This window comes from Onychostruthus taczanowskii, unplaced genomic scaffold (genome assembly GCF_017590055.1).
Source record: "Onychostruthus taczanowskii isolate IOZ18803 unplaced genomic scaffold, ASM1759005v1 scaffold53, whole genome shotgun sequence".
NCBI classification, from domain to species: Eukaryota; Metazoa; Chordata; class Aves; order Passeriformes; family Passeridae; genus Onychostruthus; species Onychostruthus taczanowskii.
Window position 1 is genome coordinate 4,257,380 of NW_024502902.1, and position 70,139 is coordinate 4,327,518.

Consider the following 70,139-nt stretch of genomic DNA (forward strand, 5'->3'; position numbering starts at 1 on the left):
GCAAAATATCTGTCCAGGTCAGGATCCTGTTCCCAGTGTGGTTATTAATGGATGCCTAGGCAGAGCACAAGCCCCCCTTCCCTTCCCGTCCTCTGTGCGGTCACCACGTGTGGATGGATGAATGCGTGTGCGAGGCTGCACAGGGCTGATGGTTCAGCATCATACGAGACTACGGGAAAACTTTGTTTTGCTTCTGTCCCCGGATGTGGCAGAGCCTTCTAAGCAGGTCCCTGCCAAGGGAGGGGAAGCCCGGGCTGGGTGTGCGAGGGACCACAGCCATCTGGTGGCCAGAGCGAGCAGCGCTGTTCTTTCTAAACATCAGAAAACTTAAAAAGGGAAAGGCGTTTAAGAATTTCTTACGGTTCTCTAATTTTTTCTTTTTTTTGCAATCATGAAGCAGTTTTTGCCAATGCGAAGTGCCCAGCCTCTAATTAAAATGATTCCTTGCAGAACTAGCAGTTTTGGTTTTTCCCCCCCCCCAAGTTCCTTCTCAAAAGAAACCCTGCAGAATTATTCAAGCTATTACTGGTATAATCTATAACAAGTATGGTAGTACTAATTTGGAATCTTTCCATGCCTCCATCCCCATACTTCATACTTTCAGTTACTTGAAAAAGAGCTACCTTGTCACTGTTGGATAAATCTCAGTGAAAAGCTGAGACCATGGCTGGCTGCACGGTCAAGAGGGGACAGGTTCACCCTAGGGGCCACAAGCAGCACTCTGAATTTTCACCTGTTGGCCATCGATTCAAACTGACCTCACTTGGCAGACACCAAAAATGCTTCCCATCTGTTTGTCCCTTGACGAAAATAGCAGCAACCCATTTCTGCTGCACTCAAACCTTCCTTGGGGACAGATCCCTCTTGCCTTTGCCAGGTCCCATGCTGGCTGCTTGGGGAATTAAAAACAAGGTGAGGGTGAAGATGGGGTCTTTATCCTGAGGTGGGCTCAGGGCATCCCAGAGGCAGTAAGGAGGTGTTTGAGCTCCCCATACTCAGGATATTAATTCACTCAGGATGTCTTTGTTTCTCCTTTCAGGGAATTTGCAGGCAGTGCTCTGAGGGAGCTGGAGGCACTGAGAACTTTAAGTGCCAGGTGAGGCATGAAGCAGTGTTAAAGCATCACCAGTGTGAACAGGCTGGTACCATCCACAAATGCTGACGGGGCACCAGGAGCCCTTCCTTCCCAGCTGAGGCAGGCAGCCCGAGGCCAGGAACTCACCAGAGGGCTTGGCCTTGCTTGTTCTGGAGGCCCCTCTGGCCCCACAGTTACAAAACCAGCCTGTGTTCCATCATGACCCTGCTCTTGCTTCCTCTCCTGCACATGCTTCCTCTCCTGCACATGCTCCAGCAGGGGAAGCTCAGCCCTTTTGCCTTTCTTCAGATGACATTTTCAAGTCCACTCAGCTTCCTTTTAAGAATCCCTCCCACTGCTCCCACTCAGCTGGACACTGGAGAGATAGTGTAGGGACAACTGAGGATGTCCTGTGGATACCAGAGGACCCTTTAGTAGCAACTGTATTTCTTGCATGTCTTTATAGTGGCTTATGGGCTACAAGGTGAGTATTCAGATCTGGTCACAAGACACAGAGGGAAAGGAGAGGAGGTAGCACACCCTCTTGCCATTTTGAGATGGCCTGTAATCTCCTCCCCACAAGACTGTAGTAAAAAGAAGGGAGCACCTGCCTTGGTTCCCTGCACCCTCAGCCCCCATGCTGTTCTCCTCTCAGCACCAGTGCCCTTGCCTTTTCATGAAGAGCAAATGTAGCTGCATGGTTTCATCCCTCTTCTCCCCACAGCATCCTCCCCTCCCCACACCAGCATTGACAGTACACACTGTATTTTCAAGGGAGGCTCAAGCCTTTGCTCCTTTAATGTGCAGTAAAAAAAGACAACTCTCCCATGCTCAACAAGAAATCCCACGAGCAGGAGCCCTGAGCTTGGCACCCTCCTTCCTGGCTTTCATTTACGAGTGGGCAGCGTGTGCGGTTTGCTCTGAAGGGTTTTTCTCCCCATGTGCAGAGGAGCTTCTGCTGCAGGGCTGTTCTACTGGCATGAGATGACTGATGTCTCACTTCCCCTCTGTGCTCACCAGCTGAAGGAGCTTCTGCAGCAAAGCGCGTTCCCACTGGTGTAACAGTGCTGATGGAAGGGCCTCCTGCCTCAGGGGACGCAGCTCTGTGACCCGGCACACACAGCCATCCCGAGGGAGTCGGTAGCATTGGCCTGGCTCGGAGACTCCCCACACCACGGCACAATGTGGTGGAAGGCATCAGTGGAAGTGAGAGAGGGAGGTAGGATCACACTGGGAGAAAAGTAGGGTAATGGAGAATTAAATTAACTGCAAATAGTTTGCTGAAGGCACATCCTACCCCGTGGGAGACAGCCCCTTCAGCCTGGGGTACCGCTCGAAGTCCTGTGTGCTGCCAAGGGCTTGGATGACTGGCTGTCATGCAATGGAAACATCTGGGCTGTGGGTAGGATTCTGGATAAATTGATGGGGAAAAGGAGGTGCGGAAGAGGAAGAGAAGGGGTTGTGAGTGGGAAGGTGTTGCATACCACAAACACTTGTGCAAGAGAGGTTAGAGCAACAGGGTCCCTCTACCATTAGTGTTCCTCCTCAGCCACCAGCAATGCTTCACATCCCCATGCTTTCCAGTCTAACACTGCCAGGCAGAGGGCTCGAGATACATTGTAGGGGAGGGGTGAGGAAAGAGGCAGGCAGGAATGATTTCAGCAGCAGACTGCAGCCTCTCCTGCTTCTTGGGCAAGATCTCTAACTACCTCACTGGAGAGTAGGATGGGGGAGCTTCTTCTGGAGCTTCTTCTGCTTTGCCCACACTGTACCATAAAAAGAAAAGCCCACTGAACTCCCACATTCTCTAGCAGCTTTGAAACCCCCTTTACAAGTCTATTATATGATATCCCTAAACACAACAAAGATTATCTGAAGTCTGAAAGCAGCTTAAAAATAAAAACAACTCAAAGGTAAAAGAGGAAGAGAATGGAGGAAGGGGACAGAGTCCTTCCTCTGCTGGCCCCTGGTTGGAGGCAAGCAAAATAGCACACACAGCCTCTTGCTCCACAGCACACTGGTCCATAGCTTTCACAAGGCAAACATAGCATCATCTTCCTTTGCTTGCTTCCGATGATGGCTGGCAGCAGGAGGGGACAGAGACGTCCCTGCTGAGGAGCTGGACAAAGTGGGGAGGCGGTCCGCAACCTTCGCTCGCTCTTCCAGAAATTTGTCAAACTCTGAGGGCAAGAGAAGAGCAGAGCATTAGCAAAGAGGGAGGTCTGTGGAAGAGCCAAGGTGCTGCCAGGAACAGTTAAAGACAAGAGCTGGCTGGCACGTCTCACCTTCACTGGTGACACCTTTTGGATCCTCTGATTCTCCCTAGCAAAGAAAGAGAAGGACATGGTTAGAAGGAAGGTAGGTATCTCACAGATGAGATTTTTTGCACATGGAGATACAGGACAGTGTTCCCCTCCCTTCCACAATACAGACGTTGGAGGGGCCCTGAGCCTCAGTCTATGGCTCCCAGAAGGCTGATGATACTGTTGTGGTATGCCAAAGCCTGTGTCCCTGGCTTTTCCTTCCCTGGTCCCTCCTGGCAGTCTGTGCCACACATTCAGCAATGCCAGTGCTGTTATACACTGCCTGAAGTCCAGCCCCACAGACAACTCCAGCAGGACTGCTGGCTCCAAGAAGGCAGCCCCTCACTTACCACATCAGTGGAGAGCCACTTTTCTATGTCTTCCATGAAATTGGCTTGAGGAACTGGTACCTGGGACAGAAGAAAAAGGGCAATGAGGCCAAGAAAACAGAGGATATTCCAGTAAATCCACTATGCAAAAAGAAAGCCAAACCCAGAAGCTCCTCCTCTCACTCTGTTCAGTCAGCTCAGGCCCATCCAGATCCAGCCGGTGCCACTGCAAAGCTCCCCAGCTATCAGTGCCATTGCTTACCTGCTTCCTCTGCCCCATCCATGCCCAGACACGCAGTTTCCAGGATACATGCCATTAAAGGCATCTGTGGTTTGGTGGTTGGCTTTGGGATATTAGGACTGGACCAGACTTTGCTTTTTGGTGAGGACCCACTAGGTGGAAGTTGTCTGCTTGTGTAGGCAGCCAGAGAACAAGAGACATGCATTTCTCTACACTTTCACCCTCTACATATCAGTGGCAGTCTGATGTCAAAGTCTGCAGTGCTGAAGATATTGGAGGTGCCAGGTCTGACAGCACAGAAAGGGGGAAAGACACCTGCCAAGAACTGATTCCCTGATATGATCATGGAGCACAGCAGGATTTGATATCACAACAAACTACTGAAACAGACCCATCAAAGAGGAAGTCATCTACAATGAAATTTTACTTCCAGTAGGGATGAGGCTACCTCAGAAGAATTCATGGCCCTGGTCAATTTAAACAGCAAAGGGTCATATTCCTAGTGGACAGAGGTAACCCTGAAAGAAACAAAGTCTGATTCAAAACCCCAGATCCTTTTCTCCAGTCATGAGCTCCTGAACAAAGCTGAGCAAGAAGCAACCCTTGCTAGAGGCTCTCCAAGCAGAAGAATGAGAGAGTATTTGTGGGAACTTATTTATTAGTTTTCTAATATATATAGCTCCCTTGCCCTCAGGAAAACACCAAGACCAAAGAAAAGAGCAACACCTTGCAACCAAAGACAGAGGCAGATTTCCTCAAACCAGGGAGCAAGCACAGATAGCTACCACAGCTGGCAGATGGATGAATGGGAGCAGAAGAGGATGTGTGAGATTAGGAAAGTTTCAAAGCAAACTGGCTCTGCCTGCCCAGAGAGGATCTCTCTGGGGTAGAAGTGCATTCAAGCCAACTGTACAGCATGTGGGGAAACTTCCTAGAGCAGACATCAGGCTGGGCTGTGCCCATTACAGGAAGACAGGCTAACAAGCTTCAGACCCAGGAGCTGTCAAAGCCTCTGTGTGCCTGAGGGAATGTAATTGCAGGAATTCCTGCTGCCAAAAGGCCAAATTCAAATGCCTGAAAGCTCAATCACTAGCTACAGGAGTAGGCCCTCAACAGGGTTAAAGTCAGAATGTGTTTTCCCTTAAGCAAGGCACCTCTCGTTAAGGAGGAGAGACTGCAAGGAGAATGAATGGTAGCAGCCTCCCTCATTATGCCAGCAGCTATTTGCCTCTGCCTCAGACACCCACCCCAAAACAGGCCATCCTCTAGCTCAGAGTGACACATGCTCTCTTAGCCTCAGAGCTCCGAGGACTTTTTCCTACACATATGTTTACTTGAGGAAGGACTGGCACACTGCCTGCTTCCTTCCCAAGCCTAGTCTTCACTACTGGCCCAGCCCAGGGTTGCTCCATTTCAGTTAGCAGTATCTGCTGATGTCTGCTGTGCATCCTCATGTGCTGTGCCAGTGACACTTCTGTTTCAGCAGCCCCAGCCTCCTCCCTCCCTGCTGGCCCTCCAAGACCTCAGATCTCACCATTCCTTGACGCATCATCCACTTTGTCAGCTGGGCTCCATCACTAGAGGCACCAGACTCCCCCTGGATGACAGAGAGTCTGCATTGCAGTGTGAGGGAGAGGGGAGGCAGCGGGGTTAAGGTGAAGGAAAGAATAAACTAATACTGGTGGCCCACTTCTCTGATTGCAGAGAGAAGGCAACTGGACTTGGAAATTTGCTGAAGAGAAATAAAACATACATTTCCAGGTGGAAATTTCCCTGGGGAGGGACATCTTTCAACTGGCAACCCCAGAATTTTCACAGCTCCTCACCTCAGGGCTTTAAGAATGAGGTATACAGCCCAGCTAGGAAATGCATGTTGCTGGAAACTGGGAGTTATCATCACTTGACTTTTTCCCAACAGACAGCACCCTTACTTCCTTGGTGAGCCAGGAGGTTACTCGCATTTCTAGTGATGCAGGAAAAGCTGTGGCCACTTACCGCTCCTGTGTTCTGCTGCCGGGCATCCAGGGCACCAGCAAGGCCTTTGGTGGCTTGGGGGTCTTCATACTTAACCCTGTAAGCAGAAAGAGAGACAACAGGCTGATGAGATGCCTGAGGGTGAAGACCAGGAACTCTTAAACACATGTTCAGTTCTTCTGACTGCACAACTTTTCATGCCTTGTCATTCTGCTACCAAAAGCTTCTAGAAAGGTGTGCAGAGCCCTTATTAAAGGTGTAGCCCACCACAAAACAGACTAATCTACTCACTGGAACATTGTGGGATACAACAGGATGGCCCTGGCACAGTGACAGAAGGATGACAAGGAATTACGTGAAAACCAAGACACAGACTTACAGAGCTAGGTGCACTAACCACAACACTCACCTTCTTTGGGGTGGACTATAAAGAGAAAAAACTAACACAGGCTGACCAGAATATTACAGATATTTTAGGAAGGATTTGAGAAACAGGCCCTCACCACAGCTCATAACTAAATACCACGTGAGAAGTGATGGTGGTAGAGGCTCACTGGCCTATGCTGGTCGTAGGTGAGACTGGATGATCAGAAGAGCCTAGTGTTCCTTCCAAGTCTCCAAATGCACCATTACAGCAATCTCTTTCCACACACAGACATGTCTCACCCATAATTTCCCTCATCCCAACCCCGTGTCCCCTCTAGGCTGCTACTGCACGTGACAATGCCACACGTCACCGTTTGATCCATGCCGAGTGGGGAAAACTCTCCATGCTAGGAAAATGAAGCCTTTCACAGAAATTCTCCACAAGTTTCCTCTCCAGCTGCTCCCAGGCCCAATCCCACAGATCCAGCAGACCATCAAGAGGAGCTGCTTTTGTTGGGGGCCAGGGGCTTGGGCCACTGCCGCTCAAACTTCTCAAAGAAGTGCTCATCAGTGAAGGGACCGCTGTGGACAATGGCATCCAGGATGAAGTACAGCGCTGCTATCATGCCACTGATGAGGAAGAATGGCAGGAAAGGCTTGAAGTGCCTTAAGCACTGCCTCACCGAGACACACATGAAGCATGGGGGGTCAAAAGCAAACCCCAGAGGCTCTGCCAGCACATCCTGTTCGGGAGCTGTAGAGCAACGGGTCTGTTCAAGTGGAGTGAGATACTGAGAGCAGAGGCTCTCAGTGAAATGTGAAGCCTGAGCCACTAAAGGTTACCTGGCAAGAGTGCAAGTGCAGGCAGATGAAGGGCAGTGAGGAATAAATAGAAGATGTCTTGTTACTTGTACAGAGATCATAAGCCTCAGCCTGTTAAGGACTGCTACAGCAGGGAGGATACAATTCCACCTCTGTCCACAACTCCAGCACTGAGCACATAGCAGTGGCTCTGGTTTCAGCCCCAGATTGTGTGCTGTTGATACAACTGTTTTTATGCTGGACTGCCTCTGTCCTCAGGCAGCACAACCCACAGTAAAAGCAGTGGGGAAATCCAGGGACAAAACACATGAAGTCATGTGTAGGCCATGGGTTTCCCCACCACATTTACCAGAAGCAGTGTGAGGCAGAGGAATGAAAGGAGACATCATTAGGAGATCTTAACTTGACATGTATAAGAGACCTTAACTTGCTACTTGCCAGCTGCAGAACAAGGCATTCCAGTGGCTGCAGGAGTGCAGGAGCACAGGCCTTGGAGGGCTGGAGGCAGTGATGGGCCCGTGGGCTCTACTGCTTGGTACTCTGTGGAGGGCAGTGAATGGCTCTGCCAGGCAAAGCAGCGTGAGATCAGCCAGTCTCTAAACCCAGGGGATCTGATCAGCACAGCTCCTCCAGAACAAGGATTCAGGAATCCACTATGCAGTGAAGGCCTCTTCAGTTCAGCCAGTACTGTGGAGACCCAGCTCTTAGTCCTTTACATCAGGAGGTCTCAAACACACAATGGAGGAAGAAACATCGGTCCCACTTGCCAACAGGGAAACTGAGACACAGAACAGTGCCCTCTTGCAAGCCACAACTGACTGCACTCTTTCTGCACTCTAGCTCAATACTCTGTCTGTCAGGCTGAATCAGTACTCAGCACTTCCCAAATTCAACATCACCCCAGTCAGGACACATGAGTTCAGAGGCAGACAGGAAAACAGAGCCAGTCCTACTTCACACCTTCATTCCCAGACACTGAATCTCCCAGAACATGTGGGAGACTAATTCCTTCTCCCCATACCCAGTGGATGCCATGAAGGGGAGATGATGGCAGCAGGAAAATGGACTGGGAGCACAGAGCTCATCCTACAAACAATATGCGTGGAAAAGTGCATATCTGTTTCATCCTGCTGTCTCCCAGGAACTGCTGCTGCTCGGGGTGTGGCCCCAATTTCCCTGAGCCCTCTTCCTTTGCAAGAAGGCAGGACAGGACAGAGTGAGCTGCTCCACTCACCCTTTGCGCTGCTCAGCCAGCGAGCTGCCACGGGTCAGGGCAAACATGTCAAAGTCTTCTTCCAGCTTGCCAGAAGTGTCGAGGGAGTGCAGTCCTGCACTTACACTGCTTGAGCCCAGGTCTGTGGGAGAGAGAGCAGGGTGAGCAGGCAGCAAAGAACAGTAATTGGAGGACTATGGGCTTGGAGAGTGCTGGATGGAAAATTGTCATCGGAACAGGCTAAACTATTCTAGGTCCACTCCTCCATCCTGCTCCTCAGCTGCAGCACAGTGTATGCATGTATGCAGTCGTGGGTGAAGTAACAGATGCTGTTTCTTTGCCCACACAGTAGATATTTTTGGCTCAGTTTCAGACAGAAGCAGCAGCATCAATTTACTGATGCTGAAGGCTAGATGCTCCTGACCATCTTAGACAACTCTGGAGGGAATTGCTCCATAACCTCTAGAAGAAAATAACCTGTGCTTCTGGGCAAGCGCCTCTGAGAATTTTCATGACTCAGGCATCATCCAAAAAACACTTGACTTGAAAAAGTCTTGTCTGTAAAAAACAGTCTGGTGCCAGTTTTCTGCAGCTGCACCCAGGCAGTGCTATGTAGGCTGTTGGTATGTCTTGAAGAACTCCCAGGGCCCCTCAGGTTTTTTGAGTAAACAAACTGTCAAATCCTGGGTCCTGGGCCCAAGATGCTCATGGCTGCCTTTGCAGCATAGCTTCAGCTGCTCTGCTTCTCCCAGACCTCAGTGGTGAGCCTGACACCACACAGCAAGAAAGGCAAGTAGGCAATGCTGCCAGGTATTGCAGAGGGAGCAACTTTATCCCCAATCCGGCTGGAAAGCCAGATCCTTAACCACAGACTAATGCTGAGGTCCTTCTTAAGTTATAGCCACCTCCTGCACAATGTGAGGTGAGGATGCCAAGACATATGCTCGAGTGCCTTAGGACATATACAAGTTCCTTCATGAGTTTTTTAGTTGAAAACACATGGCATTTCTCTAGGTTACTCTAGGAATCTGACTAAATAATTTTGGGAGATGATTCAAGGGTGGGAAAGGATTTTCAAGGCAGCCCAGGAGAAAGACTGAAGGGAAAACCACATAGCAACACACTCATTCCAGCCAGCTGAGAGGAAAGGTTGCTGGTGACTTCAGGCTGTTTCAGTGCTGAAGGAATATTGTGTCCCAGGTCAATCAAGCTGTTCTCTGCCTCATTTGGTGCCTTTGGAAAAAGAAAAAAGAAGATGGTGGGGAGTTTCTGAAGCTTAGATACCCTGACCCTACAATCCTAGCTCATTGATACTGGAGAGGAAAGCCCTTCTGCACTCATTGAAAGATATCAGCTGTGAAGAGGGAGAGGAGGGACAGTGATCACAGCACTGGCTGGAAATAGTGTCCCAGGGCAGCATATGCCTGGGTAGCCAGCCTCCCAGCTCTGCTGGATGACAGTAAGTAGGGTGAGTACTGGTTCAGAGGACAGGGTAGTGCTCAAAGTAGGCTCATATGGGAATTGGAATCTCACTATTCAATAACCATAACTGCTGCTGCTCTGCTCTTGCTCTTTGGGCAGGGCAGGAGAGGTTTGCAGTGGGAAATGGGGTGTCCACGCACCAGGTGCTCTGGTGCAGCTTGGCTGGGATAGCAAAGCCTACCATTTCTATGTGGGGCAGACTGAACCTCCCTCCAAGTCAGCAGGGCACTGCTGGACCTGCAGGATGCAAACCAAGCTGCACAGGGGGGCAGTTGCTCTGAGTTACCTTAACAGGCTGCCCTGTCCGAAGTCGCTCAAACCTGCAAGAAAGGTGACAGGATGCATTTCAGTAGTGTGGGCTCATTCACCCACAGCCCAAGAGTTTTTTTATAAGACTAGGCGCAGTCTGCCCTTTCCTACCCACCAGGTAGGAAACTCTACCTACTATGGCTCAGGGCCCAATTTCCCCTCAAGATACCCCAGTAAGACCCACAGAATTGATGTCTCCTGAGAGGTGGTGCGAGAAAGCTTCTTAGGATCTTCCACAGTTACTCGTAACCAACAGCTCTCCTTACAGTTCATCTGGGGATGAACCAGCAAAGATGTGTTTGTTGAAATGGAAGAAAAAAAAAGCAGTGCCGATCCCATCTGGGCAATTTCTTTCTGTCTCCATCTATCTCAGAGCTAGAAAACCAGCTCTTTCCATGCAGGTGCCTCCTTCTTTTGGGTTATGCCACAGGGACATCTTTATACCCCACCAGGAACTTACACAGCAGCTTTGAAGGGACAGGAACAAGTCAGAAAAAAAATGAGAACATTTGGCTTTGTTCTCAAAGATGGATGACACAGACTGATACATCTTGAGTACTGTACTCTTGGGCAGATCAAAAGGGTGGGATAGGCAGGCAGCCTTCAAGGGCAGTAAAGTCTTGTGGGAGAGCAGGGAAGAGAAGGGAGGAGACAGGTACCTTTCATGGCGCAGAAACACGTTATTGAGGTTGTCATTGATGAGGAGCAGCTCCTCAGTGAGTTGCTCATGGAGGACACGGGGAATCAGTTCCAGGACTCGCTGCTGCATGGCTCTGCATGTCCGATTCAGCTCCTGTTCAAAGCAGGGCAAGTCACCACCCACTAAGGTCACACTACGGCTGAGCACTCACAAATTCGGAATACTGACTGGAACACATACTCCAGAACTGGAGTTCCTGGGATCTATCAGGAACTATTGATGGGCAACAAGTATTGGTGAGAGGTAAATTGAGTCTGAGCTTTACATGGAATAATTGTACGCTTTTTGTGTTACACATCACCCAGAAAGAAAGGCCCTTGGGGACTACAAGTTCCCTTGTGAGATAATTCCAGCTTCAGGAATGCGATTTTCATCCACCACTGAAACTCTACCTTCCTTGTGTCTCCCTTATCCCCTGATAAGCCCCACACTAAACTGTCCAGTTGTTCCCCACACCTGGCATGCATTGGGCCTCAGTCCATCAAGTCATTGCTAAATTGTGCTGCATGTGCCAGCCCTCCACCCTGCCCAGTGTTCCTTACTTGCAGCAGCTCCAGGTCAGAAGGCTCGGCCTGGGATGGCACCAGCTCCGTCAACATTTCCGACATCACCTTTGTGTTCCCATTCACCACTTCCAGCTCACTGCGCAGCTTCCCGATCTGCAAGAGCGAAGAGAAGGGACAGCTCTGCCAGGGGAGGCTGGGGACATAGCTGAGGTAGCTCTGAACGGCAGGGAATGGCACCATGTGTGCCTGCCTGTTCACAGCCACCAGGGAGTTCATTGGTCACCACTCATTTTAGCTCTCAGGAGCTCCCAGCAGGAAACCCCTCCATGACTTACCATCAAATTCATTTGCTGGTAGCAGATGCCAGGCCCTCACTTGGCATCTTGGCTGCTAGTCTAGCCTTGATTTTTAATAGCCAGCACAGGATGCTGGTATGATTCAAATCTCTCCTCAGCTAACAGCTCCCATGTGATAGCCATTTAAATTGCTTAATTTCCAAAGTGGTGTAAGGGAGGGGAAAACAATTAACTCGCATTCAACAGGAGAGCCAAAACTAAGTGTGCAGTTGAAGTTTAGTCCTCTGGTTTACAAGCTGTTAATGAGCCTCTTTCTAACAATTTATACCCTCTGTTCTGCAAGGGAATGCAAAATACTGACAGCTAGGGGTTTGGTGCTGAACATGGTGTCATATGAAGTCAGGGTGAGAAAGGAGAAAAAAGGATGGGGAAACAAGTAAGGAAGCCCAAGCCTTTGGAAACCACATGGCCAGACAGGGTTGATTCATATAAAGTAAGCAGTAAGGCAAGATAAACAAAGATGATAAGGAGGCATCATGTCTCAGCACCCCACTTCCCTCTACCTGCAAGCAGCCCTGTTTTAGGGAAATATAACCACTCCATGGTTACAGTATCCCAGTTCATCACTGTGAGCACAATGGAGCTCTGAGGAGCTCTTGAAGGACTGTGCTTTAGAGGAACAGCTCCTAGAAGACAGAGGCTGGGGCAGGACCAGTACTGCAGTCCCAGAGCAGTGTTTGTGAAACAACTTCAAACAGAGGAAGAGTAAGCAACATCCTGGGACTGGTGTCCAACTCACCTGCTCTGGTGTGGGTGTGATGGGCGCGTCGCTGGATGTGCCTCTCCCGGGGGGCAGGGTGACAGGGTGGAGGATGGACTCCATCTGCTGAGGGGAGTTGACTGCAGGTGAGTTCTGTCCAGATTGAGAGTTGGAGCTATACACAGTCTACAAAGGTGGGGAAAGTGACAGAGAGGAGATGTTAGACACACACATTTGTCAGGGCAGTGCAACTAGAGGAGAAATATTGATGGCAGCTCCCCATCTTGTTCCAACAGCTCTTGGCTGTCCTGGAGCTTCTCACCACCCAAAAACCCTCTAAATTCAAGACAGATTCTGAAAATCCCCTCATTATTCCAGAATGGCAGGTGCCCAACATTCTTCTCTTCAGCAATGCTCCCATACCCTCTGTGGTGTGTGGATAGGTGACAGCATGTCCAGATCAGTCATGGGGAACTCCAAACCCTTCCGTCTCAGGTCTTCATAGACAGCAACGACACCAGTCAAGTCTGGAGAGCTGCGGAAGGCGTCTGCCCAGGACTGGGGAGAAGGAGACAGTACAGCCCGTCACCACATACAACTGCCTTCTTTACAAACACCTAAAGACACACACTCTCTGCACTGGTGCAGATGCTCACACTTCGTGGCTCACCTGGATGAGGGTCAGCACCTTGTCATGCACTATGGCAGGTGGATTGTTCTTTGGCAGGATTGTTCTCACCAGGACACCTTCTACAAAGTCCTGGCTGGACACAAGGACGTGGAAGCGATGGCCGCAGTTCTTGACGCAGGTCTCCAGAACCTTCAAAGGCAATAAAGCATTAGCTGTAGCCTTCTCTGCCCTCATGTGTTACCCTTGTTGGCTTTAGGTACATGTGTCTGTTCAGCATGTGTGCTAAAACTTGTGTTCAGCACTCAGCTTTACAGCAGGGTTTCACAGAGCAGAGAAAGAGCCCTGACTGCTCACCGTCAAAGCCAGCATCACTTCATGGAAGTTCTTATTCCCTACAATTCTCTTCTTAATGGCTCGGAATGCATCTTTGGGCCTGAAGGAGAGATGAGATGAAGAAAGGTCATCAGAAGGTTGAGGCAAAGCAAAACAGCCACAGGTTCTGGATGCCTCATAGTCAGCAGGTGTCCCTCCTCACCATGTTTTCAGGATGGCTTGAAGCAGTGACTGGTTAAGCAGTTTTTGCTTGTGGTTCTGCAAGAGGAGTGGGGTTGGCTGATCATAAAACCATTTAGGTTGGAAAAGACCTTTTAAGGTCATCGAGTCCAACCATAAACCTAACACTGCAAAGTCCACCAATAAGCCATGTCCCTGAGTGCTGTTAATGAAATTAGAGGCCTCTGTGCTGATGTCTGCAACAGCTCAAGGTGTTCAGGACACAACAGAGAACAGAGTAAAAACAATGCTAGAAACACACTCCTGGGGGGTAGAGCAAAATCCCATAGCAGAGAGACTGAAGTGGAGGAGATCACAGAAAAGCTTGGCATGGGTTAGAAACAGGAAGGAGAGACCAAGCTGCAGCAATTACTGTGTTACTCGAAGAGGAGCTGTTTAACATTTCCCCAAAGAGAAGGAGGCTCAAAAGCTGCAGGGGAGACACTAGCAAAATCTTGCTTGTATGGGGCAGGTGGGTAAGAGAGCAACAGCACAGCAGGGCCTCATTAACTGTTCTCAGAGGCGAGAAACACCATGGTCTCAGACCACTGTGGTCTTCAGAGGGCACAAATGATGCAGATGCAGAGCACAGGAAGAGAAGCTGAGCTGGAAGAGCAGTGGTGCTGGAAGAGAAAAGTGGGGTGGAAACACTGAGGCAGTAAGGAGGGCAGAAGCAGACTGGCCTGTGGGGCAGCATTGTGTCAATGGATGGGCATTGCAGGGCAATGGAAGAGCCTGTCCAGCTGTGTTATCAGGTGCCCAGACCTGAAAGGAGTGGCCACAGCTCAGGCCTGAGAACTGTGGACAGAGACAGGTGTATTTGCACCGTGGGGTAGTGGAAAAGGAGTGGTGACAGGTCTGTAAGTAGAGGTGTTTGACTTTGTTTCCATACAACTGTGAACCTGAAAACTGGGCTTGCTAATCCTCTGTCAACATCACTGTGGGGTAGGACAGCAGGAGTGAAACCTACATGTTTTATTCCATGTAACACTTTCTTTTTTACATGCTGCTCTTGACATCTCCACTGTGAGAAGGAGCATTCTCCCTTGAATTCACTGGCAAATCCCCAGCTCCTGAGTTAACAAGTCTGGCAGGTTGATGAACATGTCCCTGTAGGGAGAGGGAGACAAGAGCTCCCCCACCCACTTTGAGTGTTTTTGAGTGACTGTACATGAAAATACCTGAGAAGAAACCCAAGAAAGACTGGCACAGTGAGAGGACTGAATAGCAGCCTGAGATTTTCCCCTCTTCTCAGTCAGCAGCCTTTAGATTTTTACATTCCCAGAGGAGAGAAAGAGAAGGGTGCAAAGGGGGAAAAAATCAAAGTGGAAGAAATGCAAATATGCCTTCTGGAGATGAGAGGCAGCCTAGCTTGAACAGAGGGTTATCTGGGGACCCTGAAGGCCTGTTTGAATGGCTCCTAGCACTCACCAAAATTATAGAGAAGCATCTAATAAGTGCTCTGACAGCTTTGCTATGTCTCTAGGTCTCCTAGCAGAGTCTTGTCTCAGGGATTGCTGGTAAGCCTAGCTTATTACCACCACCAGTGCATGCTAGCACTGCAGCCTAGGGATGTGGTGTTACAGGGAATGCAGGGACCTGCCGCTGGATATGGGCCCTTGCCAGCTCTCTTACCCTTCTTCAGTCTCATTAATGATGTCACAGATCTCCATGTTGAGAGCCCAGTCCTCACTCCGCAGAGACCCATCAGTAGCTCTCTCTGGAAAACAGAAACCAAGGTTAAGAGCAGCCCTGGCACTCTTAAGTCAAGTTCTCACAAGACCCCAGACCCTAGCCTGCTTCTCCCTGGCTGCCACTAAAACCTGTGAGAAGATAAATCCATGTGCAAATTCCGGGCCACCAGGTGCTCCCCACTAGGTGTCACCATGGCCGAGCACACTGCTGGGATGGAGGGTGCCCAGCTTCACCCGTGCCACCATTGCTCCTGACACACAAACACACTCTGTGATCTCTGGTGTCCTGCACACGAAGGGAAGGGGCTCAGCATGACTTCAGTTCCTCAGCTAAGGAAAAGGGGGCTTATTTGCTTTGTTATGCAAGGCCAGAAACCGTGAGTTCGGCCTGCTCACACTGATACAGATCTAATGCCAATAGCTCCCATTCTTGGTTTGTAGCACATAAGGAGACAAAAGAATCAGTGTCCCTTTTTTTTGTATACTGGCTCTATAAAAACAAAGAAGCAAACATAGAAAACTAAAGCAGGGATTCTCTTGTTTAACATTTATACCTCTCCCCTGAAATTCTGGCCTCTAGGGAGTGTGGGCAGAAGCAAACTGCAGGCTGAAGCCAAAGCAATATTGTTCCAGCTTTGATTGTCTCCCCTTTAATTAGGAATTCCTCAGTCAGCCTTGATGTTATTTATTCAAGGCAGAGATTTGGGAAATGAGCAGCTATTACTGGGAGCACCAGTGTCTCCACCCTGTAATCATCCATGTCTCAGTCCTAGCCATGCCATTGACTGATGCCTTCAGGGACACCACCAGTAGAGAATGGCCAGCGGGGCCAGAGGGACCCACGCACTCCCAAGACCACAGGGAAACACAGACACAGCAAATGGCAAGCAGAGGACAAGAACCATCCTTTCCAGCTCTCTCATCCTACAAAACACTTGACTTAGCACTGGGGCAAGAGAATTAAAACTGGCCAGACCTGTTCAGCACTTACCAGGTGCTCTTCAGGAGAGCTCAGTCCCAGCAAAATACTTACAGAAATGCCTGCATTTTCATAACTGCTGTCCCTGCAAAATCTGCGGCTCTCCCTTGCTGCTGTGAGTCCTCTACCCCTTTTGAAAGGTCCTTCCTCTGCAGAGCTGCCTTTTTCTGCTTTTGACCCAGCAGCTAAAGATCCCTGTGTAGGAATGAAATTAAATGCCCATTCACAGAGTAATGAGATAAGGCTGTAACACAGGAAGAAGAAGATTTTTTAATTCCTGCCTGGGTAAGCACATCCATCATGTCCTGTTTAGGGTCAGGCACAGAGCTATTCACACCACTGTGCAATGCAGCCTCTTATACACGTGTCCCTCCCACAGATTGCACACCACAGTGCGAAACTATCGGCATCTTATCACAATCCAGCCACCACCTTTTCTGTTGGCTACAGAATGCATTGATTACACAGTGATTATACTGATGACATTGTGGCCACAGCCAGATGGAAAAGGGCAGACAGTGAAGGAGAGTGGCAGACTGTTCTTGATGCTCTTCCACCTTTCTAAAGGTCTGGCTGTTACTGGAGTAAGCTTAAGGCTCCTTGATTCAGGATCCTGATCTCTGGCAGATCCGAGCTTCCTCAGTGAGGCACAGGAGGAAGGATTGCACTGTTGCATTGGTGATGTGGTGGAGAATATATCCAGGGCAATAGGCGTGTTTGGTGCACCAGGGCATGTACCCATCAATGGGGAAACTGTCGTAACACGTGACAGAAAATGTTTTCCACTGGGGTTCCTTTGGGATCAGGACTCAGTACAATGTCAGAGCTCCAGGCTTCCTCCTGCCCTGGGACACCAGCCTTGCTGGCAGGCAGGCTGCAGCTCAGCTCAGTCTGATGGGTTTGGCTCACGTGGTCACAAAGCCCCCCTCACTTGCGCTCTCGTCCGGGATCCCCTGCTCATGACACATCACGGTTTAAACGAGCCAGAAGTTTCCCTGCACTGTTTGCTGCCACTGGCAGTGAATCACAGAAATCCACTACACAGGGAGGTGAAGTCTACATCCACTCTTCTCACTGCACATAGAAGGAAAAACCCACAACTTGGGAATAGGGCTGAGCCTGCTTGGAAGCTCTGAGCTACAGAAGAAACAAAGGACAAAACAAAACCTGCATTAACCATCAATCCTTGCTGTTCAAATCTCCCCAACCTTCCTTCGCATTGTACACAAACATGAATTGAATCTGCAAACACCTTTTCCTCACTTCCCAATGATTGGTGGCACGCTGTAACCTGCTCCCCACCACCCTTTACCGCCAAATGCACCAATCCTGCCAAGGTCGAGCAGCAGGTTTGCTTTTCAGAAAGGAATGTAAATAAACCATGCCTGCTCCTTCACCTGCCTGGCCTTTTAGGGGGAAACTGGGCTTCCCCAGAAGTGACACAACCTGCCCCTGTTACCCCACAATACTGTGGCTATCCTGCTACCATCACCCCAGTTCATACACTCATCAAGGGAGAGCTGCAGGAAAGCAGCAAACCTGCCATAAACACAACAGAGGGTCACAAAATGCAAAGCTGGAAGAGCAGTATTAGAGCATATGGAAAACAGGAATGTGACCCTGAGGCAATTCCAAGGACAAAAGGCTTGAATTTACCCAGTAAAAATTAAGACCTGGTCTAGCTGGCATTGGGAAAGCTGGAGCTAATGCCCTTCTAATCCTTCTTGCTCTCTTCCAAGCTGTAAGGGACTGTCCAAGCCTAGTAAGATATGGAATTTTCTCCAAAATCCTGAACTTTGCCCTTCTGTAAAACCTGCAGAAGGGAAGGAAACAAAGTCTAATTAGTCACATGAAGGATCAGGGTGGCTGGCCCCATTTCATGAGCTGTAATTAGCACATGAGCTGTCTGTTCTGCAGGAAATCTGAGCCCGGGATGGCTGGGGACAGCAACAAGTCCCTAAAAAGAGCGAGCACAGGAGGCAGGGCACTGCCACACGCCCAGCACTCTGCCTGGTGTCATCAGGCAGCATCTACTTGTGTGTGTTACCAGCCGAGCCTGACCTGCAGCAGAGAATTCCCCTGGCAGAGGTTATCGTGCGCCCATGAATGCCATCCCCCTCCAAGCCCCAAACCAACCGGCTGCTGAATATACAGGAGGCCCTTCATGGGGCTGCTCCAAAGCCACATTGTTTTGGCAGCCAGTCCAGCTCCCCGGGTGTGACAGCATTGGGGTTTGTTGATTCCAGTCTGCTGTCTCACAAATTGCTCAGATCGACCCAGAACCACACAGGACTGTGGTACGGGTTGAAGCAGAGCATCGGCTCTTTTCCTGCGTGGCACTGGATGTGCTCCTGCTGACTGCAGCTAGGTGATAAAAGTTATTTGGAACCAGCAGATAACGAAGAACGCCAAACACTTGGCATAACTGGCACAAAGGAGTGCACCGCTTTGTGCTACGAATACATTCCAGAAGTTTGCTTCTTTTCAAGGTTATTGTGTCTGCCCTGGTGGCAGGGGAGAGCGCACTGTGGGGCTGGGGATCCCACTCAGCTGTCCCTGCAGCAGCACACCAGCACTGCAGTCAGAAGTACAGAAGGTACTCTGCAGGCTCCTGTCCCCTTTGCTCCCAACCCCAGGCCTGAAGCACCCATAACCAGCCAGATGCTGCTCAGAAATCCTTTGCCTGTGATATGCTCTGCTCCTCCAAATGAAGCCTTCAAACAGTGCTCCCTGCAGTGCAGCCAGCTCCCTGCTGGCTCTAAGTTCCTCAGCAAAGCACCTTCTCACCCCTTTCAATAGATGTTTGAGGACACCAGCAGTTCATCACATGAGACAGCTTAGGTTCAGCAGAAAGCAATGCAAGATGTCCCTTCTTCCAACTTCCCTTCAAGTTCACAAACTCACAGGCCCAAATCAGCATCCTGTACAAGCCTCATGCTTTTACTTCCCTTGAGGGAACTTCAGCACCAGCTCTGCCAGGACCATTTAGCTGTATCCTTCCCCCAAAGCCTGAGAGGACAGCATGCATTCTAGAGAGACCAGAGATACAGCTCCAAACCTAATTCAAGCATGGTGATGGACAGACTGTGTTGACATAGTGGCGTGGGTATGTGTGTCTCTGAACTCCTGCTCCTTTCCTGTGAATCAGCTCAAATTCTCAGGGATCAAGTGACTTCAACTGATGCCTTTGCCCCTTTTCCTCCAGACAGAGCAGGCACAGAAGACAAGGCAATGCCTTTTTGAGAAGCACAACCTTGCAGGGACCCACAGAGCCCACAGAGGGGTGCAGAACACCTGCAAGGTGGGATCCAAAAGATTGTGGGGATTTTTCTGGTATATTGTTTTGCATCTGCCTCTCTTCCTCACCCAGGAGCCTTACTCACTTGCTCCCTCTTCACAGTCTCAACTTTTCCTGGTCCTCATGCTTAAAATAACCCCCCTCCATAAAAAAACATCTGTGTCACCTCTGTGCTACACTGTTACTTCTATCCCTTGCCTGCCCTCACTCACTGAAATAACCTGCCTCTGCTCCTTTTGGTATTGCTATAATTACTACTTATTTTAGACTTCCAGGGTGAGGAGACAGCATTGGTGGTTTCTTCTCCATTCTCTCCCTCAGAGAAAATTCACCTTCTTGAAATTAGATTTTCTATTTTGAAAACAGAAAAAAAGCTTCTCTTAGCTCCTAGATGGAGGCATAGTGGATTTCCCTTTCCAGGGGGGAATCTGAACTATGATGCTTTACCACTCTTTGAGTGATGCTTTATCACTCACCACTGATGTTTAAAAAAACCCACCACAAAACAGAAACAAATACAAAAAACCCCAAACAAGCGAGTCTGTATTCCTCTTACTTTGGTAGAGACATCACGGTGCAAAAACAGGAGAGGCAACTTTTGTGACTAAATCTCAGAACTGTGAGTAAGAAACTAGAAAACCTACTCCTCTGCAACTGACTCATGCTGTGACAGATCACTGAGATTATCTGAGCATTGCTTTCCTAGTCAGCAAAATAAATGGGTCTTACTAGATTAACATTAATGAAGGAATTTGAGAACGTTGCTGCAGCGGCCACAGAGGACTTTTTTTCTCCTTAGCCTTCATCTAAAGCTATTTTAGACTTCATAAGCTATATCAAGCATACATGACTTTGCCCAAATAATTGACAAGGACGCAGCAGTATCTTTCTGCAGAGAGCCCAGGGCAGCAGCACTGTGCAGGTTTGGTGATCAGGCTCACCGGCTGGACACGCAGCTGCCACAGACCTACCAAACGAGTTTGGGGAAGTCATGTTTGTGTCCCAAATTGAGCAGGGAAGATAGCATTTATCCAAGTCCCCAGGATGCTGATAGGCAATGTTCAAAAGGAGAAAATATTCATATTTTCAATCACCACCCCTTTCAAGTCCTCCAGAGAGTTTCTCACACGCTGTAATTCCTCCACCTCTTTGGACTCCCATAATCCCAATCAACCCCCAGTCAGTAAGATTTCCCTAGCATCACACCTCTGCTTCTCAACTCCTCTCGGACAACACTTCTGAAATATCTTTTCTTTTTTCCTCTTCTTTGTTGTTGGTTTGTTTCTTGGGAACCCCTTATTTAATTGAAACAAAGCCTAGAGGTATAACCCACTTACAATCTAGTTACTAAACTGACCAGAAGATCTGTGAGGCAACCTTCAGATTGCCTCTACCCAAACACAAGGACATATCTGATACACTCACTGAGGGAACAAAGAGCATTCATTCAGGAAGGGGCAGGAGACAGCTTCTCCTGGAACGTGTGATGAAACATGTGATGTCCTTCTGGGGGTGTGTTGAAGATAATCTGGAGGATTTTGGTAACACAAAGTCTTCCCTGATGATCCTTCCACCAGCTGGCTGCAATGGATCTCACGTATCTGTCTGAACACCAGAGTGGCACATCACAATGCCCCTGACACACTTTGGGACAGCGTTAGGGTAGCCTCTAAAATCATTATAATAAAAACATTACTTAAAGCAGCTGCTTGCTCTGTTCCCCCTCCAGGCACAGCCTCCTATTCACCCATGCAAGGACACCAAAAAGACTGAACGTGGGACTGGATCTTCACAGCAAACAGCAAAGGTCTGACAAGCAGTGAACAGCAAGAATGAGCAAGTGCATAAACTTACAAGTGGAGAGTTTAAATAGGCATCAGCCTTCAAGCACAACTTCAAGGCCCTTAGGCAATACAACAGGGGAACAGAATCGTCATTCTAAGCATTTTAAGAACTGCATCCCTGTTCTGACACCAGTGCGGCTGTTGACAGTCTTCTTCTCTCTAACTGCGGCATCTCTGCTCTGCTTTCTCAGGCCTCATCCTTCTCCCCTGCTCCCCAAACTGCCCTGAGCACAGGGACTGCAGGACACCATGTGCCCGTGGGCCTGCCAGGGGACAGGGTGGGTGCCGTGTTCACTGCTGGAGCCGCTGCTCCATGCTGTGAGCTACAGCCAGATGGAAGAGCTCGTGCTGCAGCAGCCAGGGCATGGCCCTGCCAGGCACCGCCTGTCCCACAGCTCAGAGTGGGGAGGCTCAGGGCGGGCAAACACCCCCAGCTGCCCAGCGCCTGTGTCCTTCGGGTAGGGGACACTGGTCCCACTGGGCGAGCCGCGTGCCCCAGGGCCAGCCCAACCTGAGGCTGCTGTTCCCACAGCCTCGCTGTTCCCACAGCTCTGGCTGATCCCGTCCCACAGCCCCGCTGTCCCCGCAGCCCCGCTGACCCCGCAGCCCCGGCTGACCCCACTGACCCCGCAGCCCCGCTGTTCCCGCAGCCCCACAGCCCCGCAGCCCCGCTGTCCCCGCAGCCCCGCTGTCCCCGCAGCCCCGGCTGACCCGGTCCCACAGCCCCGGGGCCTCGCGGCCGCCCCTCGTGCCGCCGCGGGTCACGCGCCCCATTCCCGCCCGGACGCGATAGGCTGCCCTGGCTGGAGCCCTGCCAATCAGCAGCTCCCCGAAGCCCCCGAAGAGGCGCGGGCGAGAATGGCCCCAAGCCAATCACGGGGCTCGGCGGTGCCGGGGGGCGTGGCGCGGACCACCGGCCTGCGGCCCCTTTAAGTGAGCAAACTTCACCTCGCCACCCCGAGACCCCCTCGCGCCCGGATTGGCTGGCGGGGCCCCCGAAGGAGCCGCCTCGGGCTGCGCGCCCGCTATTGGTCGGCAGCACCCGTCAGTCAGAGCAGAACTCTCTCCTGATTGGTCAGCGCGCTGCTGGTCCCGCCGCGGAGGCGGGGCCGGCATTTCCCCGAGGAAGGGTCCGGCGGACGCCCCCGGGGGCGCGGGGCCGGACGGGCGAGCTGGGGTACGGGGAGGGTCGGGGGGCGCGGGTGCGGCTCTCACCGATGCGCTGTCCCACGGGGGAGCTGAAGGGGTTCCCCAGCAGAAAGTCCATCGCCGCCGCCGCCGCGCCGCGATCAGCTGACGCTGCCGCCGCCGCCGTTCACGTGACCCGCGCGCCGGCCGGGGCGGGCCCCGCCGAGCCCCGCCGTGACGCCAGCGGCCGCCGCCCGGACCGGCCCCGCCGTGCCACGGGCTGAGGGAGGCGCAGAGCGGCCGCGGCTGCCGGGGTAGGGCGGTGTGCAAGCCGACGGGTCCCCGGTCCTGCTGGCCCTTAGCCCCCGGCCGCGGGAACCGAGGGGCCCCCGCCGCCGGGAGCCTCCGCCGCTTTCTGCCGCCACGCCGAGCTCGTGCAGAATACCCGGGAGCCTGAGCGATGCCCAAACCCCGGAAAGCCCGTGGCCATGGTTTTAGTTTTCCATAGCCCGGTGTGAGTAGGGAGTTAGGAAGACATTCTTTACTGTGAGGGTGGTGAGGCACTGGGGCAGGTTGCCGAGAGTTGTGGATGTCAATCCTTGGAAGTCTTCCAAGTCAGGCTGGATGGGGCTCTGAGCAAATTTTTTGTAGAAGGTGTCTCTGTGGCAGGGGTGTTGGAAATGATCTAAGGTCCCTTCCAACCCAAACCATCCTGTGACTCTACACAGGGTGGTTGGTACGTTCTGGGACGTGCTCCTGGCCTAGGCAACTGCCCTGCCCAAGCTGAGGCTGCAATCAACCAACACCCATACCTGGAGAACGGGGACGCGTTAATAACCAGCACAAATCCCGCTCTGACGCTGCCACGCCTGACTTCCTGCATCACACACCTGAGTCTCCTGTACCGGCGTCACCTGAACGCCACGAAGCTGAACTGAGGTGAGGCAGCACGGAAGATAAATGCCCTGGTGTTACTTGCAGTGCTCCATGCCACATCTCCCTTCTGGGGGTGTCCCAAGCAGTCAGGAACCTGAGCAATAATTTGGGTGACTGGTACTGCTGGAAACAGTACAGCTTGCCTGCCAAGTGAGTGAGTTTAGGAGGGTAAGGATTGGATGTGGTTTGCTGAGAAACACTAAATACAAGCAGTATCAACAGCTGCAGAAAACAGCACATACCAGAAATGAACGACAATACTCCAGAAGTTAAAAAAAAAAATTATATTGTAAGTACAGTACAAAAAAGTTTGTGTATAATTGTAATGTAATCTGGACCAAACAGCAAAGAAATAACAAAAATATAAAAACTGCTAAGTCTTGACAAAGTTTCCCTATAGTACCAAATACCACAAGATACAGATTATACAAAGTGTACAAATTTTAATAAAAATACAATACACCAGGGTCGTGTGTGTTTTTCACTCTTCAAGAGTTTTCAGTTGTACAGAGGACAAAGCTAAAGTTGATCCCCTTCAAAAGCTGATCTACCCCTTCAGCACAATGCTCTCAGCTGCGAAGGGCTGGAAAGAGCCGGTTATTTTGTGCTGCTCACAACAGCAGATGCTTTAGTATGGGCCAGCATCTGAAGCAGGATTGGACTGCCTCCCTCCTGGGCCCTTCCTATTTCCAGGCCCATTGGGATTTGTCCTAAGCTGTTAAAACATGTGTTCTGGCCTGATGGTCTGAGAACCTTCTGTGCCTCCTCTGCTGACAAAACCCCTCACTGCACTGAGAAAAGATCTGTAAGAGACAGACTACCTTGTACAGGCACATCTGGGGAATACGTGGCAAAGAGGCATGGGGAGAAAAACCCTCCGCACCCCAGGATTTAATTTACTTCTGATTTGGGGCTCAGCTACAATAAGGGACAGGTCACTTTCAACTGTCCTAAAAAACAGAAGCTAGACTTACTTGGAAGTAAAAAAATGCCCCTTCTCTAATTTAAAAACTTTCCTGTTACAGAGCTGATAAGGCCTGAGTCAAATGATATTTCAGTTGTTCTACCCATCTTCACAAGATAGCCTGCTTCTACAAACTCTTAGAATCTTCCTGGTGTTTCTTTACACAATGCCCATGTTTACTGCTATACATAGAGTTGATTCCTGCAGGAAGTGAACTGAAACAAACTTGATTCACATTTTTCACACACTGTTGGCTGAGGGAGGAATTTTTGCTTTTAAATTATGTATATATATATATAAATATATACACACACACACAGAGAAATATACAGGATAAATTAAAATCTGTTACAGATATTGGTAAAAGTTAAATACATGTGATATGAACACCACATACACATACATACACACAGACAAAAGCCTAAAAAGGAATCAAGTGTTCTCCTGCTGCTCCTCTTCCAGAGGAGCAGAAAACCAAACTCCAAGTATGTGGCTGGAAGGAAGAGAAACCGGTCCAATCAACCCACACGTGCCTTACTTGGCCGTAACTGCTTCAAACTGGCCACTGGTGGCTGCCTTGCAGCAGCACCACAGCTCCTGCAATAGTGCTGGTGAGAGAGATGGGGGATGAGCCATTTCACAAACCAGGGGCGAGACGGGCAGAAGCAACACAAATTTTTCCCATCTGCTTCTCTACTCCTTTCCATCAAAGCAGCCTGACCATGCCATGGAAAAATCAACAGGAGGTTCATTTTCTCAAGCCAGTGCAATGGGTTGATACATTGTGCTAATGATGACTTGAGTCCACAAGGAAAAATTGAACTTCTTGTCATCTACTTCACTTCAAATGCCAGCTACCAGACCAGCCAGCTGACACTGACAACTTTCAGTTATTACTGACTGAGGCGTGGGGGTTGGAGAAAGTGACCAAGAGGCAAAAAGCTATCCAGCTTCCCCTCAAGAAGTGTGTTTTAAACAGAAAGAGTTACAAATAGGGCTGGTGAAGAATTCAGTTCTATTCCCTGGTCCAAAATGTATCGTCTCTACCTGCCCACAGAATATCAGAATACTTTAGTTTGGACAGGGATATCTGGTCCATCTCCCTGCTTAAAGCAAGTACAACTAGAGCAGGCTGCTCATTCAGTTTTGAATATCATCAAGGAAGGAGAGTCAGCAACCTCTCTGGGCCACCTGTTTCAATGACTCCTCTCATGGAGACAGCTTTCTTGTTTATATTGAGAAGTCCGTTCTCTGTTTGCTTCCCCCACTACATCTGAATTTAAGGCAAATATTTCAAAAGCTTTCTGAATTCTCCATACAAAATACTTTCAGATTGGAGGACATTTCACCCACCAACACAAAAGGGTTTTCTCAGCTTACCTTCACAACTTTTCATAAAATACAAGTCAAATAGTTACAATCCTATGTATATACTATACACATATAAAACTTTAAAAGCCTCCACATGGAGCCCCTCGGGAGCGCCGGTGTAGTGCACGTACACAAGTCAGTCACACAGAGGTTGAGTACATCCCAGGATCCTTTCCCATCAAAGTCCAGGCATGATGTAGGCAATGTTGTCTAGTGTGTTTGACTGGGGAAAGAAATTCCGTGGTTTTTAGTGTCAGGTAATAACCTGAAATCCTGAAAAACTGGCACAGGTGAGGGTACTAAGCACAGTTACTTGGGTTACAAGTTATCATAGGATGAGACAACCAAAACTGTCTATTGATCACCTCTAATAGGGTGTCAGATGGCAAAAAGAAGTGCCTGTCAATTTTTCTTGGAAAATGTAACAGAATTCTGAGAGCAGGAATTCTTCTCAGGCCCATCAGAAAAAAAGACCCAGCTGTATGTTTTTCAGATGCAGTGTTTCTGAAGCCTGTGCCTGGATAGCTGAAGGAGACCTTCGCAGCAGCACCTTTTACTGAGAGATGGAGGAGCTGGAGCTGCACCAGTTACGATTCTAGAATTTAGCAATGCCACCTACTGTCTCAAATACAGATTGCAACACAACCGCTGGAGTTTATCCCTGTCTCAGAACACCACCGTCGTTATGTACCTGACTGTGAAAATCAGATTAATTATCAGCTCCTGAACACGATTTCCAGAAGTGAAGCACAGCTGCCATAATTCACTTAAAGCTCCATTGCTCCTTGTAACAATAAGTTGATTGAATTTCTAATAAACGCACCACTGGTCATGTGGCGTTACAGCTCTGAATAAACTTGGCAAGCAGGAAGGAAAAAAAGCATCAGTTTTTCCATGGTTAAGATGGGAACACCCCACTGACTCAGCTTTTGTGCATAGAGCCAGTTTGTGGGTGTTCACAGACTAAACTGTCAACTTTGTTCCTGTAGTTGACAATCCATTCTTGTAATGAATAAACGTTTGGGCTGCACTATTATGACATGTCAATTCACATCCCATTTTCATTGCCCCCTCTTCCAGATTTTTTAGTCTCTTAACTTTTGCAGATTGTATTTTTTTATTTTTGCTCCTCTCCTTTGCTGCTTTATTCATGTCTCTTGTAGGAAGTATGACTCCTGATGGCTGCTGCCATCTTAATCTATGTCCACATGAGGCTACACAGATGCCATGAGCTGTTGCTAAATCAGGGCTCAATATTAAGAGTTGCTTAAAGCAGAAAATAAACTGTAGTTATGCAGCTTCTGAAGAGAGAGACTATTTTTCTTTTCTCAGAGATTTCAGCCACTAGTAAAAGGTCCTACACTATCACATCAGGAATCCTGAGACCACAAATTGTTTTTTATGCTACTGAAGGAAAACCAGATTGTGGGATAAAGAGCAGCTAGAAGGTGGATTTTATTTTTATGGAAAATTAGAACTTTCAAAAATACTGGTTTACTTTTATTTGATTTAGACTGATTAACTCCATCATGACTAAAACAGGACCTACCCACACTGCAATCAATACTACAAATATTAGGTCAGTTGCCACTGGGAGAAAGAAAGGTTTCACAATATTGTACAGTGGTAGTATCTGTAAGATAAATATATCAATAAATATTCCTCTATAAAAGCCCATGACCGGGACAAATTTTCTTACTGCATTGGAATTGTAATTATATTACAATGATTAATCAAAAAAGCTCTATTTGTACTCTACTGAAATTAACAGAGCTAGGTAGAAAATAACCACAAAGAACTCACCAAAACATGCTTTGGGCAGCCATTCAACTCAGGCAGTTGTGTGGTCAGACATGCCAACGGGCCCAAAGCACAGATGATTGAATCTAGGAGTACTGACAAACTTCCTGAAACAGCCACCATTCCCTGGTAGGGAGAGAAGAAAAAAATTGTATACTCTTACACAGATACTGTATCTTCAGCTCCTCCAGTCCACTTTCACTATTTACACAGTAACAAAACTGTGCCTTGTCCTTCACAGAGAGACTGCTGGCTCAAAAACTTTACTTATCAGTAGGCAATGAACTCGCACAAGATAAAGGTAGGAATCAACAGAAAACCCAGAAAATTGTCGGTTGCATAAAATACTGATTCCACAAATTTTTGAAATATATTTTCTGTGCCATTTATTTTGTTAACTACAGGAGTCCTAATGACAATAGTTGTTTTATTTTTCAAGTTAAAGAAATGCTAAGCCTGTAACAAATACTTTAGTCATTGATATACTTTCAGGAAAGGGAATTTGTCTGTGTGCTTTTCTGGGCTCTGGCTGTTCCTCTCATGATCTCAAATCAGTCATACCAAAACCAAAATGCAAGAACATTTATTTCACTGTTGATAAAATAAGCAAGCATAGTGGGATGAGATTATCATGCTACTGATAAAACTCAGTGATACTATTTGAGAAAAATATGTTTTCTCCTTAGAAGCTGGGCTGAGTTCTCAGAGTATAAACATGCGAATGTACATTCCGAGTCACTGTCGTTTAAGAGCAGGAAACTATTAAAATGTGATATTATGTTACCAGGCAAGTTGAAACAATTGTAGCACCTATCCAAAGCGCTAGCAATATGGTACTGCCAGAAAACTAGAGGACATGCAAAAAACTTCTTGGGAAAGGCTGAGAGTTTTCTAAAAAGTAGAACAGTAACCGAAACTGACCAGAGACTGACAAATTAGCAAGGAAGTACTAAATCCAAGGTGAACATACAGCAAGAAAAGACTATAGAGTTTGCTGAACTACAAATTGGTTTCAAGGTCCTAGAACTGCAAAGCACCGTCTTTCTTTGATGCCTACTGTTTGCTGAGGCCTTTTATTTCACTGAAGATAAAGAACAATGCATCAAAGAAACAGGGCATGCCACCTCTAGTTTCTCTTCCTAACAGAAAACCACTGGTTAAACTTTCAAGAAAATAAAATAATCATCCCCTTGAATGCATTGTGTAGATTACAGGACATCACTGTGACATTGCTGTTACAAGCTCACCTCTGTTTCCTGCAGTCTGTGTCCAATGAGGCTCAGAGATTCACCCAGTAACTGTAAATGTGCAGCTACGTCAATGGGATCTGTCTCAGGGGCTTTGGCTGGTGAGGAAGGCACCACCACGGTGCTGGGGGGGGATTTTTTGTGAGGAGAAACCACTCCTGTTGGAGAAGCTGGAAAACACACTAATTAAAATTCCATATTCCTTGCTTTCACTCTTTTATTCACAAGCCTATTTAGTTACTAAAGTTCAAATCTCATAGGCATGATGCTTTAATATTTCTGTTGCCCCCAGTCCCACAGTCTTCAGAGTTGAAACTTTTTTCTTACATGTACAGAATGTCTACCTCAGCTGAATGCAATTGGGAAGATTTGGTATCAGAGATGCTAAACCAAGAACAACCATCTTCTCTCTAGCAGCAAATGAATCCCACTAGAACCTCCCTTCTGCCTCTTCTTCTTTTACATTTCAATCCTTAAACTGCCAAAACCAATACCATTCTATGAATCAGATAAGAAAATCTTTATGAAAAATGCTGACATCATTCTCACTCTCACAGAAAAGTTCATTTGACTATAGTGATTTAAATGTCATGCTTTGTGAGAAAGCAGGTAAGGAGGTGAAGCAGGTAAGGACCTTTGTTTTTTATTCCACAGGCAAAACTACTTTCTCTGTCCAAGAAAAGAGATGAGACAAATAAAGTGCAACAATTACCTTTAATTTTTGGTGCACCATCTGAAGATGATGCCTTTCTCTTCACAGTGGTGGCCTCTGCTTTATTCTGCTTGTGTTGGAGATACTGAGCTTTCTGTTTCCAGATCTGTAGTTACCATGGTAAGAAAAGAAAGATTCATAACATTAGGTAATTCTGTTACCTGATGCCAGCACCCAGAGGCAGAATGACATTACATAGCTAGGAGGTGAAGCAATCCCATGAGAACAAAATGAATGCTTTTATGTTTGCAAGGGCAAGATTTCCACACTTTCCACCATTACATGCTTTAAGGATATAGGTAACATATTTCAAGGCATCGTGGCAATGCTGCCACCATATTCTAAGTACTTAGTTCACAGAAATAATTTTACAAAAACATCTCACACAAACACTCACCAGTTTATCCTTCTCAGGTAGCTGCTTCCACACTTCTGCCAGTTTTTTACTTAGCTCTCCAAAATCTGGCAAAAAGAAAGAAAAGGAAGGAAGGAAGGAAACAAATTTGATCATAAAATCATGAAGAGAACATAGGAAATTTACCAGCCCCTCCATACACATTTAGGAAGCAAGCCATTCTACAACTGGAACTCTCCACACTGTCCTGAAAATGTGCATTCCTGTTACTCTTTAAAATTAATTAAAATAAAAAGAAAAAGCTGATAGCAGGAAGCTGAAGTCAGAGTGTTTACAGGAAAGTGACAACAAAGAAAGTAACTCTTTACATTAAGAAAAAGCTAGCAATTTCTTTACCTACATTCACAATTTAGTTAAAATAAAATTATAATACAACCATGAAATCCACTCCTAGCCTCTTTGCCGTATCTTATTCTAAATAATGTTGGCAGATTCTTTGCATTATGTCAAATTAAGAAGTTGGTCTGAAACAGAGACAATATGTTCTGACTGTTGTAAAATCAAGAGAAGAGAAGGCTGAATTATTCCCTTACCTATTCCAGGATGCTCAGACACAATAGTTGTACGATATTCCTTACAGAACACTTGATAAGCAGACATGTTTTTCTTCTTTGGCTAGTGAGAAGAAGAAAGGAAACAAAGATTTTTAATTATGATGAGACCTCCTCCAATTTAATAAGAACTTGGCATTTATTAAAGACTTAAAGAAAGATATGGTACTTAGGTCAGGAAAACTTAAAAAGCAGTCCTTTATGTCTCCTGGCTGAATTTAGTCTTTATGAAAGCACAGGAATCAGCCAGAAACAGTACAAGGCTTATGTTGCAAAACTCAAGAAGCTGCTATTCTAAATTCAGGATCAACATACAACGTTGTTAACGTATTTCAGTTTTAAAACCTATAATAAAACCCAGTATCTGTTATACAGATACTATATACACAGTACCTATTACAGATCTGTCAAAACAATTAAGTCCTCATGATAATGTTTTGTTCCATTCCTTGCATTGTTACAAAGCACTTCCATTTGGCAGGAAAAGACTGTGCAGTACATTGACAGCAAAGGTATTGCAATTGCTGAGCTATGATCAAGGAAAAATCCCTAACAGAAGAGGATGATGGCTCAAGAGATTTGGGCGCTGTCTGTCCATTTCCTCACACAAAGCATTATTTCTCTATCTGAACGTGCACAAGCTGCTTTTCCCCATTTACTTACACAGCTACAGTTATCTCGTTTGTAAACTCGCTCATACACTAGCTACCACTTCTGCCACTCATACCTTTATGCAGTAACCATGGAAAACTGAATATATAAGTACAGGACAAAAACGGGAACATGGAAGTCTGTTAGTATTAGAATTTCATTTGAATACAGGAGTAAATGGGCAAATATTTTCAATTTTCAAGTATCGGCTTGATTCCTTTTTACAGGAACTTTGATCACTAGTCCAAAAGTCTGCCTGGGAATAGCTACAGCCAGTCACATTACAAAAAGATGCAGATGTGCTTGGTACATGACCCACACCAAGCAAAATTAAGTATAATTTTCCCAGAGAACCTGTACTGGCTAAAGACTGTCTGTGCCACAAAGCCAGAGGAACATATATTCCTTCTGCTGCAAACAGAAATCACAGTGGCTGACACATTTTTCCAAACATGCTTCAGTTAAACCATTGGCATTGGTTATCCTTTGTGTCAATTTAACCTGCCTTTGTAATGGAGTGCTTAATTCACCCTTACCCACCACCCAATTTCTATTTTCCTTTCAAATTTTCCTTACTTTGTCTCTTTCTCTTTCCTTTTCTCTCTCCTTTTCTTTTTCTCTTTCTTTTTCCTTTTCTCTTTCCTTTTCTTTTTCTCTTTCCTTCTCCTTCTCTCTTTCCTTTTCTTTTTCTCTTTCCTTCTCCTTCTCTCTTTCCTTTTCTCTTTCCTTTTCCTTTTCCCATTTCTCAGCCTTGTCCTTCTCCTTGTCTTCCTTTTTCCTCCTCTTCTCACCTTGACCATCTGAGTGAAAAACAGCAGGAGGAGGTGGAGGGACAACATAGGGGGTACTGGCAGGTGGTGGTGACACTCTTACTTCTGCTACCGCCACAGGAGAGTGCCCAGAACTCTTTTTAGACTTGGAGTGCTTCTTCTCTCTGTGTTTCTCCTTGTCCTTTTTTTTCTTACTTTTTTTTGACTTCTTCTTCTTCTTGATTTCCCGGTAGGAGTCATCTATCACCAGCTCTCCAGCCTCCAACTCTCCACCAGAGGAAGAACCAGATTCTGGCGGTGCCTCCATACCTGAAACCTCGTACTCGCTTCCATGGCCCTCTGAATGAAGGGAGGTGTCAGCACCAAAACTCTCAGAAGGTGGATGTGAGTCCGGAAGTGGTTTGTGCTTTTTCCGGGATGACTTCAGGAAGTTCTGCAGATCATGCCCCAGCAGGAATGAGCCTTGCTCATCTCGAGCTGATTTCTTTGAAGATTTCTTTGCAGCTGCTGGTGCTGAAGAGTAGGATAAAGAATCATCATCTGCTGCACTACTTTTCTCTTTTGGTGAAAGGATGAGCTTCATCTTCAAGCCATCAGGTTCACGGAGAGTAAGAGTCTCTGTGTTCACATAGAGAGGTTTCATTTTTTTAGATTTGTGGGAGCTGCTGTCATCCACTGAGTGCTCCCCACTACTCCCACTCAGCTTCTTCTTGGGATGCTCCCTTCTGCTTTCAGAATGGGCAGAGGAAGAATGAGATGATTTTTCAGAGGTCCTCTTTGAAGACTTTGAGCTTGTGGCCAAAGGTGAATTGACAGCCTTAAGTAAATCCATGGTTGTATCAGCTGAGGATGGGCTAGAAGATGCTTTTTTCTTCTTCTTTGATGGTAGATCCAAAGGCGAGACACCTGAAAAGATCAAAAGAAATGTACGTTGAGATGACTCCCTCAAAGACGGCGAAGAAGGGAAGTGAGAATCCTGTGAGCCTCCTGATTACAGGTGACAGATTTACATTCTGGCTTAAAAAGAACCACAGCCAGCTCAGCACAGCCTTACTGATACAATTCAGAGGCTGTGACACCTGAGCTGGTCAAACAATTTAAGGAAGAGAGAGAAAGTAGGAAAGTTCTTGAAGTTTTGTGAAACTCCATTTGTGAGTTGTGAAATAAAATGTTTTGATGCAAATACATCTAACTGAAATCACACCTCAAGTGCAAGGTTTTTTTGACATTTTTAGTGAAGGTTAAACCAATGAATTGAAAATATGAGCTTTTTCTTTCTGTACACAGATACTGATGAAAGATTAAATTTCAACTTGACTTTCTACTTCTATTGAGCCAATAATAAATCCTAAATGTGTTAAGCTTCTATGAGCCAAATTGTCATTTTCTGGCCAACTTACTAATTGTGAGACTAACTGAACAGAAAAGCATTTATTTTTCAACCTCAGATATTCTATTTTTATAAATTCAGAGAAAGTTATACTACCTGTAAGTATAATTAGTTTTCAATGCAATTGGCAAACAAGAAAAACAAATGTCAAATGTGAAGGCATGAGTAAGAAAACTACAACTTGTCAATGAAAAGGGGATGGAAGATCTTCACCCCCTACAATGGCAATTTGTTAAGGTAGACTGAAAATATAATTCCCTAACCTTCTGCTGTCTGGTGCTGATCAGTGTCAGGTTTCTGATTAGCTGTTCTAAGGCAGGTTGATGTACTGTCCTCCTGTAAAATGCTAACCACAAAGCTTGATGACACTGGTTTAAGAGCATCCTTTCCTTGAAGTCATGATCTATTAGCCCCTTCTCCTGCTCCATTACTACCTTACCTCTGTAGCAGAATTCATCAGAGGAATGCTTTCTCTTCTTTTTGTGAGCTTCTGTCCCTGGAAAAAACTCACTGTCCTGGAATAAGAAGACAAAAACTGCTGTCAAAAAGGAGGAAAATAATATGAGAGTCACATGGACTATTAGCAGATAAATATTTATAGGAGGTAACTGCTGTAACATCAAGGATCTGTAGGTATGAAACAGGATCATCTTTCTATGTGCTAAAGAGAACCTACTCTGTCCCCTAGAGCACACAGTGTAGGTTTGAAGTAAGACAAAACACATGCTACAGGAGGTGGGAGAATACAAAACATATCATTAGTCAGGATTGGTTTCAGCACAAAGGTCACCTAATTGACATCGAGCTTTCTGTAGGCACAGCAGCACAACAGGGCTCCAAGGAAACTGAAAGACAGATCTCTGCAGGGAGACCCCCAAGTGAGAGGAGCAACAGCAAAGAAAAAGCACATTTGCAAAGTGTTGAGATATGGGCAATGCAAGCCATCACTTAAAAATCAGCTGAGAAGTTGATAAAAGACAGACATCTACCCTTTAATAAAGCTAAGAATTAACTTCAGATACATAGACTGTCAAGCCTTGAAAACAAAGGAGAACAGTTCATGCTTACTGTGCTGAAAAAGAAGTAACAGGAGGTACAAAGAGATGACAACCAGAATGATGGGACAAAAATACGTCCTTAATATGCCATGTCACCTAATTATTATCTGTGGCTTGATCAATTTATGAAACAGAAATTGAAGCTCCTCTAAAGAATTCTAACCACATGGTAGAAGATTTTAATTTTAAATAAGAACTGGCTTTTGAGAGTAAAAAAAAACCCCAAATCACTAGATAGTCACCTCTGAGCTAACAGCAGAAATTGTAGCTCAAAGAGGAAAGCTTTAAAGAAACTTAAGTTGCCACTATGTGGCACTCACTAAGTGTGCAACTCTCATTTCAAAGGGTTAAGGCCCCAAAGAGGCAAACACGGGAAGTTCATGCTTCTCAAGAGCCATCCTTTCAGGCTGTCTGCAGAATCAGGATGACAACAGTGCATCAGTTAATATTTTATCCATCCTTTGCTGCCTATTTCTACAACTATAAGTGCTATTTTTTAAAAATGTGTTTAAGAAGTTATTCATAGCATTTTCTTACTTGCAAGGTATATCCCATCAACTCAGGGACAACACTCCTACTACCTCATTTTCTGAGGCCAGAAAAATTGGAATCAGGGATTGATCCCCCCCTTTTCCACAGGAAAGTTACTGAACAATACAGGACATGATTAGCAGCTCTTGCTGTCTTCCACATTTCTGCATTTCTAAACAAAAAACAAATCGAAAGAAGGACAAGAAACCCATTCCATCTCTTGAACCTTTTCTCTGAGGGTTTCTACCTGAGCTGCTATCTCATCTTCCTCTTGCAGGAGATCCTTGTACGAGCGCTTTTTCTCTCGCTGTATCCTGCCAGGTGCCAGCCCGTCATCAACACTTCGGTGACTCTCTAGGGACTCTGTGATTTATGTGAAATGGGAAAAAAAGGAAGAAATTAAATGCCACATTAAGGGGTGACAGACAAGTGGACCACTCCTAAAATAAGCTAACAGAGGATACTGGCACAGAGTGATGTACAGAACCCAACAAGCACAGAGGTCTGAAAAGTAACATACAGTCCGTACTGTCTGACCAGAGGGATGGGGCTTGGTGCTCTAACACAATCATGTCTCTAATGCCTGTATGCTCCTTCCTAAATACAAGTGGACCCAGAAATGTTACCACAACTAAATGTGTCATTATCCCTCATCCCCTGTCCCACTGACTTGTCAGGGAGAAGAAAGGCTGCAGTGGCAGAGTTCCCAATCAGGGTGTCTGCAGTAGGAAATACCACCCATTTCTCTCAAGTTCTAATCCCAGGGCTTTACACCTGAAAATGAAAGGCTTGGGATCCTCCAATATCTTGGCCAGGTAAAATTTAAGGGCTCCACAGCACCCTAACTTCTTTCCCACTCTGACTGCATGGCCTGGCAAGGGCTGCAAAGGGCACCCTTTAAAATATTGTATTGTTTATTCTTTTTGCAAATCCCTCTGAGATTATGAAGCAGTCATACCTTCTTTCTTCTTGGCGCCATCATAAGCCATGGTGGTCCTGCAGGAGCCTGTGAATGAGCTGCCACGTCTGGGCTCCTTCCCCCGTTCCCATCTATAGGAAAAGGTCTGAGAAACAGAGAATGAAAATAACCCTTCCATAAAGAAGAATCACTGTGTAAATGGGGAAACTTTCTCTGAACCAAATAAGGATTCTTTGGAAGACAGTGGGAAAGGAAATGATTGGTCACTCTTCAGGCCTGACAGATTTGGGCTTTTAAATCCAAATTGATATTGTATTATTTTAAAGATAGAATATACCACCCTTTCTTATACAATATCTGAATCACTGAACTAATTTATTTGCAAAAATAGAAAAAAGGTGAGAAGACAACTGAGTTTGATTTTCATGACACCCTGTGTCAAAGCCATTTTTTGTCAGGAGCCACCATAGCAAAGAGTGGGTTGTGTAAAGAGATTTCAAACCCTTGAGTCTCAGATGAAGTGAAGGGAAAGAGACCAGGCAGAAGGTATTAAATTACAAAGGAATTATTAGTTGGGTTTTTTTTTTTTTTTTTTCTTTTTTTTACTAGAGGATCACACACTTTGTATTACAGGTGTGCATCCTTCTGATGTGTTTCCCAATGCTACCACTGCAGCCATTCTGAATGCCAGCCTGGGCGAGGGGATGGAAGAGAGCACTCCTTTTAGCTAGGCCTGCAGCAACCCAAGCTCTGCCCCCCAGGTTTCAGGCCTCCTCTAAGTGAGCCACTGTGCCAGAGGGGCACACAGCAGGACAGTGCTGCCGTAGAACAGCCACACTCAGGTTCTCTCAGAGCAATCTGCTTTTGTTCCTCTGCCAGTGACCAGCTCAGCAAGATCAACCTTTTGCTCCTATGGGATTAATCCACTCGTTGCCAGCTGCCTTTGTGTGTTTGTGCACATGTGCAAACATCCAGCCAGCTCATCCCAGCAGTCAGGGTAATCTCACCACACTGAAGCTACATGGGAATATTTGGGAGCAGGGAACCTGTGCTTGTACATCCTCCATGGAACTCAATTTTATAAACTGGCCGAGGCTGACAATGTACAACTCATTCATCCTACAGTGGTTACTTAACTGATACAACAAAGTCACAACTAAATCAGGCTTGTGGGTACGCAGGAGATGTTTCTGTTTAAATTCATAGGAATACATGCTATTTCTTCAGGTTTTGGGAAAACAGTGCAGAATGTCGAGACAATGGTGTGACCATCATGTATTGCTGGTAGCAAACACAAGGTTTCCACCTATACACAAGACCATTGCATATGTGCATGTAGAGAGCACTGCATTCAGCAATAAAAAAAGAGCATCTTGCCACTTGTGGGCTAGTGATCTTAAACCAGACACGCTGTCAACATTTTGTGCTGTTTGTTTGTCATACAGACTTCAGTGAGAGGACACACAACACCAGAGTATTGTGCTCAAGGCAGAAAGGACCTAATACAGATACTGCTCTGCAAAACAAAGCTGAAGACGGTCATTCATGAATGGGTGACTTGGAGAGCCTAAGATTTCTTTGCACCTACATGCATACCTTTCAGTCTCTTCTTAAATCTTATCTGCTTGGCAAGGACAAAGGTAGATTCCGCCCAAAGGTGCTCACAGCCCAGACCTCCAATCCGGCAAACACAAAACATACCCCTCACTACTCTCATCTTGTAAACCTCAATTAGGCTCCCCTGCTTCAAACTGCCGGGTTTCAGCAGCGACGGCACAGGCTCAGTGGGGAAGCTCGCCCTGCACGTCTCCCGCTCCTTAGCGCACATGCCTGCGGGTTCAAGGCCCAGCCTTGCTCTTCCGCGGCCCCGGGGCTCCGCACGGACCCCCGCCCCTCGGTCCCGCTGCCGACCGGCTGCGGGGGCGGCTCCCTCGCCCCCGGCGCTCCCAGCTCACGGCACCGGGGCCGTGAGGGCAGACGGCGCCGCCGGCAATTCCGCGCGCAGCCGCGGGCGCGAACCCTCCGCGGGCACGGACCGGCAGACGGCCCGTCCTGCGCATGCGCCCCGACACCCCCCGGAGCCCGGGCCCCGCAGCCGCCGCCTCCGTTCAAAGCGGGCTCGTCCGCCCCGCGCCCGCCCGCGCGTCCCCTCACCCGAGCGGGCTCCAGCCTCACGCCAGCCCGAGGCTCCGCCCCCGCAGCAGGCCCGGGCGTGCCCCGACTGCGGGGCCGCCCAGCGGCGACAAGGCCCGCCGCCGCCGAGCCGCGGCCGCAGGGTGGGGACGGGCCGCGGCCGCCTCACTCGGCCCCGCCGCTTCCCGCCGCGCCGCCGCCCGCGGCCGCCATCTTGGACAAGGAGACAAGGGACCCGCGCCAGCGCCGGCCAGCCGAGCGCCGAGCGCCTCCAACGCGGCACCCGCGGGGCGGGGCGCCGGCTTGCCGAGCGCATCGATGAGCGGCGTGTCCCCGCGGGGCAGTGCGACACACCGGGGCACACCGGGACAGCTGTGCCCGGCCCGGCTGCGACCCCAGCACCGCCAGTGGAGGGGTGCCCACCGTGGGGCTTGGCACACCCGGCACAGCTTCCCCTCCCTTGCCGGTGTCCGTAGGAGACTGAGCAGGCTGGGCTCGCAGCCCGGGCCGGTGTTGGCTGCTTGTTGCTGCCGTGGTGGGTCAGGCGGAAAGGGTGAAATGCTGTTATTAAACAGTTAAAAAGCCGGCACTCCCATGAGATTAGCCGCACACGCACATGAATGGGCACATCTCCCTGAAGACTGATTCCCCGAGGAAGCGAGCGGGCGCGCTGCACAGCTGGGAGACAAGGCCGGGCCCGCTCGGGAATGCCGCCCGCGCACCCGTTGCTGTCCTTCGTGCAAAGGCGACAGACAGGCAAACTGCCCCCAGCATCTTCCAAAGGGCTCACTCATTACTGCAAAGGCTTCAAGACAGAGGTTTAAAAAAACCTCAGGAAACAGCCTGGTTAGAAAAGAATCCTTTTCCCCACTAGGTTAGCCCTTCTTCAGTCTGACCTGTTGGGAGATTCAACAAACCTCATTTCACCGTCACATTAAATCTCATCATCTCCACAGATGCGAGAGCTGCCGTGTTATTTAGGTGTCGGCTGCTACCCCCGTGACTCTGGCAGAGCTGCTCACGGTGTCACGCTGTCTGCAGGCTGTGTCCCCAGCCCGGGGTTAGACCTGACCCGTCACACGCGGCCATTCCCCAGCCCCTACAGATCCGCCTTCTGCTCCTGCTGATGCTTTTGTGTCCTAACAAGTACAGAATGATGATGGTCATTATTTGCAGTCCAGCAGGGCCTAGAGGAATTTGAAAAGAATAGAGGCCTATGCCTGTTACGCTGTGTGGAAGTGTAGTTTGATCCAAAGTGAGGGGTACAGCCTGTACACACGGCTCAGCGTCTGCAAGTGCAGCTGCTGGAACACAGCAGGGCCAGCCCCCAGGCTGAGCACAAAGCCTGCGCTGATGTTCTCATGCACCAAAATCACTCTGTGCCCTCCAGACCATAACTGAGGGAGGAATCACCAAGATGGACAAGTGCCTCTGCAAATTTATGATCAGGATCTTGCCAGAGCTGAACCTGACATGACCTACTCCTTTACTTCTACTGATTGGTGATATTTCTGGGCGTTCCAGTGGTGGATTCATACCTCATTTGACAGTGCACAGCACAACAAAATCACAGTTCCCATGTTTTTATAGTCTGCAGCTTTCTTGCTCGTACTACAGGCTGTACAAAAACATCTATGGACATAACAGAAACATCAGTCAGCTCCTGGGAGCTCCTGGCCTGTGGGTCAGGTGGAGGTAGAATGGGAGCAAGCCAGAAGAAGCTGTGAGCATGGTTGGGAGAGGCTACGTGCAGCCCAAAGAAACAGATTGCTTTGAAAATTGAGAGCTTAAATTATCCTGGTATTTGATGATAGCAAATTGGTGAAGCATTTGGTAATGATAGCTAGTAAATGCATGGTGGTAGTATGTTTAATATTCTGCACTCTAGAAAGAGAAAGCACATGAGGTCCCCTGCAGTTTAATGTTTTTAGTGCTGGATGGTTCATAGGTATTAGATGGTGTCAGGACTGTGTGTATATGAGAGAGAATGAATTTGCAGGTAAATTTGCAAAAATGAACATCTAGCATATCTAGGATACTTGCACATAAAGCCACTGAAGTACCAATCATTCCGACTTCCCTTGCTGAGATCCATCCAAGTTTCTTTCCTCCCACAGAACAAACATAATAGTAATAGTAATAATAGGAATTGTAATAGTAGCAACAATAACATATAGTCCCTTTTACTGCACTTTTCATCAGAGAAGAAATGCTGAGAAAAAGTAATTTCAATCATTCCCATTCTTCAGGGCTCATAAAGGGAACCAGCCAGCACAAAACATTGGCATTTATTGGGTGCTTTCAGACAGCTTAGCCTTTTGCTTTTCTAGAAAATCCAGGAATCTCTTTAGAGTATACACCTAGATTAAACAGGTCAGGTGGGGAAAGTGTCAGAATGCTGATAGCAAATTTAAGAGAGTCACAACCCCTTCAAATTCTTAACACTTGACAGAATTGTTTCTTTGTACTCTGGAATATAAGAGGTCATAGCAAGGGAATCAGAAAATCAAACAGTCCTTATAGCTTTTAAGACCTGAAGTGCAACTTCAATCAGTTTCAGATTGTTATGAGAATATTGCTTATTCCTTTTGCTCAGAGCAGCTTGCATTCTTTTGCCTACATCCCTGGGAAAGAAACGGCCAAAGGGTACATGGTATGTTCCCTCAGGTGTCCTCTTGGCTGTGAGTTACACATTGTATAAATGCTCTCAGCAGTGCAGAACATGTTAGGATGTGTGTATAGTTCCCTGTGCTTAATGCAAGAATAGCTATGTGCTAAGGACTTACTGCCCATGAAGCCTCCCAATCTGGCCTTGCTTTCCCCACTTTATTTCCACTATGCATCCTTGTCTGCTTATTTTCTCCTGACTGAACAACAGTCCAAGCTGCTAGATTTAGTAGCCCTCTTTTGTTTCATTGGGTTTTAGTACTTAGTTTTGTGGTGTGTCAAGTGCAATGAGTGTAAGAGGAATGAGTAATGAGCACGAGCTTACAACCACGTTATGTACTGAATTAAATTCAGCACTCAGCTGTGTGAACAATTATCAATTTTACCTGTCATAGTTTTGCATTTCATAAATCTCTTTTCACTCCTTTCCGTTTCTCCCTGGAAATATTTTTTCCCTAGATTCTGAGATGATTTGGCATTAACTGGAGTGGGACCTGGTTTAAAACCTCTTCTCTCCACCTGTGAAAGAAAAGCAGCACACAGGCAGTGCTACTCTTGTAGCACTCCTTAGTCCTGTTGCTTGTTTTGCACAGTGTTACTCTTCTCTGTGCACATTATAGCTCTTGTGTGTTCAGCTACCAAGCTGTCCTTAAACAGGAAAGTAGAGGAAGTGACCACAATGTCATAATGACTTTAGGTGTAATGAACTTTGCTTGCTTGCTTGCCAGTTGCCTCACCCATGTAATTTCCTTAGTCTTATTATAAGCAAGGCTGGTGACTCCTCTTTGGATACAAGGACTTGCTTCCTTAGAGAATCAAAACTTCAAAAGATTTTTTATGTGCATTGTTTCAGTGTTGGGGCTTTATTTAAATTACTGCTCGTTTGTCTTTGCTTTTTTGCAGGATGCATTACTTTTCATGCCTCTTCATCTTTCAGTACAGTCATTAATGAAACCACAAAGGTGTGTGCATTCATTTGTAATGTCAATACAGCAGCCTGAATGTTCCCTGGAGCCACAGCATCTGTCACAGTGAGGACACACCTTCTCCTCCTGCTCCTCGTGCTGCACCCTCTGCATTCATGCTGAGAGAGCTAAGGTGAGATGGGAGGTCACTCCCTCTGGAAGGGAAATAGTATGGTAAACTACAGTAGGATTTGTGGGGTCTGGAGAGGAAGAGCCTGTTCTTGGAAGTGGTTACGCAAAGGGGAAAGGACTATACCTGGCTGATACACAAAAAGGAAAGGCTAAATAAATACAGACAATCTGTCAGCATTGAATTTGCCTCTTTTCACTGACTTTGCTGTCTCCCTTCTCACCACCTGCCAGGGAGGTAGAATTGGTGTTATCTGAGTTTCACAGAGCCATGCAAGGCCTATTGCATTGCTTTCAGCACTGAGGTTGTTCTCCATGCCTGTTCTATGGAGACCTTGCTGGTGTCTGCTCACAGCCCTGGTCCCATGAAACAGCAGGCATTCATCTCTATTATTGGTTTGCATTTTCCTTTTTTCCCTTGAATCTGTTAATTTATTTAAATTCCTCCTCTCATACCTTGATTCCATTATAATCCTCTTCTGTACAGGTCAGACTGACCTGCTCTTCTCTTCTTAGACATTGTAGCATGATCCTTCACGTTTAGGAAAAAATGCCTGTAACTCTGGGGTGCTTCATTCCTGCAGCTTTCTGTTTATGATAGATCAAGGGTGTTGACATCTGGGTAGCAGAAATGACCATATTACTAATATTTCCCTCCAGATAATGTAGATGGCTCATGGCTGTTTCTGTGGACCAAGCCTGCATATTGCCTCTGCTTCTGGCTATAGATGCCAGTGCTGGAGATCAGAAGTTTTGGGAAAAGCAGGAGATTTTACCGTTACCTGAACAGCTGAAAAGTGGCAGTGGAGTTTGCAGAGGCTAGCAACAGGACAGTGCTGCCTGCAAAATTCTTGAGATGCCAGCCGAGGTAATGCCAAACTTGTGATTGTAGTGTGCCATGTTCTATGGAGCTGCTGCAAAAATATGGGCAAGAGACAACATGTGGAAAGGCGCCAGACTCACAAGGGCTGGAGTCACAGTAAAGGCCAGGAAATGTACTGATGTGATGAGAGCTGAGGAATAACAAAAAGTTATGAATTGCAGAGTGGTATGTGTTGGGAGAAGTTGGGGGTGTTAGAGGACATTTTATGTGTTTTACATAACAGGTAATTTTCAATGCTTTCAGGGTCACGGGATAAGACAACATGATCTGGGTCATCAAGTGCTGTTCCCTGCTACTGTAGGCCCACTGTCATTCAATCCCTTATTGTGAACTGATCAATCTTTATCCTTAAAGTAATCACATCTCATTCCCCCTCAATGCTCACTGGGAGACCGAGTCTCTTTTGTCTGATGGTTAGGAACCATCTCCTAATTACCAGCTTAAATGTATACATGGTTAGCTTGCATTCATTTGTTCTTGTGCCAACATCTTATTTTACCTAATATAATTATTGTTTTTTTGTGGCTGTTTTTGCTCAGAAGTATTTATAGAAAGCTGTTGTACCTGCACTCATTCTCATTTTGCAAATAGAATATGTCACTCAAAGGAAAGAAAAACTGTACTGTATGGAGACATCAACCCCTCTTTCCCCAAATGCGTAAAAGCAGTTAGCCCTTGGTATGGAGGTAAATATAGCTGGTCAGGGATACAGTGACTCACTGTATCCTGTATTCAGTGAATGCTGTATACAGTGAATCACAGTTTTTTGTGATACCACTGTTGTTTGCAAGCTAGCTTAAAGAAGCCTCACCTCTCACTGTGCCACATCTGAAATAAAATTAAGTGAAGCTCACTTTTCTGTGTTACAGGAGAACCTAAAAATAATGACCTGTGGCTTTGCAACCTGGTACAAGACAACTATCTAATGGGCAATTCTGCAGTCCAGGCTGTGGCTGAGCTCATGCTGGGAAAGATGGAGGAATGAAAGGCCTCTATAAAATTAATTTTAGCTGTGCTTTGCACCAAGCAGACAGAAGAGTCATAAAGTTGAGCTTAAATTTTTTGTGTGAAGACAGTATTGGACTGATGTGTAAGTACAAACGTGGGATAAACTTGAAATGAGAACATTTTCTTTGTAATGCACATCAGAAACTTTCAGAAGAAGTTAAGGTGCTTCAAGATGAATCAGAGTGGAAGCTCCTTCAGCTCGTTGCTCACTGCAGTGTGCAACATTTTGAAATTTCTTCTTTTCTTTCATCAACTGCTCTCCAGATGGAAGTTGAGGATCTTCAGTATTGTCTGGGGATGCTGAAGCTGTGGCAGTCTGAGAAGCAGTTTTGACCAGCCTCCCAATGATTCTCAAATCCTTATCACGTGCCTGGGCTGTGTAATGATCACTTGTACACAAGGGGGATAAACTGTTCACCCAAGAGGTACTGGTCCTAAATAAGGCACATAGGTCTATGTGCCCCTCATTTGTTTTGGTGAGAGACCTAGGGAAGAGTTTGGTGGATTTCAGTCATGATTTCAGAATGGGGGAATGTAAAAAAAAAAGCAACATAAAACCTATTTGTTCCTATGCAGGATGTAACAGTGTACTTACATAGAGAGAAGTAGAGAGATTATATCAGTGTATATCCCAGTCATAACTCATTTATTTTCTTAACAGTACCAGCCAGGGAAGGCTATTGAGTATTGGTGCTGCACTTGGAGCACAGAAAGAATGGGATGTTTTACAGTCCTGGATTCAATTCCTGGTTAAATGTCTCAGGTAATAGAAGCGTTTACCGCATCACTCGAGAGCCTTCTATTGTCTGCTAGATTTCATAAGCAAGGAGCTTTCTTTTTGATTTAGTGGAGCTGCTTGCTTTTTCTGAAAGAATAAATGACCAAATAAAAACCAAATCTGAAAACCTTCCCCACTGAGTCTATTTCAGTTGTTGCTGTTTTCTTCACATTTTCCTCCTTGAAATGCATTAGTTTCCAGTTGAAAGAACCTGAAGAAAAGATGCTTATTATGAAGAAAATTGCAAATTAGCACAGCTCAAGACACCCCCACAGCAGTGTTCTAGTAAAATAAGTGAGGCTGGGCCAAAACCTCTATATATTTATTTGGATCATTCTATATTTAGATTAAGCAGTCCTATTACTGAGCTAAAATTTAGGACTCTTTAGACACATTTGTCCTGGAAACAGCACTGGTAAATTACAAGCTCTGATAGGTAGGAGGATGAGGACAGTGTCTAAGATCTAACAAGGAGAAAAGTAACAGACATTCTCCCATATCTGTTAAGTGCGTTTGCATATTTTCAGCACATTCAACAAATGAATAGTTCTGTGCTTGGACAAAATTAGTGGCTAAAGAGAAGCAAAATGCACCAAGTCTGGTGTGTGGGATATTGCAGTGCTGTTATGCAAATTGGTGCTATGTCTTCAGCAGGAGTTTTCAGTTCAATTTAGATCTACTCCAAAGGAGGAGAAGAGTGTGTTTTAGTCAGATCACTGGGATGAGACTATGCATGGAAAAACTCCCATATAAAGAAAAATTGAAACATCAGTGAAAAGATGGAGAAGGGATGGAAAATGTACACCAGTAAGGTAGAGTGCAGAAGAAGATCAGACCACTAATCACTGAGGATTTTTTGTGAAACAAGGAGGAAGGAGAGCTTAGTGGGGAGGGAAATGACTGGTATTATGAAGTTTTGTGTTATGGCAAAAGAAGACAGTGGAAATCCTTGCTTTCAGGTTTCTTGGAGTACAGGAGCACAATTTTAAATAAGGGTGGAAATTTCTGTGTTAATTCTAGTGTAATTACTGTAGTTGAAAATACACTTTTTATTTAAACTCTGCCATTCTGGAAAGCAGAGCCCTGCCATATTCCGGAACAGAAGGCGAATTTGAATTCTGAGAACCTGTCAAGAAATGTTAATGGGAGACAAATGATCACATAAATGTCAAATGCATCATTTCTTAAGTGTTCCTGCTCTGGTCATTGCTAGCAGTCATGTCTCAGCACTATCTTTTGGGCTGAACGTGGATCGGCACAACCTTATGTTCATTATGTGCTGAAGACATCCAGCACTGTATTTTTCACCGTGTTCCTCTCTTTACCGCAGGTAAGTTCACAGTTTATGTCTGTATTATTCTGCGCTGCTAAGCTAGTGCTGCCTGCCAAGATTTACAGCGTCTCCCCTTAAGCGGAATGGTTATAAAAATCACTAGATGGCAGCAGCGCCATTTCTGGGCTCCTGCTGCCCTGAACTCCCGGTCTCAGCTTGTGCTCTGCGGTGCTCTTGCAGCCCGTTCCCAGCTTTGCAGGCTATGCAAGGGCAGCTATACCTACCGAGAAAATACTTGCCTCTTCCTCAGCAAGAGATTTGTGTTCTCCATTTGGTGCCTTCACAAAGGCTGGGTTTTAATCGGTGATTCCCTCTTTTTCCTATAGATTCCTTGTTTTTCTCTGAAATGGCCCCAGTTTGTGGCTAGCAGACACTGGTATATACACATGCTAATGGCTGTGTTGTTGTGATACGTTTTATGCTTCCAAGGTAGTGCAGGGTAAGTAACTTAGCTTTGGCTGTGGGCAGAGAATATCCCTGGAACCAGCGGAGGTTCACTACATAGCTCAGGTACGAAACTGGATAACAGGAATTTGTTAATGGCACTGTTCGTTGTTGTTGCAGTTGGCTTTGCTCAACAAAATGCTAAAAGCAAAGAGAAGAGAAATACACCGGAGACTTAAAAATCAGAATAATTTTGGTCTTGAACAATCCTCAGGTTTCCCAATTCAGGAATTTCCTGGGAAAAGTAATAATTCCAGTCAGCTCCCCAGCTAGAACCATTAGACCCTGAGGCTCCATAGCTGTGGGATGAATGGGTGCACAGCCTGGCTGGTCGTGTCAGTGTTGTTTTGCTTGCTTTCCAAAGAAATCTCACCAAACTTAAGCAGTCTTCAGGATCCCTTCAGATGTCCGTGTCAAAACCAGGAGAAAGTTTCCTCTGGTGATCACAGTCTGGTCTTTGTGGGTTCAGTAGCTCCTTCCCTGTCTGCTTCAATGACAAGCTGAACTCTAGGGCAGGGGCAAGAAGGAAAGGTTATTGTGATTCTTCTGGCTTGCTTTTTTTATTTTAACAGATCCTCCCCCACTCCCCTCCCCCAACCAAAAACCAACTCACACTTTTATTCCTCATAAAAAAGCTCTCTTCAATGGAGTTTTAGGTCTGGAAATGGACCAAGGCAACTTTGTTCAAATGTACTGGGAAGGACATGGCTCTTGGCTCTTGTTACAGATTTTAGGATCACCTTCACCAAATTCTCACAAAATAAAAAAACGTCCTGCTGTGCTCTGCGAAAAGGCAGATGGGGGTTTCAAAACTGAGGGTCATCAAACATAATTCTGGATAGAGATTCTTCCAAGGTCACTTCCTCTGGAATTTATGAAAGTACTGATTTTTGTTTTTTTTTAATTGATACTGGGGGTTGGTGCATCTGGAAACTCTCACAAGGTTAAAAGCTTAATTCTTATTTCCACAAGTTCCTATTACAATTTGGTGGTGGAAAGAATCCTCCAAACTGGTGCTAATCCATACATTTTTGAGGCCTTCTTTACCCAGCCCGCGTTGTGGAAAGGTAAGTAGAAAAGAAAAGCAGACCATTTTATGTGTTACTCTCTCAAATACACATTTTGGGCTACAAATTTTCACTTTCTCATTCTTCCTCCTCTTCACTTGCTCCATGCTGTCCTACAGCAGGGGTTGAAATTTTGAAATGGATTTAAAACAAAAATACTTGCTCTGTTTTATTATGAGCATTTTTCAAGGGGGAAATGGATTGTATTTTTATTGGACTGAATGCATTCAATTGCAGCAACTTTTATTATTTTGAAGCAAAGTTTTGTTATTCAAACAAAAGCCTAAGTGGTACCTACTATGCCAACTCTAAGCATTTTTCTGCAGCTCATTTTTAAATTAGCCTTTAGGATTTACTTGACTAAATCAAGCCTCAGGAAAGAGAAGCTTGCAGGGGGGAAATCACTGCATTAGAGGTGATAAAATGAAAAATGAGAGAGACGAACATCAGTGCAAACTCATCAGCATTAGAATAAACTCAGAAATAGACATTCTACATTTCCATAATACTGTCAGCTGCCACTACAGAGACAGGGATCTATTACTTCTGTTTATACTGCTGCTAACTTAATTTATAGCAATTTATTGTATAAAAGCAGACAGTAACTTGACTGGCTGGGAAAAAAAAATCCTCTTTGTGCTGAAAATAAAAATGATAATGCACATAATAGATTTCTGAAAGTAATTTGAATGGCCGGTTGAAACACAAGGTGAGTTAGATATATTTTTAGTAAATCTCAGCACGAATTCCCTACTTTCATATGCACATTTGCAGATGGATCGATAAAGGGCAGACATGGGACATTTACTTTGTAAGATTGGATAGGCCCAGGTTATTCACCACTTGCAGGCTTCTTTATTTTGCTGTGGCTGCATGGGGCGATGAAGCAAGAGCAGGAATGGGCACAATGTCCCCAGGGCTGAAATCAGGTGCCTATTCATGATCAGCCTTGTGAGAAAAGAATCTGACACAGCCTTGTGTCAGAAAAAACCGGGCAGTTCGTCTCATTTCTGTCCAGATGGTGGAGAGGATAAGAAACACCAAGCTTCCTACAGCTTTCAATCTAAGGAAGTATCTAGAAGATATTTTTCAGGCAGACACATGTATGCCCTGATTTTGCTCCAAACCAGCTGACACAAGCCCCAGACTGGAGGTTTTGTTAATATCTCAGTGTCTCAGCTCGAACTTAGCCCTGTGCTCACCACCACCGCTCCATGTTGGGGCTGGAGCTGATGGCATCCCGTCAGACTGGCTCCAGAGCAAGCTGACATTGCTTTGCAAGATGCCATGAAGACATACTAGAGATGGTGGGATTTCAGCCCTTTGTTAAAGCCTGACCCTTTGTTAAAGTCAGACCTGTCCTGCTCTCAAGCAGAGGTCCTTGGGCTCTTCATTCCCTCAGCAGGACTCTGGGCCTTCTCTGTAGCAAACAAGCCTCTTGGTGAGAAGCTTGCTCTTCCTAAGTACCTTTCAGGCCCCCTTAGAAGTAGTTCATGAGTCTCTAGAGATGCATAAACCAGAGACAGAAAAGCATGGCTCTGGCAAGTCTAAGGGATATAATCATCAGCCTGCAGGTAAACATGTGCTTAAATGTTTTGCTGATCAGAGACAAACTGCTGAACCGGGGCCTTGGGAGCTGCCTTGCGACCACAGTTACTCCCTTTATGGCAAGAAGTTGATCTTCAAACTGAGGTGGAATGCTTTTCTGTTGCAGCATAACCTGGTTTTGCAGGGAAAAGTAAAGGGAGGATAGGACTGGCAATAATTTGTGGCAATCTGTGCTCAGAATTAAAATATATGGGAGCAAAATTAGAAGTACTGTCACTGCTGTGCAGATACTACCAGGTTTGAATAAAACAGGGGTTGAGGTAGCTGAGAACTGAGTTGCATGGGCCAAGCCACAAAAGGAGAAATATCACACAGAAACAGCCAGGTCTGGCACATCTGATGAGGACTTTGGTGGAGAGAGGCACGAGGAGTTTCCACAATGTCAGCTTCTGTCTCCAGAGAGTGCTGGTCCAGAAGAATCTCACATCTCAGGACATTGCCATGAGCAAAAAAAAAGCCCCTATCACATTTGTCACCACAGTGATCTCACTGTCTCAGTGGCATTCCCAGTGGCATCACCAGTGTTTCCAGGATTAACAAGTGTGTTTCCCCTTATGTGGCTATCACTTCAGAACTGCAAGGACTCCAATGATAGCCTATGTTTCTCAGCCCAGCTCTTTCCATGTCTTCCATAATCTGGAGGCCTCCAATGTGCTTTCCCTGAGCAGCTGCACGTTGTCAGCACATCCTCACCTCCCACACCTGTGGAAATTTCTGGGGTTTGTGCTGCTGTGCAGGACCAGCTTGGGAGAGGACTGGCAGAGTCCCCTCACAAACAGCCTTTGCATGGACTCCCTCCAGCATGGCAACTCACCTGGCATACACAGAGCACCCAGGCTGGGACCTCCTGCTTTGCCTGCCAGTGCCTCAGGATCAAACCAGTGGTTGAACTACTTTGTTAATGCCTGTGCTGATTCAGTTGTGAGCTTTGTACAAACAGTTGTTGATAAAACAAAGCTGGCGTATGTTCAAAAGTCAAAATAGTTCTCTCTGCTTCAGAGAGAACTTCTCTGGACTTGTTAATTTGTGGCTAGTGAAGGCTTATCCAGCTGCTAGCCACAAACCCTTCCTGCTGCAGGACTATGCTGTATTATATGTCCCTGCTCCACTCAAAGGGAAAAGAGGAGCCAAGGGAAGTGCTGAATTTAGAATGGCTTTTGATTTAATGTTTCAAAGCTTTACAAAATACTCAGGCAGGGGTCTGTGTAGACTCCTCATTCTAACTGAAATTTTATGTTAAGAAAAACAAGCTGTTGATTCATTGACTCAGGTCTTTAGTTCTGCAAACCAGCAGGGAATTGATTTATAAAAGGTGAGAGTCTAGGACAGTCTGGAAGCCCACATCATGAGTAAGCATACAAAAAGATTTATAAGAGTGCAAAAGGATAATGCTTCTGGTCCTTATTGGTTTTTAGCTGCTTAAATACCACAGTAGGTGTCAGAGGATTAATAGCTTTGAGGATCTGCCATCTTGCACATCATTGAAAACTTCCTAATGGGGTTGAAAGAGCACAGACAAATTTTCTGAAGTTTGGCGTACGTCAGCACCTGTTACAGTCTCTCCAAATTCAGACAGCCAAGAAGACAACACTGGCATGTGCAAGAGCATTGTGGGAAGGAAGGGAAATGTCACAATGTGTGGAAAAAGGTGACAGGCCTAAGACATGGTGCCATATGAAGCAGGATGCCAGGTTGGTTGTTGGAAGAGGGAACTAGACAGAGGGTGAGGAGTAACACTGAAGTAGTGAGTGCTGAAGTGCGAAGCCACACACGTGTCAAGTTGAAATCTTCTCACTGTACAGGATGTACCAACACAAAAAGAAACATTGCCTATGATTTCTAGCCTGATTGCTTCTCCTTGAGGGTCTGGCATAACAGTTTATTACATGAAAGCAAGAGCTTCCTAGTTAATTAAAGATTTGAACTTTAAAAGCTTTGATCATAGGGATCATTTGTGCTCACTTCAGCCCAACTTACTTAACATATAGAATAGCTCGTGATAGCATTTTTGATAGTAAATATTTACAAATAGTTTTCTGACCACACATCAGAAAGAAGAGTCAGTTAGCAGTGCAATGTAATGCATTCAAATGCAACACATACCACACTACTCAGCCACTCTGCAGATTATAAACATCACACGTTGCATTCGAATAGCTGCACTGTCAGGTCTGCAGAACTCCATGAGGTTTGCCTTCAAGTGCCATCCTGCTCTGAAAAGCAGGCTCTAAAAAGCTCATTTTATGGCTCTGTGTTTATTCAATTGTTCTAGTCCTTGTCAGATCATAGTGCTTAAAAGAAGATCATAGAATTGTAGTGGTTTGTGTTAGAAGGGGCCTTAAAGCTCAGTTCATTCCAACCTCCCTGCCATGGGCAGGGACACCTTCCTCTAGGCCAGGTTGTTTAAAGCCCCATCCAACCTGGCCTTAAGCACCTCCAGGGATGGAGCATCCACTGTTTCTCTGGACAGCCTGTTCCACTGCCTCACTGCCCTCACAGTAATTTATTCCTAGTATCTAATCTGTTTGTACCCTTGCAATTTAAAGGCATTAGCCCTTGTCCTACCACTACACGACCCTCCCTCTTCAGCTGTCTTGTAGCTCACTCTAAGTACTTACAAGTGTGACAAGGTCTCCTCAGAGCCTTTTCTTCTCCAGGCTGGACAATCCAAACTCTCTCAGCCTGTCTTCACAGGAACAGTGCTCCATCCCTCTGATCACCTTTGGCCTTCTGTGGACTTGCTCCAACAGGTACATGTTCCTTCTCACACTGGGTGCCCCAGAGCTGGATGCAGCACTCCAGATGGGATCTCACCAGAGCAGAACAAGGAGCAGAATCCCCTCCCTTGCTCTGCTGCCATGCTGCTCTTGATGTGGCCCAGGATAAGGTTGGCTTTCTTGGCCTGCAAGTGCACATTGTAATGGAAGAATGCTTCCTTCTATTCAAGGAAGATGTCTTTTTCCTTCTGTTTCTCAGCTCAGGATGGGTTCAGAGAAAAAGATAGATTGTCCTTCTACGTCAACTCAAAGAGGATAACTGACACATGAAAGATTTAATCTCATGCTTTCCAGTGTGTTTGAGCAGCCCTTGTTTTCTCACCTGATAGCACGATAGCACTGCTGCTGGAGCATTCACCATGCTCCATGTATTTGTTTTTTACAGAAGCCAGCTTTACCTTCCCTGCCCAGCATCATTTAGGTTGAGTGGCATTTCAAGGTAAGGCAGCTCATAGGTCAGCTGTGGCCTCCTTCATTTGGTGTCTATTCTCAAAGATCTGTCAAGCCTTAGACTCCTGGGGATGGATAAAAAGCACCATCAGACACCAAAGTGTGCACATCTGCTTGTGTGTGCATGAATCAACATCCCTGGCTAACAGATGAGAGGGAAGCCAAATGAAGTGAGACGTGGGGTATTGAACACATCTGTCAGAAACATCTGTCAGAAAAGCTGAGCACAGTTTCACTGCTGTGCAATGCTCATTCCTTTTCAGTAGTTACTGACTGGGCCTTCTGGGTCTTATTTAGCTCTCCTAGATAGCTGACTCCTACCTGTCCTCCTTTCTTGCCCCTCCTTTTGTGGAGGTTTTCCTCTTGTTTCAGCAGGCAGGCACAGATGGACACGTGCTGTGAGCTCCAACCCAGCACAGTATCCTTTTTTGTGCTTTTGGAACCCCAGGGTTCCACCTCAAGGTCTTATGGCTGGGATGTACTCAGGTGTCTCTTCCTTATGGATCCTCTAATCTCTGTGAGTGCTGAGCTCACTCTTGAATGATTTTTTTTTTTTCCAACTGTGCTGTTCAAGTATTCACCACTCAGACAGATTTTGTTCATTGACTTTTTGGGACGTAAAAGTCTCTGACCCTCTTTGTCCAGCCTGGCTGGACTCACAATCAGCCTCTTCAGAAGCCTCTCATGGGAAGGGAGAAGGACTGGAACCTGATTGTTTTATTAGATTTTTTTAAATTAACTTTGTTTCTGTGGGAAAGCAAGGTAACAAGTACACATCCAGTGAGTTTCCCACCACCTAAGAAGATGACTTATAACACTTATGCATCTGGTTTCTTCTGACGTGCCTGTGGCTCTCATGATCTACTCTGACAGTCTTCTAGGAAATGCTGATAATGAGCAATCTTGGCTTTTCCCAACATGCTTGTTTGTTTTCTTCCTAATCCACCCTACAGCAAGGACAAGATCTCATGTGGGGTCCTACCTACACTATCTTAACAGAAACAATTACACTTCCTGCTTTAATTAACAGTGAGCTTGACTTTCCTTTCTAAAACCAGAGGATGAGTTTTCCTTACCTGTAGCTGTGCAGCTTTCTCTGACTTGGAGATCAGACAGGTGCATGACAGGAAGCATCCAGCTTCTTTCAGGGTTCCCACAGGTATCACCATGGGGAGAGACTCTCCCTTGCTTTTTCTGAGAATAAACTGCCCAAATCCCTCCATAATCTCTAAGGGAGAGGAATTAACTCAGACATAAACACTGCCTTCAGATACAAGCTGCTTATCTGAGAGCTGAGCAGGGCTTTGTATGGGAACCCCTTAGGAGCCACTCCATCACAGGCTTCCCTTCCAAAGCAAGCAGTCAAATGGTGAGCCCCCCAGCAAGAGACAGTGACACAGCTTAAAGTACCCTACTTAGCACCCCCAGCATCCTAAAGCAGGCTCCCCAGGCTGTTGGCACTGCTCTGACACAGGGAGTCCCTGACTTTGCTGTGCTGCCTCACATCCACAGGCTTGCAAGCCAGGTGGGGCTGGAGGACTGCTGTCTTTGCCAGCATCCCCAGCTGCAGGTGCTTGAGTTTTGGTACTGGTGCTCCCTGGCCCCTGTGCTGGCTGTGCAATCCATAAATGGTCCTTGATGACCTCCATCACTGTCCTTGGGCCCTGACAAGGTCTCATCCCTGGGAGTGGCTGTAGATTAGCAAATTAGTAGTAACATAGGAAGAGGGAAATCACCTGGGAAGTGACAGTCATAAAGCAAAATAGTTATGCTCTCACTCAAGGGCAGTTTAGAGGAAGGTGGGAACAAAAGATAATTTCTTCCTTTTATATCATTGCAAGAGAAACAGGGAAAATAGAGCCTCTGTTCTGCCTAGGCATCCCGAGGGACAAATGGAGGTTGGAGGAGTAGAGGTGGAAATTCTGTCCTTCCCCACCCCTATTCACCATTTAGAATCGAAAAGAGGGAGGAGATTCAGTGCCTGGAGAGCAGACTGCTGGTAGCCCAAAAGGTACCGAAAACCTGCTGGGAGCCTGTAAGAGGCAGGGGAGGAAAGGAGGAAAGGAGTGAATAGTTGATGGCAAGGGGAACTAGTAAGTCCTGGGTCAAGCCACTCCAACTGAAACTTTTTCTTGTGGTTGGGGCATTTAAAAGGTTTCCTATCCATATGGACTGTCTTGAGTCTAATGAGCTGTGAGTTCAGCCAGCAGACTTTCCATAATTTAGGACATGGAGACTATGTCCTCTATACAGACATCCTCTTTTTTTCTAAGAAACCTTTCATTTATGCCTGTTATTCCAGTTAAAATCAGTGAAATTGCCCAGTGAGCTCAGAGGAGTGAGGAAAAGAAAGGCAGACAACTGAACAGACAGACATGTCCATTAGCTCATCTGCACAAAGCATAATTGTTTGAATCCCATTTCTGTAGAAAATATCTGATTTTTCAGCAAGTGGAAGACCATGAGAGCATTGGGGACGTGAAGGACTATGCAAATGGGATGCTCAGATTTTATTGCTCAACTTCCATCACTGTTCTAGAGAAGGAGAAATAGCCACATATGATGCCTGAAATCTTCAGCCAGAATCTACCTCCAGCTTTTCCCCTGCAATTATCTTCTCTATGGAAGAAAATGGTTTCTCTGCTCTCAATCTCTAACTCATGGTTTCTTCTTCTCCTTTTTTTCCCCCCCATAAACATCATGAAATCATTATTTGAAAAGAGGGAAAGAGGGAGAGATTAATTAAGAAGCTTGTATTCCAGTTTGACGCTTTCACTGGTAATCAGAAACTGCTTGAGTTGTGCTTTCAGGGGTTTGTAATATGAACAAAATCTCTGGATAAGGAGACAGGCTGTAATTAATTTCTCTCTTCAGGACAATTACAGATATAAATAGTAAAACAAAGACAGACAACCATCAGCAGAGCTGCCCACGTTGTATGTACTCCATTGTAATGTGTCTCAGTAGCAGATTATTTTCTACTCAAGGTCAGTGATTCACAGCATGAAAAGGATGTGGCACAGGACTTCTAGGATTTCTACCCTTTGCTAGCACACACCTGATAATCATCACTTCAGACACTTTTCCAAGTGGAAAAGAAACCCAGCATAGAAAATTAACTTTTTCTTCTCATCCCATCCCTGCACTCTCCTGTCCTCTGGAGAGCTGGCAGCAGAAACCAGTTAAGCTGGGGTAATTTGAGCATGAATGCAATAGTATTGTGGGCAGCAGGAGGCCTTAGCAAGGAGATGAAAGGGAAGGATTGGCAGAAGCCTCTAGCTGCTTTTCAGCATCTCAGGTTTCATGGGAAAAAAAAAAAAAAAGCCCGGCTGCCAGGGCTCTGCAGCAAATTTGGAAAGAAGGAACTGGCCTAGTGTTGCAGCACTGAAGAGGTTTGCAGACAGCTGCAGGAGCAGCTGTGGTGTGCGAATGGCATTGGTTTGTCTTGGTTTGTTTCCTTACAGCCATCACTGACACTTGCAGGGATCTTCAGCAGGGAATGTTTTGTTGCTGCTCGAAGAAGCCTGGGGGGGAGAAGGAGAAAGCTGGGCTCACAAAGGTTCATGTGTGTGGGATTCACATTCTCTGAACCTGAGAGAACCGGAGAGAAGCAGAGAAAAGAATGGTCAAAACAATTCTTATCTCATTCGCTGCTCCTGTGTTGTGCCGAAGTAGAATGCAATATGGAGATAGTTTACCCACAGTGGTGGTGTTTTGTTTCTCTGGCCTGTCAGGGCGAGCGCGTGTCCACACTGTCGGTCAGCAGTCACAAGACTTCGTTCAGTGAGCCGAGTGCTTGTGCGGTTTCAGTTTAGATGTAATGTAAGATAGTATAGAATGATATAGTATAATAAAATAATTAATTAGCCTTCTGATATCAATGGAGTCCTCCTCATAATTTCTTCCCTTTGACAGAGGTCACCTGCTTTTACAATACGTGTGCTCTTCTCAGGCAAGCCAGTGGCCTGGGCAATGTTTTGGGCTGTAAGACAGCAGTGGGAAAGGCTGGGGGAGAACATGCCCTTCTTTCATATCCTGTGAGGATGGGGAGATGGAATGCTTTGGAGGAGGGGCCCTTTGTATGCCCAAACAGGCCAGTCCAAAACTAAGGGAAATTACTGATGTAGGATAAGAGCCAGCTCTTTCCTGGAGCTCTTCATTAGCAGCCATCAATGTTCTTGCAAAGCAGGTCCACAGCATCACTGGCTGTTTTATAGAGAGGGACAAAGAGGCAAGAGAGCACATAGACAATGCACTCACAATTTCTGCTAGCAGCAGACACTGTGTTTTCCAAGACCCATCTTGAGCCCTACTCCAAAACTACAGGTTATTTTAAGGGCAAAAAAGCCCCAAAGAGCTAAACTATGAGCAGCTTCCAAAGCAAGTCAACGCCATAGCAATAAAAACTGCTTCTGCTCTCTCCAGGCTTGTCAACAGCAATATCTAGCTCTGTGTGTATGTTAGGAGTAGAAATGAGGGGATAACTCACTTTGAAAGCTTTCTTCTGAGGTTTGTGTAAAGATTTTATCAACATGTTCTTTCACTGACAATCTGCCTAAAATGAAGGACTTTGCTTTGAAAACAGGGACTCCAGTACCTGCTTTCAAATAAGCAGAAAGCAAGCAACAGTCAGGGACTGGCTGAATAATGCAACAGGCTCCCTTTCAGAGGACAACAGGAAGGATCAAGCTGATGAGAGGTCAGAAATCATTGTTTGTCAGGTGAAGAAAAATATAGGAGATATTGAAAGGTCCAGAGAAGGTCAGTGAAGACACAAGTGTCATTGAATTTACAGATGATGAGAGATTGCAGGGACTCTTTAGCCAGAAATGATGACTAGTTGGAGGGAGCCTTGTCTGAGACATTCACAATGATTAAAGATGGAAAGTGAAATTGATTGCTTCTTCCTTTCTCTTCTTTTTTTTTTTTCTTCTTTAAACTCTGTCCTGCAACATGGGAACAAGGGGTCATTCACTGAAATTAAAGGGCAGCAACTTTAGAGCTGATTTTTTTTCTTTTTAATGCTGCATGTAGTTTATCCATTGAATGTATTGCCCCTCTCCCTGAGGTCATGGATGCAAAGGCTGTGGCTGGGTTTTAATTTCACAACCCTTTACAACACACCTGAAGCAAGGCAAAAAGGGCAGGTGTTGGATCACATGCTTTGGGGTAAAACTTGAAAAATCCTGCTCCTGAGGCAAGATGGACATCTCTTTGTCAGAGCATGGCAGGCAGTTGAAATGAGCTTAAACATGCTCACCCCTGTGTGCCACACTGTTTTGTGAGGAGTTTCTGCCTCCCTCTGGAAGCACTTGAAGGGAACATGAGGCTCAGCTCAGCTTCTCTCATTCCCAGGAAGGGATCTTAACAAAGATTCACCTTCTCAGCTGCTGTAAGCCATGAATTAGTGCACCCCATGCCTCAGCTCCTCCACAGGAGCCTGCAGATGCAGGGGAACAGCAATTCTGCAGCCAAGGAAGGGTCACTGTGGGATGGCAGGGAGGTTAATGATGCACATGCTGCTTTGAAAAGCACTTGTGAGAATCAAACATTATTGTCAGACTGACAAGGTAAGCCTTCTGTCAAAGAAATAAATATATGCCATGTGTAAGGGGGGCATATATTTGGTGCATGGCTTTTGAGTGCTCTCCAGAGTAACTGGGTTCAGAGCTGAAGGACAGATTCAACTCTCAAGCTCATCTGGCCTTGTCTTTCCTTGAGGAAGGTACCAACCATCATGTTCAGTGTACTTTGGAAAGAGATGATTTCCAAAGAGATGATTATTCATTGGCCATGAAACTCCATCTACTAGGGACCAAAGGACAGATAAAGCTGCAAATCTGCTGTGACCTGAGTCCCAGGGGGATTCTGCCAAGGATGAAGGACTCTCCATTTCACCACCTGGGCCCTAAAGGTAAAATTAGAGCCTTCTAAAGTGCCCTACATGGCTCACACAGAGGAAGCAGTGGGCTGAGGGTTATCTTTGGGGGCTGGGATACAGTTTTGTTTGCCTTTCTCTTTTCAAGGGAAGGTGGGGATGAACATACATGTTTGTTTGAAAAAGAGGTGCCTCTGGCAAAACACAGATTAGAATTTATTAGTGGATCCTTCCATGGAAATATCAGTGCTTACATTCCTGTGTCCTGGAGAGCCAGCAGACATTTATAGTGTTAAAGGAAACACAGGGCTCTTAATGCCCTTTCCCAGAATTTTCTGAAGTAGGGATTTCATGTCAGTGCCCCTTGGCCCTTCTCATGCCAGTGATTTTCTTATTTTTTCTTTCCCAACAGGAGCCATGACTAATAGATGAGGTTCTTTATTGCTCTGCTGTGCCACCAGACACAATTTTCCCACTTCACCAGTTAAAATAGGATATTGTCTTCCTATTGACAGTGCTGTCAGCTCACTAAAATGTTGCAGGATGCTCTCCCAGTGAGAACTTTAGCCAGGCAAAGCTGTTATCTTCATGGTGTCCTGCAGAGTTGTGGGGTGAAATCCCCCTTCACCTGCACAGTCTTCACACTGTGATTGTATCAGGATAACTTCCTGATTAGTTCCATTAAAATAAATAAACCCTTGTTCTCTTTCCTGTCACTTCACCTGTATCCTGCATGGCCAGCTGGAGAGGATGCTTGAACTAGTGATGGACTGTCTCTCAAACTGACACAGAAGAGCAGACTTCTTGTGAATTTTTTCCAAATCCCCACACGGTGCCCTCGACTGAGATTGCTGTTGATCAGGTGGAGCTCTTTTCCATCTGGGCTACAAACATGCACATACACACAGAGGAGGGATTATTAATAATGCAGCAGTGATTGTGATGAGCCATGATAGGTGGTGACAGAAACTGGGAGATGAATACAGTCAAATCAGCATGCTTGGCAGGTATGTGAAATATTATTGTGTTAGAGAGAAGACCTTTAGCACTATCATGCCAATACCTCAGGCAAGAGATCCAGAACTGAGGCTGTCAGTCAAATTTGATTTTTACTAGGTTCCTCTCACCCATCACTGAGGTGTAGGAGTTCCTTTTATCAAGCAATATCAGTGGTGTCTGTCACTGGTTCTTTCCTCTTTCCTGCCTTTTTGGCTCCAGGAAAAGGGGAGCAAAATTAAAACAAGCAAATAGAGAGGAGGAGAACTGGTGAGTCTGTGGGACCTGTGTTACAAAGAGGACTGAATGACACTACAGGCCATTTAATAGACCTATCCAGGCTCCCAGTGCTAAAGCAATCATCAGATGTGAAATCAGTAAGAAAGATATTCCTCTTCAAAGAGAATCACCCTCATGTATGCAAATGTGATTACTTTCTGAGACCATGAAGAGAAATGTGAAGTTTTCCAAACAACTCATTGATCAGGCTTATGCTTTTCTTGATACTTTAGACAGGAAAGGATGAAAATAATTCCAAATTTGAGCCCTACCTTCATTGTCTGAATTTTATCTCACAGAAGAGCAAAATGTCCAGCTGTTTTTTTTTCTCTGATACTTCTTGCAGGTATGTTTCCTCTTTTTCAGCCCTAAGAAATCAAGGCTGAAAAGAACAGTGTGGTTGACAGTACCACAGTCATATGCAGTGACACACTTGGTAGTATGTGAATGTTGAACTCTTGAGTGAAGGTCACATCAAATGATTTGTAGATGATCCGTGTGCAGTTAAACATGTTTGCACATACTGCTCATCAAATAATTTTGAATAATGAGGTGCAGGTGCAAAAGTCTTGATGTGTTTGCAGGAGTTTCATGATCAGAAATAAGAGCTTAAAATTTGCCATCTTAAGTTGTTCCTGACAGAATAATCAGCGTGCTCTGATGTGCCCTGTGGTTGCACCCTCTGTTCTGCACCTGAATTACAGATAGAGGAGATGCTCTTAGCCCTCCCCATCTAAACGTTTTAACAAGCCAGTTTTCCCAGTCTGCAAAACAAGAAATCTCAAAAGCTGACTCACTGAAAGGTAGGTTGGCTCTGAGGAGTTCAGAATGAAAACCAAAACTGACTTGGATTCAGAGGAGACTGGAGGTGACCAAGGTTTTATGAAATGAGGCCATTGGCATTGGTAGCCAATCTCGTCAGCTCTTGAGTCCTTGTCTCCTCATTTTACACACAGCATTCGTGCTCCACCCAGCTCTGTTCTGAGGAGAGATGACTTGGCCTGGGCTGGCTTGCAGTGAACCAGTGAGCTGTGCTGGTTCATACCCCAGAGGCCACCTCCAGATGTGTGTGAAGGAGAGGAAGCAGTGACCTGGGTGAGGTGGGCGCTGCTCCTCGTCACAGCTGGGTTCCTGTGGACACAGTCACAGCCAGTCCTCTGTGATCCATAAGCATCTGTGCTGGGGGTCGGTGCTTTATCGACTCTCCAGCCGTGGGACGAAACACTTGCATCTCATCTAGGAGCAGATTGGGCACTGTGGCCAAGAGCTAGGCAGGACTGCTGCCTGGGCAATCCCTTGCCTCCAAAGGACTTTATTTTTTAGGAATACTTCAGACCACTCAATACTACCTATGGTGTAGATGTGTCCAGCTTTCCTGACCCTACAAAATCATGTCAACAACTTTTGACAGCCAAGGGTCAGCAGACATCATGTGCTTCCTGGAGCCAAGGCTGGGAGAATTTTTGGGAGAGATTTACAGGCAGGGATTGACAAAGCCTGGCCAGAAATTCTGTTTCTTCATGGTGAGAAGGGACTGTGACTGCAAGAAAAGCTAGTCTAGTCTTTGAATTTGTTCTCCCCCTCACACATACCTTTCTCTGATGGCAATGTGTCCTAAGATAAGAGCACCAGGTGGGCATTGCAGGAGGAGCTCTCTGGTTGCTTGCACAATTAATGCATTCCAGTGGTGGGGGAGTTGAGATGTTTTCATTTGACTTTAACACTGGCTTACATACAGAAGGGCATAAAATACTGCTGGAGACTGGGACAACTTGGCAAATTGGTCTCCCAAAGTTGCAGCCTGCAGGGTCCATCCAGTCTAAAGGCAGGGAGCACTGACTTTTCGACAGATGATGAAAAAGCACTAATATCTGGTAAAATACAGAGATAAAATCCTAAAATAGCTACATAGGTGCTTTGTTGTTTCGTAATTGGGAATTCAGGAGGGCCAAAGACTGTAAACATACATTTCTAGTCAAATCTGCTTATAACCCTTTAAACTGTTGACCAAATTGGACAATTAGTGGGCCTAGCTGCACCTAGACTTCTCTGAGAAGTTTAGACAGCAGGGGGGTTTCACTGAAACTCATAACTCAACAGGAGGGACCACGACCTGATAATGCTATAATCAATCCATTGTAATAGATGATAAAGCTGTTGTTTAGATACTGCATTGGTAATATTTAGATATTTTATTAGTAATAAATCTCATAATAATCTTCCATATAATCATTGTGTCCTACTTCTCACATCCAGCTGAGAGCTTTCTCTCCACTACTCTGTCACAGGGACTGGTTTGACTCAGACATGAGGATGGGACTATGAGGTTTAATCCATTTCCCATCACAGCTGGGGAACTGGGTTACCTGCAGCTCCCGCACTGCCAAGCCTCTGTCATGGGACAGATCCTACATTTGGGCTGCTCTTGAATTGTTTCTGAGTCTTGACTCAGAACCACAGGTTGGTGGCCCCTGATTAAAGGTCAGAGGTACAGACATGGGGATGGATGTCTTTGTTTGGGTTACTCTAGTGCCTGTACCAGTGCTGGTCAGTAACTCTACAATGATCTAGAGTAGCTGCATCTCTGATGGACAGGATGAGGCTCCCTGAGAGGGCAGCATCTGTTCCCTGGATTGAATCTGTTTTGTTTATAAAGAGAGGACAGTGATCTCTTTAGGGCTGTTAGCTTGGCATATTACAGGGGTCCTATATGTTAATGTAATTATACATATGAAAATCCCCTGAGAAAAATCCAAATAATTCTTAAATTGGCACAGAGACTATACTGTTAAAGGTGGTCAGCCTGCTGGCTGTTGCATTTCAATTACCTTTATGTTCATTTGGTGCCACTGAAGTGAAGCCATTTTCACTGATTAGTGCCAAGAACTGACAGATATGGTATTCCTTTTTGTTTTCTCTTTTTCAAAGTTGTTTTTAGTGCTGGTGAGCAGTGCCAAAATTACAGCTCTGCAGGCTGTAGTGTCTTATTCAGCCAGGGAACTAATTCTAGCACAGTATGAGCAAAAGATGCTTTGCTCAGAAATGGAGGCACTGGGAAAGTAGGAATCAGTCATCTGCACCTCCTCTTTCTAGCTGTGTGGTGCATACTCCCAATGCTGGGGATGGAGTGGCAGCTTTGTGAATTTTCACAGCCCTAAATCAGCTACATGAGGCCCATTTTGACTTTCCTGGGAAAAGGCATAATTTTTGGACTAGAGGGAGTAGGTGGAAGAGGATCCTACGCTTGTGCAGTGCTCAGACACTTGTTTAGTGCCTGACTGTGGTAATGGGGTGTGCATACAGCAAGCAGCAGAGTGAAGAGAGTCAGTCTTCTTCTCTAAGATATAGCATTCAGTTGAGCTCCCTATATCCATGTAGCCCATTTCCATGGGGGTAAGGTAATGGAAGTGCTGCAGCCCAGTTAGCAAGGGTCTGTGCTTGCCTGCATAAGGGCTGCTCCTCGGGCACGTTTAAGTTGGAAAAGATCCTTGAGATCGTTGAGTCCAACTATTAACCTAACACTACCAAGCCTGCCACTAAACCATGCCCTTACTGCTTGGATGGAAATTGTGCTGGTCTCCTTGGTGTGCTCTCATGGAGCAGGTGGATAAACCCTCTTGTACCACTGGTAAAGGGACTGGCAAAAATCGGGTTGCACAAACCACAACACAAAAGGTGGGATTACAGTGGTCTCCAGCCACCTGCCATGCACCTGGGCACATTGACACACACAGCTAGGCTATGGTCCTTTCTGTCACATCAAGTCTGGGCTGGGCTTCTTGGTTTGCTTAAAGCACAACCAAGCAATGCAGGGTCTTCAGGACAGGCCAAATGTTCCCATAAGGAATAAAAAAAATTAACTCCCAGTGCTTTTGTACAACACCAATTCCCATTTCCATGAAGCTGCTCAACACATACTAATGAATGGCAAGGGCCTCGGTCACCAGGAATGCCACAAACAGCCTTGCTGCTTGCATCTCCCTCCCTTCTCCCAACCCTGCCACCTCTCTCCCTGGAGCCCTAAGAAAAAAGAGGAGAAAGGTGGATATTTATGAGCATGTCAGGGATAAACAAATGGCAGGTGTGCTTGAAGCCATACTTTTTCTCTGACATTTGTTATCATTATTATTTCAGTTGCCTTCGGAGGTTAATCAACAGTTGTCTCCCTGTGAATGTACTTAGTAAAAATGTCTCAAATGCACATGAGAATCCATTTATTGCTTCTGTGTTGCAGGAAGTTGAAATTACTGCTTAAATAACCTCTCAGTTCAAGTGAGGGTAAATCAATGCTGACCATGGAGAGCAAAGAGTGCAGATTTTACTCTTGCAACCCAAAACTGCACACCATCACAATTCATCTGATCTTCTCATCTTGCCAAATGAAATTGGAGGTGAATTATCTATCTTTTCCCAGCTGGTATCCCAATGATGTGGACAGGAGCTGCATTATTACAATAGTTTAAGGGTTTTTTTCTCTTCACTTGTCTGCTTGTACATTAAAAAGGGAATAGAAAAAAACATGATGCTGTCCTGTTTAATGTGCTTGTGTATATTGTCTCTTGCTTAAGGTTTTCTCTAATGAGTAATTTAAAATCTTATTAAGCATCTGCTTTCTCTGTTAAATATTTCACATGATTATGGACTGAATATTGCTTTCAGCCTTGCCTGAGCCATCTTCCTAAGTCTAGGAGGTATGCAGTAAGAAATGAGGTCAAGTCCTTGTCTTCGCAGCCACCCAAATGTATGATTGTTTGTATTGCATCTTTATGGCCAACAAAGTGCTAATGCCTATCAAATTAGTTTTGGCAGAATGTGGCAGAAGTTGGTCTGGTATGTTGCATTTTCTACAGTCCTGTTCATCTGAGATTTACCTTCTTATGATGGTAAATCATGCCTTTCTTACCTTTCTTATTTACCTTCTTCTTTGAGGTCCCTGGATTTTTGAACCATTTGTCCAGCTGTGCAACTTGGCAGACATTTAGCCATGAGTTTCACTGTTAAAGCTGGAACTGTAAAGAAAAACTTTTCTCTGTTTCTGAAAATTTAGTGAGTAGCAGTGGGTTATATCATTCCTGTGTGCTGGACTTCCATCATGGGTGTTCTGCCAGTTTGATTCCTACAGCAGGTCCAGAAAAACAGTGAAGAGCAAGTGTAGACAAGATGCCTGCATGTTCCAGGGATATTCTCACACTCTGGGATTGTCTGTGAATAAATCTCACTTCCAGCTGTTTGCTTTAGCTTCATAAGACTTTCAGACCTTCATAAGATTCTTCAAAATGCTAAAGAGTCCTTGAGTTAGTTAATGGGATGATGAGTCAAGGAACCTTTTCATCTTCCAGACAAGGACCTTTTCTAGAACAGGCATTTTAATTCTATTGTATATTGGTGTAAGAAGTGGAGGGTGAAATTTATGATCTGTCATGTGCATGACTGAGGTTAGTGGACTATAATGATCTCTTCTCTGACTTTAAGTTCAGTTTCCCTTTTCTTTTTAATTAAAATTGTGTTTCAATGATTTTAGTACTCACTTAAGCAAGGGTTTGAAAATGTGGAATATTGTCATGTGGAGAGGGTCCTGGGAAAAGCCCTGGAAAAGCTGTTAAATGTGCAAAAATTCCTTGGTGTGATGCAGGCACTAGGAACTCACTTGTTTGTGACCAAAGAAGGGGTCACAAAAGGGTTCCTACAGCATGTCTTTGGAATATCCTGTTTCTGGTCACCACTGCTATGACAGCAGAGCTATGGGCAATGGAAAATTTACAGGACAGAGAGAACTTTCCAATTTCCACCTTCAATTCAACTGGAAGAGAAAAATCGGTTTCCGTGGATACCATCTACATAGTCAGACCCTCCCATGCATTTTGAATTAGTAAAACCTATCTCCAGACTGTTGGATGATCTTAATTAAACTAAATTAATTATTTATTCAAATAAAATAAGACATGCCAAGACTCTCCAGGGAGGCTGCAAGGACAATAATGCCTCTTATTAGAAAAACATGTCAGTACCTCACACAACCTGGGTCCATTTTATTTGCATGGGATCCTGTTTTCTGAAATTCTTCAGGACTCAAAACAATGAATTTCCATTTGCATAAGGTAGGACCCCTCCACCCCTCTCTTGCCATTACCCTTTTCCTACTGTGTGCTGTGGAGATGCAAATACAGACTGCCATCTCTTTGCCTAAGAAGCTTCTGGCAGACTTCATGCAAACTTTTAGGATCATTTATACAGAGAAGAGCCTAGCAATGCCAAGAAGATATTTCTTTTCCATGACACGTTGTGAGTGATTCTTGCATAAAATTGCCAAAGCACTTGACAAAGTCATAATCACAAACTAATGATCCATAAGGCGATTGCTGTAATTAGTAGCATTATTGATATTACCTTACTAGAGTAATTGGACTCACTTAACCTTTGTTTGTAGCAAGAGAAATTGGGATATTGATGCTGACAAGGACTGGCATCAAGTGGACAATAAACAGGCTGTACAGCAGTTATTTGCTAACATGGCTGCAGCCTGGTCTCTGCTGCTCACCACGGCTGTGTGGTTGGCTTGGAGCTGCAGGATTTTGGAGCAGGGCAGAGCCCTTTTTACACTTGAGCCTGCTCTGACTTGTCAAGGCCAGACTGAAAGTTTAGGAGTGCTATAAGTCCCATGATCAGTGGATGAAGCCTAATGTGTCCATATTCTTCACAGAAAGAGTCAGTTTGAGGTATCTGCTGGTGTGCTTGGCGCCCTGCATGGCGGTGAGTGGGGCGATGTGTGCCTGCCGTGGTGTGGACCTAGAGGAACATCTGCAGGGGACGAGGGGGTGCTGCACACGCCGTGCCATCTGCGGTGTTCTGCCAAAAGCTGGGCAGCCCTCTGCTGAGATGTGCTTGTTTTGCCCCAGCATGGAACCAAGCTGAGACAAACCACCCATCAGATGGCGAGAGCTCTGGCTGCGCAGAGGCTGGGCTGGATTCAACGTGTTGTCATGGAGCAAAAGTTTGGCTCAGACTTCACTGGGAAAGCAGCAGCCAGAAAGACGAGTTTGCTCAGACAGCTTGGCTCCAGTGAGGGGGTGAAGTGACAGATGACAGATGATGGTCATGTGGCACAAGGTGCCAGCTACTTTGAGCTGAAGCCCTGTAGTAAAGCCTTTGGGGAAATCAACTCTTTCTCTCCTTAATGACTGCGATATATTATATTGTCCTCCCCCTGTTTGTTTTAATAGGAAACATCCACCAAACCTGTCCATCTGTGCACAGGCCTCCCCTCTGAAGGCTGGTGATAAGGAGGAACACCACCTCTCTTCCCACTGCCCATCTCAGGCAGGTTGGGTAATGACGATGTTCCTCCTGGCTTTGTACCTGTACAATTGATGCCATTAATAATAATAATGATGATGATGATGACGATGATGATGATGATGATGATATCTGGAGAAAGAAACCATGTCTTCATGGAGCTCTTATTTTCCAGCCTGAGCCCCATTTTGAAGGACGCAGTGGAGACAAAGGCAGAAGTGTAGAGAGGGGTTCTTCGTGGAGAGCTGCCTTTCATCTTAGCAAAGCCATCCTCCTACCAGCTCACCCCAGGGCATGGGCAGGAACCTCTCTGCCTGCATGGCTGCATCCAGCCTCCCAGAGCCTCACAGGGCTGGGTGAGGGCCAGCCTGATGGCTCTGTTTTCCATGTTGGGCCAGCTACCTTGGTACCATTCCAAAGTTATGTCCTAATTAACCTTGACAAAAGCCTTAGCTTTTCAAAAGTCTGGTGGACCTCTGAAAAATTAAATTTTTTCATTGATGAGATAAATTCAGATGAGTTACAGTGTATCAGGGCCAACAAACAATCTCAGTCCCTTAAGTGTGCAGGTGGATGCTTAACCATACTTGTCCTCTTCCTCATAAGGAAAACCTGCTATATGCCCAAAACTTAATTTGCTGATCTTTATAAAATCTATTTATGCATAAAAAATCCCCAACAAAACAAACTACAAAAGGAAAATTAGATTGAAAACTGACTCCAGACGCCACTTAGTAAGAATTATTTCATGCCAGTATATGTTAAATTCAATATCTATTCCACTCATGCGGTGTAGTTTATTAAAATGAACAGCATCTCAAATATGCATTTCTGCATTCAGTTACCTCAGCCTAGTCATGATGGATCAATTACTGCTGAAGGATACAAATTTCTGTCAACTGTGAGAGAGTTCATGGCCATTTGATGGTGCAAAAAAAGGGGGGAAGTTGAAGGCATGAAGTGCCTTAGCCTAAAAATAACAGTAAGAACTCACCAGCAGGAGACCCACTTCAGAGCAACATATAGGCTATCTGTGGCCTTTCTGTGACAGAGCCTGAGCGCCACATCACTGCTAACACATGGTTTACATGCCCATTTTCCATAGGAGGGAAGCCTTTTTCCAGGGCTATCTCAGGAGGTGCTGGTGCTGAGCTGCTCTCAGCTGCCTTCAAAAGCATCCTAGGTCATGAGGGTTTGGTTTTGTCTGAGCCAACAGATGAGGCTCCTCCCCAAACCCAGCCACACCTTTATGTTACCAGCCCTGTACCAGCTCTGTCCCTGGAACCCGTCAGCAGGCACCTCTCACCCCACCCCTGACAGCACCTCTGGCTAGCTCTGCTCCTCCCCTCCAAAACAAAGCTGTCCCCCCTTCTCATCCTGACCTCCATGCACTGGTGCAGCACCAGGCCCCTGTGCATCCAACTTTTTGTTTCTCACACCATCTGGCTGCTTAAAATGTCCCTGTCCCAGGGACAAAATTCAGTGTGCAATGCACTTCCAAGGGGCAGCTTTCATAAAATTCTGCAGGAGTAAACAGAGGGACCAGACAGTAAATGAAAAAGAACTGTGTGTGCTGACTGATTTAAATGGGTGATCTTGGCTTCTCTGTCTGCACACATTTTCACTTTTCTAAATTTCTTGCCTCCACCTCAGATGTTTTGCTATATTTAGCTTGATAACTAGCTGCATTTCCAGTAGCCTGGCAAAGAATTTTGAGCTAAATGAACATCGAAGATCCTACCAGAAATAGCATGATGTGATTTCGTGTTACACACAGGCGTTTGCCTTCCTGGGTTGAAAAAGCTTAGAACACACACATGCCTGGTGGTTTTAGAGTGCTGCTGAGTGCTAATTACATGTGTGAGCTAAATACTTCCATTAGCTTTAAAGTGGGGGGAAAGATGAGGCTGATGGAGGAAGAGATCTGCTGAAAAAAGTTTAGCACAGAGTCCATGGCAGAGCAGAAGTTGAAAACAGGGACACTGATGTGTGTTAAGTCTGATAAGTCAAAGCTGTCAGCAGTGCCTGCTCTGACTCACATGATTAGAGATCTTGCACCCATCCTTTCTGGTGCGTACTGAACCCCTGACTCCTGAAAATCAAGTGCTTCTCCATGGGTGATAAAAGCAAATGTACTCCAAACCATTACCCATCATGGGAAAAGTAGTGAAGAGATGGCTCTGGAGTGATCTGTTACAGATGGGCAGTGGTACCTGACATCTGCTGCAGCCAGAGATATGCTGTGTGCTGGAACACACCTCTGTGAATTGACTCATTGAGGCAGCTGGAGCTGTATCCCCATAAATTAGGACTTCTGCAAAATGCTGGGTAAGGACATAAATCAGTGGGTCACTCCTGCACCAGAGATGTCTTTAAAATGCATCCATTTTCTCCAGCATTAAATCTTCCCAATCAGAGGCAGCCATTTGGAGCTGCCTCTCATGGCTTTGTCATTCAAGACTAATTGACAAACCTGTGTGCTCTAATATTATCCCTGTCACCCCACTGAAACGCAATAGTAACACTGGCTTCTATAAATCAGCCAGATCTTAAAAAGGAGAGTTAAATGAGCATCACATTATAAACCACAAAGCACATTCATCACTCTTCTACAAACCATAAATATGACAAGTACATCCATCAATTCAGCACCTTTCTTTCAGGTCTGACTGCACGGACGTTAGTGACTTAATGGCTCCAGAAAACATTCTCTTCCTAAACACACTGTGGAGCCTGGTCTTTCATTTACTGCAGCTACAGAAGTGGAGCTCAACCATCTACAGTCATGCTGCTGTGCTGGGAACTCCTGCAAGGGAAAAACCCACCTCTTTGGAGTCTGCACTTAGGTGACTCCCTTGGAAACTCATGCTGCTGTCACACTGCTGGTGCTTTCACTGTACAAACTGAGCAAAACACGGATGTCGGTCTGCTATAGACATGGAGCTACACAAACTGGAGAACAGTCCAATGGAAAAAGGACAAACAGATCTAGAGATAAGTTTTCAATGATTTGCTGTCAGACTGTAAAGATTTATTGAGTGGGTGCTTTATAATACCATGTTTTCATTAAAACAGCTTGGTGGATGGGCTAGGGGATTATTAAATCTGCAGCTGAGGGTGAGCTCTACACACATCTGGAAAGGGCTCTACGCATGTCTGGCAGGCAGGATTTGAAATGCCTTATGGAAAAAATGACCCTGAAAAATAGTTTATGGTTCAAGGACGAACATCACCAGCTAGGTCCTGTTTTGGACAGGCTATCACTACACTCCAAGAGTTCTGAGCCAATTGGTGACATACAGATGGAGAACATAGATGGTGGAAAACATGTTAAGGGGGAAAAGAGTGAAAGACCTAGGCTTAACTGAGAGATGACTGACACAAAAAGCTTCAGTGAGGAAGCAGAATTCTTTTTTTTTTTTTTCCTGACTGCTTTGGTGAGGGTAAGGAATAATGGCCTTACATTGTAGAAAGAGAGACTTAAGTTTGGCAGGAGAACAAAGCTTCCTGACAGCAATGGCAGAAAAAGCAGTGGAGAAAGTTGCCTGGAAAGGCAGTGACATCTCCATCGTGGGAGGCTTTTAAGAGCTGACTAGGCAAACAGCAGATGGTGCCTTGTGGAATTGGGGTGGAC

The 70,139-nt window shown here is 46.0% G+C and overlaps 3 protein-coding genes and 1 long non-coding RNA gene across 11 annotated transcripts; 2 read left to right on the plus strand and 2 right to left on the minus strand.

Annotated features, from left to right (window-relative positions):
- Window positions 1–1,841: 1,841 nt before the first annotated feature.
- Window positions 1,842–22,708, minus strand: TOM1 (target of myb1 membrane trafficking protein). Of its 8 annotated transcripts, XM_041416844.1 has the most exons (18): window positions 22,086–22,304; window positions 21,227–21,339; window positions 20,956–21,135; window positions 15,195–15,279; window positions 13,362–13,440; window positions 13,047–13,196; window positions 12,800–12,934; window positions 12,416–12,562; window positions 11,357–11,473; window positions 10,774–10,907; window positions 10,092–10,125; window positions 9,448–9,556; window positions 8,345–8,465; window positions 5,944–6,019; window positions 5,483–5,545; window positions 3,729–3,788; window positions 3,361–3,397; window positions 1,842–3,255 (listed from the first exon to the last, which is right to left on the minus strand). In XM_041416844.1, exons 3-18 carry the CDS (start codon window positions 20,975–20,977, stop codon window positions 3,107–3,109), a joined length of 1,518 nt encoding a protein of 505 aa, XP_041272778.1. In that variant the 5' UTR covers window positions 20,978–21,135; window positions 21,227–21,339; window positions 22,086–22,304; the 3' UTR covers window positions 1,842–3,106. The 8 variants fall into 8 exon arrangements, with proteins under 8 accessions (XP_041272778.1, XP_041272786.1, XP_041272783.1 ...); XM_041416852.1 differs by lacking the exons at window positions 20,956–21,135; window positions 21,227–21,339; window positions 22,086–22,304 and adding an exon at window positions 22,323–22,341; XM_041416849.1 differs by lacking the exons at window positions 20,956–21,135; window positions 21,227–21,339.
- Window positions 22,709–22,875: 167 nt separating this feature from the next.
- On the plus strand, window positions 22,876–27,551 carry LOC121342427. Its single transcript, XR_005953549.1, has 3 exons — window positions 22,876–23,016; window positions 23,231–23,441; window positions 26,267–27,551. It is a non-coding gene; the product is annotated as an uncharacterized LOC121342427 (long non-coding RNA).
- Window positions 23,712–38,175, minus strand: HMGXB4 (HMG-box containing 4). Its single transcript, XM_041416843.1, has 11 exons — window positions 37,972–38,175; window positions 35,857–35,962; window positions 35,146–35,261; window positions 33,749–33,824; window positions 31,726–32,825; window positions 30,481–30,562; window positions 29,930–29,994; window positions 29,533–29,638; window positions 28,821–28,990; window positions 27,577–27,699; window positions 23,712–25,996 (listed from the first exon to the last, which is right to left on the minus strand). Exons 2-11 carry the CDS (start codon window positions 35,885–35,887, stop codon window positions 25,952–25,954), a joined length of 1,914 nt encoding a protein of 637 aa, XP_041272777.1. The 5' UTR covers window positions 35,888–35,962; window positions 37,972–38,175; the 3' UTR covers window positions 23,712–25,951.
- LOC121342482 (serine/arginine repetitive matrix protein 1-like) lies at window positions 37,644–38,426 on the plus strand. Its single transcript, XM_041416968.1, has one exon. The coding sequence runs from the start codon at window positions 37,644–37,646 to the stop codon at window positions 38,424–38,426; it is 783 nt and encodes a 260-aa protein (XP_041272902.1).
- Window positions 38,427–70,139: the final 31,713 nt, after the last annotated feature.

What these genes read in the sequence shown, in the direction of transcription:
- TOM1 (XM_041416844.1), bottom strand. Translation starts at nt 20,977, where the DNA reads ATGAATGCTCTTTGTTCCCTCA. An exon ending in GAATGCTCTTTGTTCCCTCA is followed by an intron (nt 15,280 to 20,955) that starts GTGAGTGTATCA and finishes TCTGTTTTCCAG; the next exon opens with AGAGAGCTACTGATGGGTCT. An exon ending in GGACAGGGCAGCCTGTTAAG is followed by an intron (nt 9,557 to 10,091) that starts GTAACTCAGAGC and finishes CTTTTTCCAAAG; the next exon opens with GCACCAAATGAGGCAGAGAA.
- HMGXB4 (XM_041416843.1), bottom strand. Translation starts at nt 35,887, where the DNA reads ATGGCTTATGATGGCGCCAAGAAGAAAGAAG. An exon ending in GTCTGAGCATCCTGGAATAG is followed by an intron (nt 29,995 to 30,480) that starts GTAAGGGAATAA and finishes TCTTTTTGCCAG; the next exon opens with ATTTTGGAGAGCTAAGTAAA. An exon ending in TGGTGCACCAAAAATTAAAG is followed by an intron (nt 28,991 to 29,532) that starts GTAATTGTTGCA and finishes TGTGTTTTCCAG; the next exon opens with CTTCTCCAACAGGAGTGGTT.
- LOC121342482 (XM_041416968.1), top strand. Translation starts at nt 37,644, where the DNA reads ATGCCTGCGGGTTCAAGGCCCAGCCTTGCTCTTCCGCGGCCCCGGGGC.